A 64,718-nucleotide genomic window follows, 5' to 3' on the forward strand; every position below is an offset into this window, starting at 1 on the left:
AGAGAGTGTTTTAGCCTGTATTGTTTTACACTTTGACAAATTTGGTAAAAAGCTTCTTAATACGTGTTGCTCATTTACTGATGTTTCTCCCTAGGTGAGATGATGTCGGAGGAAGTGGTGCGTCTGACGCGCAGTCAGAAGCGGGCACTGGAGAAGGAATCCCCCGCTGCCGAGGCCGACTTGAAAAGGGTCAAACTGGAGCGGGGAGAGCTGCCGACCGTGGATGGACTGAAGAACAACAGCGAACAGGCCAACAAGGTGGCCAACATCCTACGAACCGGAGAGGTGAAGGCCACCATCAAGGTGGAGGTGCAGACCGGAGAGGAACCCGTGGACATGAGCACTTCTAAGAGGTGGGCAGCGCTCTATATTAGGAAACCTATGCGTATCAGAGCTTTACATAAAAAATTGAAGTTGTAACATGTTGATGCTGGCTAGCGATGACCTGTGACCTGAAGAATTACTGAAATCCCAGGCCTGTTGTTTTACTGCGGTGTTCTGGATGAGGACACTTAACCTCGGGTTGCTGAGCTCAGGCACTTCCTGCTAGAAGCTGTGAATCTAAAACATCTGCTTGATATTGTTTGCTTTGCATTTTAGCAGACACAAAAACACACAAGTACAGATTTGAACCTCATGGATTCAGACGGTTTGATACATTTCATGGATACAAACTAATTTGGATGTATAGAGCAGCACTGTATTGAAGAAAATTATGATATTAAAGGGATAGTTCACCCAGATTTTGTCATAAATTACTCACTTTCTAGTACCAAACCTGTATAAATATCTTTGTTTGGTTGAACTAAAAGATGTTTGGAAAAATGTTAGCAACTGACCTTTCTGAGACATCATTGACTTAAATAGTAGAACAAAAATTTAATGGTAGTCAAAGGTGCTCCAGAAAGTTTTACCTCCCTAAATTCCTTAAAAATATATATTTTTGGGGGTTAAGCAGAATAAAAAATGTTTCCATTACTTCAAAGTATAAGCCATTTAAGTGAATAAGATTAAAAAACTGTTTTTTAAATACTAGGAAATGTTTGCTGTACTAATGAGTTCTTGAAAGGCAAGACACCTTAAAGGGATAGTTCAACCAAAAATAAGAATAGTCATTCAATCACCCTTTTGTTATTCTTCTTGAATGACTCTTTCTTCTGTGAAACACAAATGAAGATATTTCGAGAAATGTCTCTATGGTTTTGTGTCCATGTAACGGAAGTCCGTGGAGGCCTATGTTGTTTGGTTCTTCAAAATATCATCTTTTGTGTTCTGCAAGAGAAAGTCATACAAGTTTGGAGTAAATCATGACAGACTTCAATTTTGGGGTGAACTATCCCTTTAAATGTTGCATCTGAGCGCTGACCTTTGCACGATCCTCTGAAGGCGGCAGTTCTCATTTGTTTAAGTTAAAAGTAACAACAAAAGTTGTGTCGAGCTTGTGATAAAGTGAAAAGGACAAAGGGGATGGCCTGATGCCATGCGGGGTGGGGGGAGGGGCAGGTCGTCGAGTGAAAGATGTCGCCTCTACAAACACGTCCGTCATACTGTAAACTTTTTCCCAAACACCCTTCTCAAACACGTGCTGGCTCAGCACTCCGATCTTCCTTCGTGTGTCATGCCCCACTTAGGACGTTTGAAGCGTCTCCATTTTCTGTCGCACCTGAACCCTGTCTGACTTCTCAAACCGAGACCTATGTCACAAACTGGTTTCAGCCGGCCGTTGCCATGGTTTCCACACTGGCAGGAACAGTTAAAGAAAAGGGTGGGTGTGAGTCATGTGACCTGAGGGAAATTCTTGCGTCATGTGATCCTTCTCCGGTGCTTGTAAATACACAGGAAATCACACAGGTCATTTCTGGTAACGTTCTTGTTACGAAATAGTTTTAATTTCGACTTGAAAACCGACTCGGCACTCCAAATAAAGTTGAAAAGCACTCCTGTGGAAAACTCGCATTGCTATTTTCCGGTAAATTTGGGCGCTTTATATGGAGGGATGTGTTTAATTGGCTGGCTTGCTTTTAAGGAACACTCAATGGTTAAAAACGTGACAGCTGAGTGCTGCTCAGGGATACGTGATGTTACACCCTATCAATTTTCTAGAATGGGCTGCATTTGGAGCATTCAATTGACCTTATCGGCGTCATCTTGTTTTATGCGATGCGTGAGAGAAGATCAGCACAGTTTTGGGTTATGTTGGCTTAACATTGGAGACCAATCAACATTGCACTTCATTGAAACCACAGAGACATTTCTCAAAATATCATCTTTTGTGTTCCGTAGAAGAAAGAGTGGGTGAACTAACTATCCCTTTGTCTTGGGCCAAAAATGAGCCACACAGAACCCCCTGGTAACCATTTACTAGCATTCCTAGCAACCATTCACAAACACTAAAACTCTAAAGGTAAAAAAATGTTGTAGTTGTGATGTTCCCTCAGCTTATTCCCTTACATTTTGACGAGTTTTCTCGTTTTAGGCCTTAGCAACCACCAGGGCACACCCTAGCAACCATATAAAAACTTTATACATGCATGGTTTTCCAAATGTAATTCAGCTTTTAAGTTGCTAATGATGATAATCGTGCGTGCGTTAGAACAGCAAGCTTAGTATGTGACCCTTATCCCAGAAGCAGCAGCAGTAAGTCTGTGCCAACACCAGATTTCCGCCTGCCCGTGCAAGCCCACCGGTGGCCAGTAGTACACAGTCTGCCATGTCATGCATGAAGGAGGGTGTCTTTGATATGCGAGTGACTTGCCTGCAGTTAAAGTTGAGGGTGGCGTGCACACAATAGCCTGGCTTTTAGCCATTCCCACCCCCCTTAACCCGGCTCATACAGTCTGGGATGCAGGAATACAATGGGTACTAAGCTACTGTCGTGAAGTCAACTTGAGACCAACATTGCCATATTTTTGATGGCTGATGTGGGTTTGTGTCGTTAATGCATTTCTTATATCTTTGTATGATCATACGATAATGCATTTTCTGACCTTACACAAACTTATTGAGCAGATTCTTGGAAAGCAACTTCTGAAGGGAATTCCATGGTCGTATGGCGACCTCTTGTGGGCAGTGAAGCCAATGGTGCTTTTTACATCTTTACAATCAGTTGCAAAGAGATGTGGGTCAATGTTTTGGATTATTGAATTAGCATAGCAAAGATCATGGGTTCCCAGAGAACACGCATGCAGATAAAATGTACAAACTAAATGCATATTTGATTGTGGAATATAGTACCCATCTCATTGTTGTGTGTGGTGCACATCACTGTTTATTGAATACTTTAGGAATAGTATGATTTAGTAGTATCTTTCTGTATTGCAAACATAGCCAGGATTAAGACGTGATTTTATCTTAAAGTGGGTCACTGTATTTTCAGCTGTGGCTTACGTTTTCCTCCTCTGTCTTTCACAGCGACATAAAGAATGAACGTCCTCCGACGCCTGATGATGTCATCGTTCTGTCGGACAATGAGTCTTCTAGTCCTTGTATGAATGGGGTCAGCCACAGTTTTAAGAAGACAGATACCGAAATGCTAATGGTAATGTACTGGGACATGCATTTAAATGCCAATCCATTTTTAACACTTGAGTAATTCAAGTCATAAAACTCGAGGTGCACTCAAAGCGTTTAAATCAAACGTCTATGATTGCTAACGTGATATTTTTTTCTTCGTGGCTTGTGCAGAAGAGCAGCCCGGCCGAGCGTGAACGCATCATCAAACAGCTGCAGGAAGAGCTGCGCCTGCAGGAAGCCAAACTCGTTTTGCTGAAGAAACTTCGGCACAGTCAGACCCAAAAAGATGTCGCGCAAAAGGTAACCAAGTGGAACATTAGATGTCACAACAAGACTCTTTAAAGCAATATAGCACACATCCAATGTTAACAAAAGCAAGACTAATTCTTCAGTTAGAGACTCTTCAGTTACAGATTTCAATAAAACTTTCCATCATTGTTGTCTTTGTCACTATTGCAGTCAGCTAATTCTGTGACTACACCTCCACCTCTTGTAAGAGGCAGCATCTCGTCCACTAAAGGACCTCTACAGGTCAGTGCTGTTCAGGTTTAAAGGGGGTGTTTACACAGAAAACAGCTAAATGGGGCATACCAGAAGACTTTATATCCTCACTGTGCTTTAATATGTGTATTCAGGTGTCCAACCGAAACTCAGGAACAGTGATTCCTCCTCCTCTGGTTCGAGGTGGGACCCAGGTCTCCAAACACAGCTCCTCAGTGGTCATGCCACCTTTAGTCAGAGGGTCACAGGTATGTATTGCCACTCCTTATTCATGTATTGACATCATTGTCGCCCTAAAATCGTGTGTTTTTTTTGTGTTGCAGCCCATCGCCGTGACCCCGCAGCAGATTGCGTCACTGCGACAGCAGCAGCAACACCACTCTGGTTCAGGACCTCCTCCCCTTCTGCTGGGCCCGCGGACCTCCGTACCCAGCGTGCAGATGCAGGGCCAGAGGATCATCCAGCAGGGCTTGATCCGTGTGGCTAGCGTAGCCAACGCAAACGCCCTGGTTTCACAGGTGAATGCAGTTAGAAGCACTGTGCACAATTTAAGCAATTCTGATTATAACCTTTGCTAAAACTAACTGATAAAATGGTCACTAAAACTATTGTTTCCGCATCCAGGCATCTTCGAAGAGCTCTTCTGGGAACTCTGGTCTGGGAACCAGCAGCTCCAGCGCAAACGATTCTCCTGCCAGTCGCCAGGCCGCTGCCAAGCTCGCTTTACGGAAACAGCTGGAGAAAACACTCCTTGAGATCCCACCACCCAAACCTCCCGCACCAGAGCTTAATTTTCTGCCCTCGGCTGCCAACAATGAGTTCATTTACCTGGTGGGGCTGGAGATGGTGGTCCAGAATCTACTAGATACACTAGCTAAAAGTATGTACAGCTTTTGTAGGGCATACTTGCTAAGCATCACTGTAAAGGCCTGTCCACACCAGAACGATAATCACACATGCTTATCGGCAGCTTTTTTCAAGTCGTTTTTCAACTATGGAATCTAGCAATCAGAATCGCATAACGTATAATATAAAATATACGTTTTGTGGGTGGTCTTACATTACTTGTTTACCTCTATTTGCTTCTCAGGCAAGCAGCCGCAGGCTGAGTCTACATCCACCTCGGCACCCAAAGAACCCAATACATGCACCCAATGTCAGACGGACTTCACCTCTCGCTGGAGGCAAGAAAAGAGCAATGGATCCATCCTCTGTGAGCAGTGCATGAGCTCCAACCACAAGAAGGTTCTGAAGGCGGAGCATACAAACCGTCTGAAGGCCGCCTTCGTCAAAGCCCTACAGCAGGAGCAAGAGATCGAGCAGCGCATTCTGAAGCAGTCCGCCTCGCCCGTCTCCAAGTCCGCCACCAGCTCGTCTTCGTCCATGATCAAGTCAGATCACATGCTGGTGTCGCCACAGTACAAGCAGGTGCGCACGTCTCTGCAACAGCAGCAGACCAGTAGAGGATCATCGGGGGGTCACTACCACAACACCATCAAGCGGGTACTGGATTATTATTTTGGTCTTAAACTTTAACATTAGTAGTACACATTCATTTTACTAAATTGTTCACAATCCGTTCCTTCCACAGACTACTGGGCAGCTGCCTCGCAGCATACAGCAGGCGGTGAGCGCGGGCGCGCGCCACAACTTCACCACAACCTCTCAGCTGCAGAGCGCCGTCACGGCAGCCTCGCTGGTCAACAGGACAGGTAAGCATGCCGTGAGGGCAGGGGAAAAGGGCAGCAACAACCCCAACACCAATACCTGGAGGAAACAGAACAGCACCACCACAGGTAGATGATGGCAAATGCAAAAAAATCTGCCCCTTCCTTTTTCTTCTCTCCTTTTATCTGCACACTTTTTCGGTGTGTTCTGTCCTGGGACAACAGGGGGAATAATTTTGTTAAAATAATCACTTGGTGAAAGTTGCTGCCAGCTATTCATTGCTTTCGTGTTTCTTTTGTTCTTTAGCCTTTCCTAATTCTGATTTGACTTTTTTTCTTCCTTAAGAATATCTTTCCATATCCGAAATTGTCTCGAAATTAAATTGCATCACGCTAAATAAACATATTTTAATTCATAGTACGGGAACACAATCTTGTCCCCAAAAATGTTACAAGTGCAAATCTATATTAAAAGTTATATTTTCTAAACTAAAAACAAAAACATGCAGTAGAACCGGCACTACTGCTATTTTTTTTGCTCCCCACTGTTTTTTTGACCCACAAATGGTTAACAGTAAAGTCAACACATTCCTAATTTATAATGTAATATTAGTTAATTAATTTAAGGGGTTTAAAAAATAGATAAATATTTTGATCCTATTGCATCTAAATTTTGAATTGTCTTTTGGTCAGGCACCGTAGGTATTTTTAGAATGTGCGCACACTACTTATTATTTTAGTTTCACAGAATGATCCATAAAATTAATAGCAAACAACCTTTTCCTTCCCAAAATGCTCCTGTTTTTCTCTCTTTGAGCTTCAGAGCCACACTAGAAATCTATATGTTGGCCTTATTGCTTAATTTACTCTGCTTGTAGTTTTGAGTGATTGTTGACCAGTACACTTTTTTTTACCACAGGTGTCACCATGGCTTATGTCAACCCCAGTCTTACTGTGCACAGGACGACGTCTCCAGGAGACCGTCAACGCGAGTACCTCTTAGACATGATCCCCTCTCGCTCCATTTCCCAAACAGCAAACACATGGAAATAGTGCCCTGTGATGGGCGACACCATCTTAATATTTCTCATAAATATAATCCCCTCTGGACGTTTGGTTGGTTATCGTTATGGGAGAACCAGCCATTAAGCAATAATAAAAATGAAAAAATATATTTTCTTTCTATTTCGTCTCTGTTCCAAGACCTTTCGTTGTACAGTTTGAGGCAAGAATCCCATAGGCCAATGAGTATCCTAGAGAAGAACTGTACCAGGATCAGCGATCGAAGAGACACCAGGGACCTTCTGTACAGGCCTTTGTATGTATCTACTGAATCCCTCCAGTACTGAGTGGGCTTGAGTGATCTAATACACGTGAACGTGATGATGTCACCCATCCGCTCGCTTTCCGTGGCTCTTATTTGGAGCCAAGAGGAGTAATGGATCTCCATGAGAGTTCCAGGGACTCACAGACACATTTTCCACAGGAAGTGAAGCTGACGGGATTGTTGACTTCCTGCGTAAACCAGGGATTTTTTTTTTTTTGACCTTTTGCGGACCATCTACGCTCTACGAGATTGATTTAGGTTTTCTGACATGCACACTTGTCTCATCGGTGTGTATGTTGCGTATTTTGTTAATACATTTTTTGTTTTGTTGGTGTGTTTTTTTTTTTACCGTGGGCTTATTCCACCCTTTTTGAAATGGCCTTTTGTACAGGCTTCAAATATACAAGAAATTGTTAAACTGTTGAGGTGGTTATACATCTGCTGGTGTAGTGTGCGTTTTGGAATATTTTTGGGTTGTTTTTTTCTTTGTAAGCTTATAAAAGACATTTTAACCGCATCAGGGATAGTAACGGAGATGGACGTAACTAACAAAAGCAGCAGCCGTGACAGGACAACTGTTGTAGACTTGCGTGTGTGTGCGTGTGAACAATTTGTCGATATCAGGTGAGTCCGATTGTATAGCTGATATTACATTAAACTTTCATTGTGATCTTTACCCCCTTAAAGCTTTCTTGTAACAGCATCCAGGTAATATTTGGATGTTTCGTTATTTATAAATGTCACTTTAGATGAAGGATATACCATTAGCCCAAGTTGAATGAATTTTTATCCCGAGAATTCTTTTCGTAGTTGTGAATTTAAGATTGCAATTCTGTTTGCTAGAAACTTATTCGTTTTAGATCCTGTTGCAAGTTGTGCAGTCCGGCATGGACGAATCTTTCCTTAAAGGAAATGTTTGGGTTGAAAGCATTACTGCTTTAAGAATGTAGCAAACAATCTTGCGTCATTAGATAAGTGAAGTCCTTATGTACCTGCCTGTTAGGTGTTGGTCGCATTATTTTGCCATCTCTCTTTTTTCTTTGTTCTGGATTGATTTGCTCGCAGTATGCTTGATATTTTAGCTAAACAGTTCATGTGTATTATATGCAAAAGCTCGGGTCCCTAGTCTCTGCAGTCCAGAACACATCCAGTTAGTCATGCTGTAAGTCAACTTTTGGTTTTCTTCGTTGTTTTCTCGAGATGAGATCCGTTCGATGCCTGTGCAGTGTTTGTGACAGGGGCCTGTGTTTTAGACGGCTGTTCTGAGTGACTACTGCCTGCTGCTGGTAACTAACACCATTCCATTTTCCCCGGGATGCTGCCATTGTTTGTGTAACATCCCTTTTACAAATTGTAAAAAAAATGTTCTTTTTCATTTGTTTCTGATCTCTGTTAATAATTATAATAAAACTAATTTTAGCCTGTTTTGGCTTGTGTGCTGAGTGTACTTAAAGTGTGACTGTGTGGTTTTATTATTTGTTAACCAATTCAGAAATATTAAGACATTTTAATGTAAATGTTTTGACCATTATTGCAAGTAATTATTATAGAATTACTTAATTTACTTCAGATTTTGACAGTAGGCCTAGGTGTAGTTTCAAATCAATAATACCTTGATTTATGTGCTTCTGTTTTATTACTGTTTTTTTGGAATTTGCTGCAGATAACTATAGTAAAATACTGTGTTTTCACACGTGGGGAATATCGAGAAATTGCTCAACAAAAAAGTTACTACTGTTCCAGACAACTCCGATTTCGTATAATTCCCACCTCAACCACGGAAATAAACGAATGTTTATTGTACATCCGATCTATGAACTTGAGCAATCAACCCTGAACTTAGACATCACGGCCAAGATGCTTACAGTGAGATCGGCGCAGAGCTATCTCGTGTAAAAAGTATCTGCCTGTTCGAAACGATATTAAGAAAGTCTCTTCTGTACGTTTTATTACCAATTAAAATAATACATTTTGTTTTGGCAATCTTTAATGTACGACAGCGTTTTAGTGCCACAAAATAAACAAAATCCAACATTTCGACTTTATGCTCGTAACATTTCGACTTTATTCTCGTAACATTTCGACTTTATTCTCGTAACATTTCGACTTTATGCTCCGACTTTATGCTCGTAACATTTCGACTTTATTCTCGTAACATTTCGACTTTATGCTCGGAACATTTCGACTTTATTCTCGTAACATTTCGACTTTATGCTCGTAACATTTCGACTTTATTCTCGTAACATTTCAACTTTATGTTCGAAACATTTCGACTTTATGCTCGTAACATTTCGACTTTATGCTCGGAACATTTTGACTTTATTCTCGTAACATTTCGACTTTATGCTCGTAACATTTCAACTTTATGCTCGTAACATTTCGACTTTATGCTCGTAACATATCGACTTTATGCTCGTAACATTTCAACTTTATGCTCGTAACATTTCGACTTTATGCTCGTAACATATCGACTTTATGCTCGTAACATTTCGACTTTGTTCTCGTAACATTTCGACTTTGTTCTCGTAACATTTCGACTTTGTTCTCGTAACATTTCGACTTTATGCTCGTAGCATTTCGACTTTATGCTCGTAACATCTCGACTTTGTTCTCGTAACATTTCGACTTTACGCTCGTAACATTTCGACTTTATGCTCGTAACATTTCGACTTTGTTCTCGTAACATTTCGACTTTGTTCTCGTAACTTTCGACTTTATGCTCGTAACATTTCGACTTTATTCTTGAAACATTTCGACTTTATTCTCGACTTTGTTCTCCTAACATTTCGACTTTATTCTCGACTCTTTTCTCGTAACATTTCGACTTTATTCTCGTAACATTTCGACTTTATTCTCGTAACATTTCGACTTTATTCTCGTAACATTTCGACTTTATTCTCGACTCTTTTCTCGTAACATTTCGACTTTATTCTCGTAACATTTCGACTAGCACTAAAACGCCGTCGTATATTAATGTGCCGTGAGGTTGGAGGTAAAAGTTACGTTTCCACCTTCTACGTCGTCTCGAACGCGGCAATATAAGATCATGAAATAGTGACGCTGTTTTCTTCGCATTTCCATTTTTATTGGCGGGTATTAACCGTGCTGGCTGTCGGCCACCTGCAGCCACGGATGTTCCGCCACCTGTTGAATGGTTGGTCGTGTGGAAGGGTTGACCTGAAGTAAAGTGGCGATGAAAGCGCGGCACGACTCCTCAACGTCAACATTATCCGGGTAAACCAAGGGCATCTCCTGAAGTCTTGTAAGCTGTCTCATGTTTGTGTCGTCGAACGGCAAAAGTCCAGTGATCATAGTGTACAAGATCACCCCCAGACTCCACACGTCATACTTTTTCGGGTCGTATGGCGTGTTCCTCAGAACTTCAGGGGAACAGTAGGCAGCAGAACCGCAGAAGGTGTGACTGCGCTCAAAACTTTCTTTCATAAAGCGCCCAAAACCGAAGTCGCAGATCTTCACGCGCCCGTCGGTCGTCAGGAGAATGTTTTCGCACTTGAGATCTCGATGGGCGATGTCAAGCTGGTGGAGGTAGTTCACCGCGCTAACCATCTGAGAGAACCAGGTTTTCGTCTGTTCTTTCGGGATGCGTTTGTCCTCGTGGATCTTCTGAAGGAGATCCTTCTCCGCTACCTCCATCACGATACACACATACTTGCGGCCCACCTCAAAGTACTCGTGCACGTGAATGATGTTCTCGTGATGGATGCGTCTTATTACAGCAAGTTCCCGCGGGAGAAATTTTTCGCAAAAATCTGGATTCTTGTCACGGTCCAGGATTTTGATGGCCACGTTGCGTTGATGCTTCTTCGAGGTGGCGAGCTTGACTTTGGCGTAAGTTCCCTCGCCAATTGTGGCAATGCACTTGTAACCCATGCTTCTCAAAACGTTATCGACCATGCTTCTCAAAGAGATGCACGAGAAGCATTTTTTAATTCTAGTTCGACATTTCAAATAATGCCTTGAGTTCGCGTCCTTGCTCTGAAATGCGTCCTAGTATTCAATTGCCATCATAATACAAACATCCACATTCTATACTATAATGTAATACATTTACATGATGGGAGTGTTGATGGACAACTAACCTTTAGGAATAAACATTTACAGTTAGGCATTTGGCAGACGCTTTTATCCAAAGCGACTTACATTGCTTTATCCTATACATTTTACATAGGTATTTGCAATTCCCTGGGATCGAACCCACAACCTTGCGTTGTTAACGCAATGCTCTTAGTACTGAGCTACAGGAAAGAAGAATAATCATTAATTTTAAATTAAATGTATCGGAATGAATTGCGTGAGTTTAGTTTCAATGGGAAACTTTTATGAACAATATAATTAACGAAGAACGTTCATTAAAGTTAAAACAAGAATAAACTGTTAAAATATAATTGGTTATATAAGTATTGTATAATGTATGCATTATATCTTGAATATACATGAGGTCTAAATGTACAAAGCTCAACTCAAAGTTTATTTATTAGGCACTTTTTGTAAACATCAGGTGTTTACCAAAGTCGTGTAAAGGCTTAGGACAGCATTTAACAAATACAGATGAAGCAAAAATAAAATACACACAAAACGGCACATAATCATCTTGTTATATATTTGTTTATTCATTCATTTTTACATCAAAAAGTGACAAATATACAAAATGTTATTTCTGTATTTGTTTGTTGTTGTGAGATGGTAAAAAAATGTATTATACATTATGATAAAGAATGCAACATGGGCATTGTTTTGTACAACCAATCTATTAAATGTACAAATTGTATATTGTAATCTCGTCTATAATTGTAATTATACACCCAGTTTTTACTTTATAACCCATATAGGTAATGTTTGCGTTCTCACCTGATGCTCTGTTTCATTTCTAAGCTGGCCCACAAAAACAACGTCATTCTTGATTTTTTTTGGCAACATACTGTTTTCATCTCTTATGAATATTTTAGGCAGCAGATTGAGAATTCGATAACTTTACTTTTACATGTAGTTTGCAAACTCCGCTACATCGAGTTGATGTCTGGTGTGAGCTGAGGTACGTCATTAAATTGATTCAATTGTAATTGCGTGTAGAAATAGATGCGCTGACGCCATGTCACCGGTAGAGGGCAATATTTAATACATTTTCCCATAATATGCACATCTCCCGTTTTATTTAAATGAATCGTGCATATTAGACTTCTATTTGTAATATCAAACCCACATATCTTTACACCTTTCTATTGTGAAATGCCCATTATTGAGATGGCAATTCTGTAAACTGAATATTAATAGCTATTATTTCATTGGATATTAGGCTATTTAATATGATTTTTTAATATTACAATTAAACATTTCAATTAGAATTATGATATTGTTAAACCAAAATATTAGAAATTGCTCTATAAAAATGAACACTTCACACTCAAATATGATTTTTTTTATGAATATGCATGTTTACTCTTCTATTATGCAAAATACACTATGATGTCATAATGTCTACATATGATGTGCAAAAAAAAATCATCATTACAATTGATACTGTGATGAACATGAATGTGAATTGTTGTGTTTCTGGGCATGTTGCATGTGAATTTAGTTTACGGTCGACTGAGCATGCAGCATCAGGTCCTCTCAGCCAATCAGATGGCACCCGTGCTATCTCACCGCCTGTTAATTGGCTGTAACTTCCAACAAGAGTAGCTGATGTACGCGTGGAGCCTGGTCCATCAGCCAGTGAGCCAGCAGAGGCAGAGAGTAGCAGGGCAAGCCGAGTGAGATAACACAAGGGGGTGTCTAGAGCATCGAATCGCTTGCATCGAACCATCACAGATCCATCAAGATGAATCACAGCTCCAATGACAAAGAACCTGAAACTATAGAGCCTCTCCGTTATCTCAGGTATGTTTGACACATTGAATTTCGCATTTTTGCTGCTAGTGATGAGAAATAACTTGAGTCATCTGTCACTCACAGAGAAAATTTATTTTCTCAAATGTCATCTTTGTTTTTATTATATGCTGCCTACAGAAAGTATAGTAACTTAGTGTCTTGCCATATATTTTAAAGTCGATTCCTTGTAGCTTGAGAGGAAACGACATATTTCATTATGGATTCTTGTTTCGTATCTTGTATTCAACATAACAAGAGGACGAAATGTCCCTGCACTAGTTTGTGTGGGATTTAGGCTCCTTGACAAAGGTGCTGTGACATTTCACCTCATCTGGTTGTTGTGATGGCAACATCAGGGCCAGAGATTTGCTCTTTGACAGATCAGGGGTTGCCTGTTTGTAATCCTCGCCCCTTGTAGTTCAGAGTGAAATATGGGACACGTCAGAGCGGTTCTATACCACAAATAAAAGTGTCCTACTGTGTGCGATTTAATCTAACAAACAAATCACCTCCTTTGTTGCTTTGAGAAATTGCCTCGTATTTCTTCAGGGACACCTTTATCTAATATACGAGTTGTTGAGCGTGATGAGATCAGGCTCCCTTCCAAGAGATAAGTCTGTGTAGCCAGAGCATTACTTTTAAAATGACATTCGGGTAACGTGATTCGAAATCAGAGTGGCAAAACAACTTATTTTGTATTGAATAGTATTGAACACAAGTAACTTCAACAATTTGCCGCCCTGTTATAGTTTTTCGAGCGGATTGAGTTTTGGATCCTGGGTGTGTCCTGGGATTTGTGTGTGAGTGGCCTCTGTATCCTTTCATTGATTTCATCTGTTGACGCTGAAACCATGAGAATCTGAGGAAGCACTGGGTCACCGATGTTTGTCATTCTGGCCGAACCAAGACATCAAGATTTCCAAACTTTATAGGAGATATCTTCACTAGTGCCTTTAAACGTGTTGTATGGATGATTTTCATTATCTTAGAAAGCACATCTTATAGTTGTTATGTTGTACTATTCCTGAAGCTCCGGAGCAATTAGTCACATGGCTTTTTGACTAAGATTGACTAAGATTGCCTAAAAAACAGGTTATGGAATAACACATCCATTAGCCATGATGCCGTAAGATGCAAGTAAGCTTCTAGCTTCTAAAAACAAAATAAATACAAATACACACTTCTAAGCGGAATATGCAGTGAAGGTTTGGCACACCGTGACATTACGGCTCATAACATCTACTTCATGACCGCTCCACTGTGGTTCTCCACTGTTCTGTTCCATCTTCTCTGCTGCGGGGTTTATTTATAGGCGAGGATGCGAAATGTAATAATTGAGTGAGAGAATGCCAGCATGATTTGTGATTTGTTACCAGGCAATGTATTACTTCTAATGGTGGCCACCGTTAAAATTAGATTATGGAGGCGAGATCTCAATTTTTTCGGTCTGTTAAGTGCGTTTGTGTGTGTGCACAACTGAGAGAAAAAGAGGGATGTGGCTGTGATGTAGATGTGCTCGGATGCGTATTTTAAATCGGTTGAACAAGAGTAGAGGGAAACGGGGCTAGTTGTCAAAAAGGGAATGACTATCATGATAAATACGTTTTCAAGTAAATAGTCCGAATGCACAAATATGTTTGCAGTGGTTTTCTGTGTTTTCTTCTTCAAATTCTTTTCAAATTATAGTAGGTGTGTGTGTTAATGGACCATCTGCTAATGGTCTTGTATTGGGGCATGTTGTCACAAACGGTCACAATGTGTTTAAGGAATTGCATCTGTATCCAAACTATAACATGCTACCAGAAACGTTTGACAGTTTATTTTTATCCCTGTAAAAAATGAATCATCTATAGAAATATTTACTGCGAAGTGTGACAACAAGGCCCGGTCCTCCCTATATGCTGACCTTTAATGGCTTTGCATTGACGTCTAATGATCCAATGGAGGAGATTTACAGGATCCTTAAGGTGTGTCACCGCATGGTTTTCAACAGCTGGTGAAGCTGAATACTGTCAAACGTTGTCTGTATTTGTGACAATGATGCCAGAAGTAATTTGAAGGACGGTCAAACCACATCCATCAAATGTGTCCCTTAGATCAAAGACTGAACATGCTGAAACCATTGGAGGGGAACTGAGAATATTAGCTGGGGTTATACAATCTGGAAATGGTAACGTTATATAGTAGGATCATTTTTAGTATAAACTAATGTTTTTGCTATTCATAGGAAATCATTTACATAATTTTACTGAACACAAATGAGTATTGTGGAAAAATTGCTTAAAACTGCTTTAAAAATGTATCGGTCAATGTGTAGATGATTAGTATTTCTAATATCACTTCAAAATGCCTTGAAACACACACAGTTTTTTGATTCAGAGCTTGTTTTTAGTGTATGTCTGGCACAGAACCAGAGTAAATGTGCTTATTTTGCTCAGCAGGATTTTTTTCAGTTCCTGTTTATCCACCGAGTCCTAACTCACCTGAGTCAGCTCATAAAGTGCCTCATTTATTGAGCTGTAAAGAGGATACATTGCAGTATATTTCACAAGAAGAATAACTATGTCACTCTGCTGCAGAAAAACACAGTTAACTTCTCTATGCACATTCTTCTTTTAACATTAAAGAGCCTGTGGAGTCTCTTGCAGGGGCACAGATGGGATTTTTTAACTGGGGGGGACCAAGGTGTCAGGAAATGATTTTAACTCAGTTGTTTTGCATAAAGTGGGCATAACTAGTGCTCAAGTAGCTACTTTGTGTAATTTGGGCTATTGGTTTTCACCAAAAATCCATTGAAGCATTTCTTGTTTAAAATCATGGATAAACAACAATGAAGCCTACTAAAAGCAAAGTAAATAGACCTCAGTTAACTTACACAGTACACTGGGTTAGATGATCATGTTATGCCAGGAGCCGAATTTAGTTTTGCATGTCCAGATAAACAATTACTTCCTGACGAAAAATTGTTCGATTTATCCAACCTTTCTTTTTGTGTTTTTTCACTATTTGCCTCTGTCTACTCACCTCGTTGCATAGTCATGCTCTCCACGTTTTGCTGTGTCTGCTAAGTGCAAAAGACTAGCTATTCAAATAAATAACAAAACTAATCTGCCACATCAGGGAAAAGTCAACAGGCATAGGATACTTAGGACTACAATGTTTGTTTTTTGAAAAAACGAGGTGATTGTTTGTTGTCTCTTCATTGTCTCTATGTGGCAGTTATGCAGTCCAGAAAAATCACCAGCTTAGTCATAGACGATGACATTCGATCACTATGGTTACTGCTACTTCTGTACAGGCACAGTTGAGGCAGCTAAAAGGCTCCTCGTAGGACCCTGAGCCAGTGTTGTGTAGAATCGAGTTCCCCCCTCAAATTCAGTCCCCTTTGGACAACGATTCATTCTATTGGCTGAAAGAACATCTATTTGGGTACTCTTTTAGCGCCTGATTGCAATTCTTACAAAACTGCATTAAGATACTTGTCTCTAGAACTTTGCCTAAATTTCCATTAACGTATTTTACATTAATGCTTGCTATGCCAGTATGTATATGAGGCTATAGGTAGTGAAATCAAACAAGCATTGCATAGAACTATGTGGTTAGCTAAAGGTTGCATAAAAAGCTAGCCCTAGCACTTACCGAACATTCACAAAAATGTGAATTATTGTACCAGTCGGGTCCTAAAGGGCACCGAATTCCAGGGGGGACTCATGACACCTGGTCAGGAGTCGTAGCAGGCTAGCAGCAGCACACAGAGAGCACCGAGAATTTAAACATTGGTGGCCGACCAGATTCTGAGGCAGTGACGGCAAAATAATTAAGGAGAGGCTGGCCTGTACTTATGAAAATAGCAGACACCCTGATTAATCCTCAGTTTTACCGATGTTTGTCGCCTTTCGTAGGGACAGTGAGGGGGGCGGATCGGGTCCCTATGAATCTGAGGGAGGCCATGTACCCCCTGTCCCTTATGTCACCTGTGCGCCTGGTCTCTTGACAGTGTAAAAATAAATCAGGCCTCAACTTACATTAGTGACTGTTTATATCTATTTTTATCTTCATATTTACACCTTTTTCATTGTAACCAGTCACTAGAAAGCCGTTTTTTCCTCGCAAATATACGCGTAAGCAAAGCTGATTTTTAACAGTTTTGATGATTACAGGTGACATTAGTGGGAGGGGCATTCTCATTCAGAAAACCATTTGATTGACATTTGAAGTCAAACGTATACTGGCATAACAGCCACAAAAGTTCTGTTTTAATGGGATTATCAACGAACTGCATTGTTATCTATTTAGTTTCAAGAAATCCCTGATCACAGTAACACTCCATGTATTAATCAAATCAAATCCCACTATTATAATTATTAATCTCAATTATGTTCATGTTCTTAATTCACATTAATCAGTGTGTGACAAAGATTAAGCAATTACGAATGGTAAAGATTGTTTTTTTTACCTTGTTTGTTCTTAGTTAAGGGGGTTGAATAAGAATGTGGTGGGGGGGGTTTGACAGCGTATCTTTGACTCCCCCTGATGCTTTTAATGAGTGTCTTCAATTCCAAGCTGCTGTGTAATGAAGTGCTTCTATTTCTGATAGACTAGGTGAGATGTTTGAGGTGGGGGAGGTGTGTTGTTTATGAGGTATACATTTTCTTGCACGTAGGCGCGGGGACCTCAAGTGACGGAAGAACTGGTGGTGATTAAAATACCCTTGAGTAATTGACCTTTTCATACCGCTCTCTCTATCACGATGCTTTGTCTTTTATTCTAGTATTTAAAAATCATAAAGTTTATAAATAGCCTTTAGTGGGTCCGTTGTGTTAAGTGAAAAGTAGATTCTAGCAAGCAGGTTTCAGTCTTTTTATTTACATTTACCTGATAGTTCGCCCATTTTCCCATAGGGTGGAATAAAAGTGAAGCAGGGGGTGCAAGGGTAATTCCAGGACCCCAGAGGAAAACATATAAAGTATGAGATGTATAATTTCAAGACACAGATTTCAACAGGTAGCAGGAAACCAACAACAGTTAAAGAAGCAGATTTTTTCAAGAGCACATACTACACTTTCCATTAGCAGAGAACAGCTGCGATCCTGGGATTGATGTATGGCCAGATCACCATAGAAACAGTGAGGCTGCATCATCATCATATTCCTTAAATTACTTCATATTTGTGCGCACGAAGAGGAAGGAAACTGCAGTAGTTGACCAGTCACACCCTTGGAGAATTCAATATTTTCTTAAATATAGAAAAAGTATGGTGTTCATTTTATTAGGATCTGTCATACAGTTCCGCAACTTTTTCGAGAATAAACTACCAGAAAGTTGTTTGTGAAGTTTGAATGATGTGAGTGTCCAACATTTTAGCTGTTTTCGACCGCGATGACTGTATTAAATTGTCAATTTTTGCTTTGCCAGAGACGGCCTAATTGAGTTCACTGTCTCGCTCTGCTGAGCATATTACAAAGACATTACATTCTGGTAAAAGCTGACTCTCAAACCCAGAGCTATAATTTGGCCAATATGTACTTCTGCTCCTCTAAAATACTCATTTTAAAGATCTCAGATGTAAAGTTAATAATGAATCTGTTTATTCATTCATTTAATGTATAAATAGTTTTTTCCTTTGCTCCCAGATAGTTTTTAAAGCTGCTCTGTGTCATTTCTTAGAGGATCTATTGACAGGAATATATATTCATAACTAGGGTTACATGGAATTCACCATGTTGTTTCTAAAGTAGCTCAAAACGGACAAACTGCTCTACAGAGTGTGTTTTTTAAATGTAAGATATCTTCTTTGCCGAAAAAGAAAACACATGACGACATCTAAGTCCTGTGTCACCCACCGTCTACTTCCTAAAAGGGGTGGAGTAAGCCGTTGGTTGCAATTCGCTACCTTACCACTAGATGCCGCTAAATTTCATACACTGGACCTTGCATCTAACAAATCATAAAAAATACACCAATGCATAACGAATAATCCACGGCTAGCCGTGCATTAAAGGATTTTATTGCATGACCCTGGAGACCAATAAGCAGGTCAAGTATGGCCTATATAAATAGACCATGGTATAAATATTTATATACTATATCATTTCCATTATATTCGGTAATTATTTGTTTTTTAATTATCCATTATCCACATCAAAAGTGGAACTGCCTCTACTTTTATTTTGTAATCTTTTAATCTTTATTATTAATCCAGTGCATCAGATTCCTCATCTCTTCATTGAAGCATCTGTCGCCATTTCTCTTATCTATATCTTGAGTAATCTATCTCCTCCTGGGATCAAAAAATTCCCATTATTACTGTTAAGCCTGTACACAATTTAGCTATTTATCTGTGAAAAGTGCTATCGGGCAAACACATGTCATTTTGTCGGATTAAAGTGTCTTTCTAACAAACGGCTCTTAAAGCAGATCCCTGCTCTTTACCAGGCATTTAAACCTCATCATCTCCACATTATTGATGTGAATGTCCTCAAGGCAGTTTGCCGTCTTGTGATCCGAGTGATGGTGACTGAGGGTGAAAGAGGTGACATGCCTTCAAGCCCCACGCTTCAACAGTCAACATGTGGCATCCGACAAATGGCTTTGCATGACCATCATTGATATTTTCCTCACATGCCCGGCGAAGCACCCTGCTTTTTAAGGTCAGCGATATGCAAAATCTGTACTAGGAGGCGGCTTTGAAAGTCGCATGCATTGCTGTTTGCTTTAATTACGAAAGGTTTGGCAGCGGAGTTTTGGCACCTGGGTTGTTTGTACGCTCCCACGCAACACACAATTTCCACAGTGTGATGTTCCAGAAATGAAGGATGCTTGTGGAAGAACATTGCTGAAATTTGCAAACACCAGCCAGCCATTTTTAACTCATCTCTGTGTGTAAAAATGCCAGTCTAAGGCAAGATAGACTCTCAAGCATTGGGTCAAAAAGGGACAAACCTAACCGTTCTTTTAACCGAGCAGATGGGTTCGTCCTTTTTGATCCAGTAGATTAAAAATAGTGGTCGCTTTGATTTTCCTCTCTACTTACACACCACATGTGTGTTAATCATTCATTTTTTATCACCTATTCCTGGCTGCAACGTTGTGCAATACGTTTGATGTTTTATGCCAGTAATCACTTTGAAAAAGTAATTCATGTGCAACCCTTTATTTGAAATGCTGGTAAATGAAAGCTCCTTTGGTTTCGGCTCATCACGTGCTCTTCTCAAGCTGCATTAGTATTGCAGATTTTGAAACATAAACTCCATGAATAAAAATAATTAGGCTAGTTTTGGGGTAGGGACTTTCCATCAGCAAACTGCAATCCTCAGCTTGTAGCTTGACAAACTTTTGTTTATACGAAGTTAAACTATACATTAAAAATGTGGGGTTGTTTTTAATGTATGGTTCGGTTAAAGGTTTGATATTGAAAAGGATCTATTTTCAGAAATACATAACTGTCTTCAGAGGTATACTTTACCTAATGAAGCATTATGTTGTTATTATCTTATAACGAGATATTTCCATCTACGTAGACTGCGGGTACCCTTACATGGAATTGGCCATGTTGTTTCTACGGAAGGCCTAAACGGACAAACTGCTCTACAGAACATGTTTCACAAATATGTTATCTTAGTGCTGGGCGACATACCGGTTCATACCGAAAACCGGTGTGTATTTTTGTTATGATGTTAATGTTTTATGTACGCATTACCGGTGTATGACGCATAAACAACGTGGGGAATGCTGAGCACCGCGACACTGTTTCAGTGGGGTCCCTTTTCACTGTTGCACGTGACGGTGAAGATGGATAGGATAGACATTGAAAGTTCAGAAACCGAAGTTGTAGAATGTGATGACACAAAAGAACTGGCAAAAAGAGGAGCAGTGTCTGTAGTGAGCTATAGTGACCGGCCGTTCACACAGAATGCCTCTTTCTATGCCACGGTACTCAGTGGATGACTGTAACACAGCTGTAGCATTTGTAAGTTCATGTAACGTTATAATAAATACACTCACAAGCAAATATCTTCAAAAAGTGATTGTGTTCCCCTCATGCCTGCTCAATATGAGCATATAACATGATGTGTTTGTAGTTTCAACTCTTTCTCTGTATGCTATGATGAGAAAAAGGGTCAGTAGAGGAAGGAGGATTGACAGCGTGATGTGATCGCTTTCCTCTTCCTTCACTTCATCACGAGTGCCACCTCTTTATAAACAGCATAATTTTTTGGGACTAACAAACCTCTATAATACTAGTGCTCAATCTATCAAAATATTAAATAGCTGTATTTCCTCTCTCAATTAGTAAAAAAACACCATGTACCGGGAAACCGGTATAAATCTGGAAAACACTGTTATATTAATTTATGGTCATACCGCCCAGCTTTAAGTTATCTCCTTTGGCAAAGAAACCAAACTTGACGACATGTTTGTCCTGTGTCAGCCACCGTAGTGCTTCGAAAGGGAAGGGTGGGGTGGGGTGTGCTGTTGGTTGCAATTCGCAACCTTGGCACTAGATACCTCAAAATCTACACACAGAACCTTTAAATATAAACAAACCCAACCATTACGCTAACGTAGAAGTAGTCTAAATTTGACCCAACCATGGGTTGAAAAAACTCAGCATGGGTTAATTCAAACCCAACGGTTGGGTTTGTCCACATCTGATGCAACCCAGCATTTTTTGTAAATAAATAATAATTAGGAATATTAATATAAATAATAAAAGTCATATTTATATTATAAAAATGAGATTTTAAGAATAATTGTTATTTTAAATTAGATAATCTTAGTTTTCAATTTTAAATAATCGTAATTATTTTATACTATTTTTATTTACTTTTATTACACATATTTTAAATATACAACAGATCAACTATTTAAAATAAAAAAATTAAATATATATATAACTAAGATAATGCTCAACCAGGGCACTATTTCTCTGCAGTTGAAGAGGAATTAAATTAAGCTCTTTCCTTTGTTTATCTCATCTTTAAGAGGCTTTGGAGAAAAGCGTCTGCTAAATGACTAAATGTTTACTCTAGTTACTCAAGTCTTTATTTTGTTGTGATACTGAAAAAACAGCCTTCAAATGAGGACACCAGTTTTCTTCACTCCAATAACGATTACAATACTGATGCATTCTGTCTTTTAAGAAAGATTGGTTGCATGCCACAGCTTTGGTAAATGCATTCAGGTGAACAACTTTGCAATGTGGAGACAATGTTTTTTTTTTTACCACTCCATTTATCCAAATTCCCATTCCAGGGTGGCATCTTGGTAGTGCATTTGAATTGATTTCTACCAGAGATTTTCTGAATCAGAGTTGGGGGCACAAAAGAAGATCAGCTGATGGAATATGAATGTGAAGATGCAAATTTCTTTCCCTTTGAGACGCTCGCAGCAGGAGACATTAGAATGTCAGACAGACAGTGATGGAACAAAGCTTTTATTGAGCATAGGCAGTAACATGCTGGCACATTCGGTCACGCTCTGGTTTCCTGTGTAAAAGCCTCATAATTCGTAAGACGAAAAACTGAGCAAGCTCTTCTAAACCGAGATGCTTCATCACAATGTTCCTAATACAGATTCAAATTTCTGATTGCGACCATCTGAGGACACATTTCCCATCTGCCGTGTGGCTATAACAGCATAATAAAGCTGCGCTATGATGGTCCACTTGTCAACATGACTTATTTTCAGGGTAAATTGTGATGAGCCAGATGAGGACGTGGACTCTTGCCTTGGAGATCTGGAACGATCACAGTATAGTTTGATCATCCCAGGCAAGAGCTGGTGGAGGAGGAAGATTGAGAGCCTCAGAGGATGGGCTCTGATTGGCTTAACCGGCCAGAACGGGTTACGACAGGAGCAATACTCCGGATTGCTGAACCTCAAACATGAGAGATTTTGTCATTGTGTACAGTTTGTGTTAACACAGGCAGTTCATACATTCTTAGCCTCTGGAAGATATTACGTTTTCCATGAGTTCATCTTTACGAAACCCGTCAATAATAGCATAGTCATAATAGCAACACAATGTCACATTTGTGTTTTGCGGAAGCCTTTGGAAGGAGTGTATTAGTATCACTACACAAGTAGCAGTGGCAGATCGAGGTCAGATGTAATACAATGTCTTGTTGGCTTATTTTGTCATGTGTCTGAGACTGCCTTCAGGAAGCACTTGAGACCTGTTCTGTATTTGTGTTCTGAAGTCAGTTTCGCCATCTATGTTCCGTTACATTTTCGTTGATAAACTTCGGTTAAAAAATGGTTTTCACAATGTCCTTTTTGAATATAACTAAAATAGGGATCCGTCTAGCACAAATATACTAGGGATGTAACAATACATCGGTATGGGTTGATATAGTGATGTCACAGGTAAATAGCGATATGAGGTACCCTAATTTTGACACTCTCCACGTCCCCATTCCTCCCGCTTTGTCCGTATAACTGTTTAACAATTGTTTAACAATAAACCATATAAGTTTATTTTTGTAAATGTCCCATCTGCGAGTGTGCCATTTAATTAAACGTTCATCTTATATGTTTTGGTTGCATTTGTGAGTTGTTAAAAATGTAACTGGTTGTGTAAACTATTAAAAAATTAATATTTAAAAGTTTTAAGCAAAAAATATTGAGGTGTCTCCATCACTGGCGGAGAAAATCGTTATTGCATCATATTGTGATGAACTGTCCGATTTACACCCCTAAAATATAGTGCATAATTATTAATAACATTTTCATTTCTCAGTAAACTAACTTTATAAGATTGGTCCTTTATGAATTTGTTATGCCTGCATAATTTCTAATAAATTACGTCCATTATTAAGTCATTTATCGGCTTGCACAAGCTGTGTTTTTCCGTACATAAAAAGTGAAAGGTTACCACAGCTGTCCGCTGTCTCCATTTACTTTCATTATATGGAAACTTTCTGCTCTCTCTGTGTGTTTCCATTAAAGAACGAAAGTCACACAAGCCTGAAATGTCAGGAGGGTAAATAAATGGGAAAAACTGGCTCTTTAAAACGGCTTTGAATCAATGTGCATTGGAAAAAGACCTTTCAATCAATCAATCAAAGTTTATATATATAGCACGTTTAAAAACCATCGATGCGGACCAAAGCGCTGTACAAGCAGATAAAATTACTTAAGCAAGAGTATACCAGTACATTCAGCAACAACATCAAAAATAAGATAATAATAATCAATTAAGGAACATTAAAAGCAACAGAAAATAAGAGTGTTTGAGTCTGGTTTTAAAAACTGAGTTAGATGGTGCATCTCTAACATGCAATGGAAGGCTATTCCAGAGTTTCGGGTCAATAGTGGCACCTCGATTTTTGAGTCTTGATCTGGGATTCATGAGTAACCCAAGATCTCAGGGTTCTGGGAGGAGTGTATGGGAGCAGGAGATCCGGTAAATATTGAGGACCTAGATTATTAAGGGCTTTATAAACAAACAATACGATTTTAAAATCAATCATGTATTTGAAAGGAAGCCAGAGAGCGTAAGATGGGTGTGACATGCTTGTGCTTGCCCTTCCCTGTAAGAAGTTTGTCTGCGGCATTCTGTACTAGCTGAAGAAGTGAGATAGAGGACTGAGAGACACCAACATGTGAGTTGCAAAAATAAAAGCGAGGTGACATAAATGCATGAATGGCCATTTCGAATTTGTTCATGGACAAAAGGGGTTAACTTTGACAAGAAGGTGAATACGATATGATTTCAAATATTACTTGTCAACCATAGCTGTAGCTCATCTAAGCACCCCAACAGTCATTAGCAGAAATGGGAGGTATATATCATCGGCATATAAGTGAAAGGATGCTCCATATGTGTCAAAGAAGCATAAAAAAAGAAAACAGCACTTGGCTGTAAGTTAAACTGAATTAAAGGCACAGTATGTATTTTTTGTCGCTAGAGGTCGCACAACAATAACAAAGGTGAAGATTCTTTGAAGGAGTGTGAAATAATGGGACTTGTAGTCTTAAAGGCATAGTTCAAAATGTTTTATTCTGTCATTGTTTACTCCCCTCACGCTGTTCCAAGACTTTACACATTACGTTGTTCTGCTGAACACAAAGCAAGATGTTTGATTGAATGTTTGTAACCAAACAGTTCTGGGGCACTATTGACTACTATAGTAGGGAAAAATCTATATGTTTTCTTTCCCACAATCTTTAAATGGTTTCCTTTTGTGTCACAGCATAGAAATGTATACATGTTTGGAAAAAAATTAGGGGAAAATAAATGATGACCGAATTTTCAATTCTCTGTGAAATATCCCTTTAATTTCTGTGTATAATGGTAATCAATCCAATAAAACTCATGTCTCGTCAATTTTATTTGCATTTTGGACAATTCCAGATGGTTAACACACAAAATTTTTCACAAAAAATATTTTTCCCTGACAGCCTTGAATAAGCCTGTCAAAATATACTTAAATTCATATACAAAATACACAGATGTTAACAGTTGAATTGCAAACACCTCTTGCCTCATATTATATGTTCACTATTTTTCCATTTTTGTCACATTTAGCGCCAGTTCAGCCATGCAGCGATTTTACCTAGAATATACCTGCTCACCAATTCTCTCTTCTTCAGTCGCTCTTTTTTTCCTCATCCCTACCTCCTTCAACCTGTCTGCGGGCTCAGGAAGCTCGGCGACCTGGCTCTCTTTGTTACCATGGTTTCCTGTACTTGCAAAGTCTCATGTGGTCCTCTAGCTATATCTAGCAGAGTTACTTCACAACCTGCCAATTGGCACGATTCATAATTACATAAGCGCATGACCGTCGAAATGTTGCATCAGATCCACTTGATGACATTTGATGTAATATCGCTAAGGGGGACTAATGGATTTAAGCCATGCATTGTGGTCGCTAATCACACTTTGCGGTTTCTCCATCTTTGGCAAGCTCGTAGTGTTAGAAAAACCAGTCGTTGGTCCTCCAATGTCTGGTCTGTTTGAACTAAATGGCCTGTGTTAAACTGCAATGTCTCCCTTGATGGAGCTTTCATTGTCATGCGCTGTTTTATTGCGCTTGGATGTGAAGCAATACCCTGGGAGTTGGATTTGAGTGTGGCTCCAAATGAAGTTCTCCTGAAGTTGCTCCCCAGCGCCAGACGCAGTTCATCAAAATCCCAGTGTCACCGAAACGCTGCCATGGAGACGGGCAGTCATCCCGGACCTAACTGGCAGCAAAAAAGGGCCTGTTTCTGAAGAAGTCTACACTCCGCCAGGTTCTCAGAAACGCTCTCTCCCAGGGCTCCCAAAATGGTGCGGTTGATGTATTATTGTCATTTTGCGGGGCAAGCTGAGCTGCTTCAGCAATGGCTGTCCAAATCGAGTTAACAAGCCCATCTGAAGTGTTGCAGAGACGAGTTTATGGGTCAGTGAACGGATTTGATACGATGCCTGTGACCCATTTATCGATTTTCCCATCCGGTGCATGAGAAATGGACGCCGTATGATGATTCTCTCTGGAACATTAGTGGCTCCTTTCTTTCGTGCGATTTGAGGTCCACTGTGGCCTGCTGTTGTTTACCAGTTTATCTGGAAAAATGAAAGTCATCGGCCGGTGGCATTATAGCATTTTCAGGGGTGATGTATGTGTACTTAGTGGAACACAAAAGAAGATATTTTGAGAAATGTTTGGTTTTGTGTCAATACAATGGAAGTCAATGGGGACGTTTGGTCATCAACATTCTTCAAAATATCTTCTTTTCTGTTCTGCAGAAGAAAGAAAGATACGTTTTAAATGACATGGGGGTGAATAAATAAAGGTGAGACTGGGTCTAAAATACATGGACAGGTTGATGAACGACATACTTTTCAGATGTTAATAAAAAGCACATTAAATGTGTTCTGTCATTATAAAATACCACTTCCCTGGCCTACTATTGTCGAAAGAAGAGCTAATTTTAGAATAACATTGTCGCGATATATGTTTAATCTCCATCTAAACATATGTCAAGCAAACCCGGCTATTCACTGCCAAGAGCTGTAAAGTTCCGGGACGCTGATCTTAGCACAGTCCAATGCTGGAGCCCACTGTTCTTTGGCTCTGAAATTACTTTTGCAAGCAATGTGTCTGCTGACTCAATGAATTACAGCAGATGTCATCACGAGTCAGAATAGAAGGCCACTCAGAGATGCCTTTCCTGCATGAACTCCTGACACTATTTGATTAAAAAATGTAAGTGGTTCTCCGGCCGCTCCCAAGCCGAAGCTTTTACCTCTCAAGTGTATGTGCAGACATAAAGTTCTGAGTTAATTCTCCATAGGCCCTCATGACCGCTCCATCGCTCAAATCTGCTTTTATGTCATTACCGAGCAGGAACCTGAGACACTCATTAGCAGCCAGAGCTTAAGCATCGTCCTCCTTTTAGACAATTTTAATTGCTTGAAGTGTAACGTGATAGTTCATCTTTGGCACTTCAGCATCATTAAATGTTGTTTCTCGAATGGTTTACCATCCTTATTTATAGACTTTGATAATGGTTTCCACACAGGAGGAAACTTCAATGTTTTAAATATTTTTATTCGTTGCTTAAAATAGAATAAATCATTTTTATAATGAGTATTTACAAAAAGGTAATATTGTATTAATATTAATACTAACCAAAATAATAATGATAATAACAAGTTATTATTAATATTTATTACTACTAATAATGATATTAAGTAGCCAAATAATATAATTGCCCTAGATATTTACATAAAAGAGATTGTAAATATCTAATAAATATTAATTATTACAGAATTGTATAATAATCTTTATTATTAATACATTTTAATTAATAAATAATAATTTATATGAATTCACTGTTTTTTAACATATATTTGTTAAAATTTTATATTTATTTTCTGTAATAATAATGCCAATATTAACAGTTAAGAATTTGTCAATGTTTGTTACTTACAAAAAATCTTGAAAAACATCAAAAGCACCGAATAATAGGCTAAATTTAAAATTTGCATTTTTACTTTTCATTTTACTTTCATCCATTATAAAAATCAACATAACCATCAAAATGATATCTTGTTTTATAGTCAGTGATGTTACAACTTCCAGAAGTGGCTTTAATTTGTTGTGACTTAACTGACATTTTTATACATTTCCTGATTGAAATTAATGTGCAATTTCGCAATGACCTTTAAGCAATTTTTTCCTTCCACCTTTATCAAATGTAACATTAAATCATCCAAGCAAATGCTTGTGGCGGAGTTCGCAGAAGGGCCCGTTTCCATCATCTGACATTAAAGAACGCATGTGACAACGCGTGAAAACAATTTTGTACCGAATAAATTAGCAGATGTCAGGCGTGATGCAAAGCCTGTAGCCCATCCCCCTGCTTAGCCTCTCCATCCAGCAGTCAAGTCGTTGCGAACCTAGAAAGGCGATGTTTGGATTCATCTAAATAGTACAAAATGCACTATCATTACATGCTTTTCATATCATTATCTTCCGCTGTTTCCTTTGTTAAATCAGTCCATATTAGACATAATGGGTTGTCGACCGGATACTTGTCACAAGCTGCTGGTCCCCCATGAAACAAGACCACTGATTTAAAGCGGTGAGGTGCTTATTTAGCTGTCTCATGGTGTACTGGGCTAATTATAGTGGTGGAAAATCATGAGAAACAGTGAAATGTTAAGCAAAGTGATTTTTAAACTCTGAGTTGCATCACACAAAATGAGCCTTTTAAAAATGAAAAATTTGCATTGTTCATGCATTATAACCTGTGTGACTTCTAAACGGTAAAAAAAATGGTTTATATTCAGTCAGCTGGTGCACCAGATAAAAACTAAAAAAAACATTTTTGTTAAAGTAAAGTTACATGTTTTCATGTTGTTTTACACCAAACCTGTTAATAAGCATTTTATTTCTATAATTGAATATTTTCGCCACATTTAAAAAATATGTGAAAAACAGTACTTTACACTTTTGCAAAAGTGAAGAAAACATATTTCTTATATGATAAAATTCATCAAAATTATCTCGCTGTCATTTCCAAACAGTAACGTGAGGGCTGACTAAATGATGACAGAATTTTGGGGTGTACTGTCCCTTTAAAAGTAACGTAGTCTTTTCTGACTCAGTTCAATGTATCATCTACTCCGTTGCTATTCTTAACTATTTTAACATGTAAATGTAACTGTGACTATTTTGCATACATTTTACAAATTGAAATGTAACAAAACTTTGATTTATAAATAAATAACTAAAGATAGCCCCGCCCCTAATTCATCCAGTACGAAAGTAGGTCATAGCCAACTCGTAAAATATTAAATGCCACCAGATTGTATGTTAAGAGTTCAAAGCGTGTAAATTTTATTCCCATGTAACACACACTGGAAATAAGGAATAGGCCATAAATAATAATGACTTAGTATCTCATAATAATGACTTAGTATCTCATAATAATGACTTAGTATCTCATAATAATGACCTAGTATCTCATATTAATGACTTAGTATCTCATATTAATGACTTAGTATCTCATAATAATGACCTAGTATCTCATAATAATGACTTAGTATCTCATAATAATGACTTAGTATCTCATAATAATGACCTAGTATCTCATAATAATGACTTAGTATCTCATAATAATGACTAAGTATCTTATAATAATGACTTAGTATCTCATAATAATGACTTAGTATCTCATAATAATGACTTAGTATCTCATAATAATGACTTAGTATCTCATAATAATGACCTAGTATCTCATAATAATGACTTAGTATCTCATAATAATGACTTAGTATCTCATAATGATGACTTAGTATCTGAGATTAATGAGAAAGAAAGTCGAAATTTCGATTTATTAACTCTTAATAATGACTTGGTATCTCATAATAATGAGAAACTTAGTCGAAATTTCGATTTATTAAGGCATAATAATGACTAAGTATCTCATAATTATGAGAAACTAAGTCGAAATTTCGACTTAGTATCTCATAATAATGACTTAGTATCTCATAATAATGACTTAGTATCTCATAATAATGACTTAGTATCTCATAATAATGACTTAGTATCTCATAATAATGACTAAGTATCTCATAATAATGACTTGTTATCTCATAATAATGACTTAGTATCTAAGATTAATGAGAAACAAAGCTGAAGTTTCGATTTAGTAACTCTTAATAATGACTTAGTATCTCATAATAATGAGAAACTAAGTCGAAATTTCGATTTATTAAGGCATAATAATGACTAAGTATCTCATAATAATGAGAAACTAAGTCGAAACTTCGACTTAGTAACACATAATGACTTAAGTATCTCATAATAATTAGGCTACTTGTTATCTCATAATAATGACTAAGTATCTCATAATAATGACTTAGTAACTCATAATTATGAGAAACTTAGTCGAAATTTCGACTTAGTCATAATAATGACTTGTTATCTCTGTAATGAGTACGTCATTATTATGAGATATTACGTCATCAGTACAACTTACTAAGAGGAAATTTCGACTTAGTTTCTCATTATTATGAGATACTAAGTCATTATTATGACGTACTAAATCGAAAAAAAAATCCCATTCCTGGCGGAAACGGGCTTCCATATTGGAGAAACGCATCTGCCCAATGCATTAATGTAAGTACACATACTGTAAGAGTACATGTAGCTTCTCTTGAATTAACCCTCTAGCGGGACTCTGGGTTGTTTTGAAGTCGTGAAGCGTGCACATCTTTGCAAATAAGAGAAACAGTTTCATCTCGTGGGCTGGAGGTAAACAACCTCATTAGCGGAATTGTTATTACAGTAAATCGGCAGTGTCCGCTGCTGACGGATAGCGCGACTCCTCGTGGGGAAATTAGAAAGACTCTCGAGGCTGGGTCCGGGTAACACGTGGGCTCGCACGGTTGTTCATTTGACTGTATATCGCTAAAAGAGTTATCAACAACAATTAGTCGCATCCCTGTGGAATAAAGGTGCTCGTCTCGAGAAGATGCTTATGCAAAACTGTTCTCGCTTTCAGGGACCTCCGTGACAAAGTACTTTCAACTGGATCTAGATCTGCTTAAATATCTCAAGTGACTTTTAATTGCTCGAATGTACAAGACAGGGAAGAGATCAATTTAACGCAAGGTAGAGATTAAATAACATAAGGGAGTTAGTTATATGTGACAAGAGGAGCGGGGTCCTTTGAGGGCAGTCTGGGTTACGCCTCCCCCTTGTGGTGACGTTTGCGCATTGCATCCTGCGCAACACAAAGGTGATCGTATCAATGTTTAACGTCTGAGAATTGTTCTGCTGATGTAACTGCTTCCAAATAACAATTTTATGACCAGATTTGGCAAATTTACATGTAATAAGCGTAATTGAATAGCTTACTGGTATCATTAGGCTATAAACTATGTCATTGATTGAATTCCCAGAAACACATTTGGTTATTTCAGCTTGAAAGCATAATATTAAAGTAATATAATTGTCTAACGTAATTTATTGTAACTGCACATTTTTCTAACCTTCCAAATATTATCTTAATGTGATCTTTGAGGACTGCATTTTTGTGTGCCTGGTACAGTTCTTATACCTTGATCTTCATAAGTGGCCCTTGGGACATCTTTTGAGTTCCCTTTAACAGGTGGTTGGGAAAGGAAGTTTCGTAAGCACTAGACTGAGCTGAACTTTACAAATATCACTGTGTCACAGTAAGCCAGGAAATCTCCCTCTGAAAACTCGGCTTGAGAGCATTCAAGCTCTATTGGAGATTGAAAATGCCAGAAGGCTGCAATACTGCATGTGGTGATTCCCGTGCATCAGTGCTGAGCCAAATAAATGCAAGGTGACCGGTGGATATAGATAGATAGATAGATAGATAGATAGATAGAAATGAACATTCTCTTTTTTTTCTCAATAAAACAAACCCAGTCTGACAGTCAGGCGCACACACAGTCTGTACAGAAAACCAGCTCATTATATCTGTGACTTCTGTCTAAAGTGCAAGAGAGAACGCCAAGTAAGAGAGAAAACCAGCGTAAAAGATATTCCCATAAAATGGAAATTGCACCATGAAGCCAATCTAAACAGCTCTGAGGATTCGATAATATATAATCACTTTTATAAACAGCTCTTCTTCTGTTCTCTCAACTGCCTGAAGCAATAAGAGACAACAAAAGCAATACTAGCCATCTGTTGTCTTGGAAACACTGCGGAAATTGCCTTTGGGGTAAGATAACAAGCCAAAAAGACCTACAAGCTATTTAAAACGAACAGAGAGCTCGCAGAAAAACTAAAGCCATCGATAATAAATAAAACAGCAACACCCTTAAAAAAGCAGAAGCCAACGTTCAGATAAATTCAGAATGGAGCCCCAGAGCAAAGTCCGGCCGGTGTGACTCCAGCAGGGGGCTCTGAAGTAACATCTCCATCGGTTGTTTTTAAAGGCTCCGTGTTTTGGTTGTGAAGCAACAACCTGGATTTTATAGTCGTGCTGTGCTCGCATTAAACTCGAAGTAACATAAGCCCCAAGTGTTGTTGAACGTGCATTTACGCAGAGACACAACGCCCGGTGTGCATGGCATTTCCCACACAATATGTTCATAAAACACACGGTTGTGTCGGGGCCTTCGGTTTCCAGGTTTTCAATCTGACACTCTTCAGTGTTGATTTTGAATGTGAAGTGTGATATATTTATTGTTCTCGTTTAACATGTCCAAACTCTATGTCAATCTAATTTGTCTTTTGTGTCTGTTTTTTACAGTAAAACAGAGGTGGCAACCATCGAGACAGAGCTCCTGAGGGACTATCGCTTTGGGCAGCAGCAGTTGATTGAAATGTGGGGTCATGCTTGCGCCGTTGCCATCACTAAGGTTTGTCAAACGCCTCAGCGACTGTGCTAGTTAATAAGCCTAAATCCTATTTCTGAATTTTAATCCGGTGTTTACTGTGCATGCATTACTCACGGATGAATTTAACACTGTCAGCATCTGTGCATTTGTTGAATCCCCTTAAGAGACGGGTTCTGCTCAGAGTGATGATGAAAACAGCTGGAAATCTTTGATCATGCTGTTGCTTTGGAGGGCTTTTCAGCATATGGCTACAGCTCTGGAGCATTTTTATAAGCAGGGGTTAAAGTGAGCCAGAACATCCACGCATTCTGTTTAACTTGAGATTCAAAACAGAGTTCACACTTGTGCATTTGGCTGTCGGTTTATGCACAGTGACTGCATTAACGCTATATGTTTTAGGAGTTTGTGCGATACCTTGAAATCAAACCCATAAACTTGCTGTACTAATTTATCTACCAGATAGCTGTATCGATTCAAATTATATTCTTAATGTGCACCAATTTGTGTTTGACCAACTACAGACATCCTGTCTGTATTTAGGGAATGAACAACCAAACTTTTATGTTAAACGCAATAAATAAAATGGTGACCCTTACATGCCCCCATTCCTTATATTTGTCCAGATTTATATTGGTTTATTAGAACCATAAAAATTGAATAATTTTAACATGTAATTTTTTCTCAAATATTTTCTATATACTTACATCAAAAAGTTTTATAATTATATTAAATATGAATAGTTATAGTTATTTTTAACATTTTATATGTTGTTTTTAGTGAAATTATTTTAAATAATAGTAATTATTATATATACAGATTTAAAACTATTAGTTTTATAGTTATGATAAGTATTCCATAATAATAATTATTAACAAATATTTTCATGAAATGTTTTTTTTTTAAATATTAATCATCATTTTAAATATTTTCTAGAGTTTTGAACTTACATTTTATTTATGAGACACAATCTCATGACAATTCATAAATATTTTACAAGGAGGTTAATGCACATGAATTCTCACGAATCCCATTGTTTGTTTTAGTATGATCTGCTTTCATGCCGGTCAGGGCGGGTTTAGGGGAGGGGCTTCATTATTGCTTTTTATATAAGCATTAATTTTTTTAATATTCACTTTGTACAGATTCATACGAATTAGCCACCTCGTACAATAGTTACAAATTCCCATCTGATCAGACTGTAGATAAAACGGACTGAGGATCAACTACAGTAAAATGATGCCCTGTTAATAAAACTTGACCTGTAACATGTAAGTTATAAAGGTATTTGTATATTTGTCTCTAAAATGTCTGTACATTTTTTACTGATTTAGTTTTTTGTAGGAAGTGAAGGCAGGGCCATTTAATAATAACACAATGTGGATCATATTATATTATCCCTAGGGTTTTATCCTAAATTTAAGCTTCCAAACCTCCACGCATAATTTAACCCATAGTTTATAAATCCCTTCTGACGAATCCACAGCACTATCATTGAAGGTGTTGAAAGTGTCTCGTTTGTGGCCGGACTGTAGCCGGGCAGTCTCAGGGCCTGCGGGGTCCACAGGGCGGTCTGAAGGTTCAGACAGAAGCCGAGCCAGAACCAAACCAGGCCCGATCCAGACCGCTGCGGTCACGCAACAGCGACCGCTCCATCTGGATTCAGTCAGGCTGACAGGCAGCGCGGGGCTTCTCCTGACCTACCTGGGAGTCGGATAAAGTCTCAAATCGTTTCCTGATTTGGCTCGTGTGAATATCCGAACCCCGTTAGATGACTTTTACACGCTGAACCCTAAACCTCTCAAAGGCTCCCTGTCACAGGCAGCCTCCGCACATAATATCGGCAAAGCTTCCTGTACCTAGATCCCTGTGAGGTCGCCATAAATTGCAGCTTAAGAAAACACGCCGGTCAGTAGCTCATAGACCGCCATTACATCAGCACACTTGGTTGGCGGGGGGGGTTGTGTCGATTGTGTCACCACTGTGTGATTTCATGAGCAAACCATCTACCCCGGTTTGGATGCCAAAAACAGCATCATCTGTCTGCATTGGGGGGATAAGTGCTTCGATGTGAGCTGCGTCAAGATGAATGTCTGTGATCATTATATTTTAGGAAGTTCTTTTTCCCAAGATTTGTGAAATGTTCTTTGTGTTTTGAGATAGATAGACTCGTTTGACAGAACTTTTTTTACTGTCTATATACATGAATTAAAGGGATAATTCCCCAAAAATACAAAAATATTTAATGATTTATTCATCCTCATGTCATTACGAACATGTACGACTTTCATTTTTCTGCAGAACACAAAAAAGATATTTAGAAGAATTTTGGTAACCAAACAACATCGTCCCCCATTGACTTATATTGTACGGACATTTCTCAAAATATCTTCTTATGTGTTCCACAGAAGAAAGAGTCATATACGGAGTTTTAAAAATGTATTTATAAATAAATGTATATTTTCCTTTTAATTCTAAAGAAGCCAAATATTTTCTTTGTCTAGGAATTGTGTTTGACCTGCCTTCATTCTGACTTATTCAAGCCTGGTGAGATAAAACAACAAACAAATCTGTGTATAAACAAAACAAGTCAAACGAATAAAACAAACAACAAAAGTTTTTCTCCTAACCAGCTGTGACTTCACTATGCCCCGCCTTCTGAGAAGTCTCCTCGGTCAAAATCCTGTTCCACATAACTGTAAACAAAATATCAAGTATTTTCCGATTGGCTGTGATTGTGTCATAACCGCAAGCCATTTCACGTCCTCCCTAAACAGATTTTTTTATTCTCGCTGAAAACTTCAAAACAAACATACGTCTGTAATAAATATCTTCTCTATTTGAAAACGATGGAAATCAAAGGTATGGTCTCGTTTTGAAAGCCAAGTATTCGTGTATGTGAAAGTGTGTCAGGTTGGGGGTGGAAGGAGGCAAAAACTGCAATAGCAATTTGGCCGAATCCTCAAGAGAGCTCATTTGGTAGAAGCGTGGAAGCGAAATCTGGGGGTTCAGCGGCCCCGAACAACGCTGATCAGAGCGACGGTCTCCAGAGTCATGGCAGAAGTCGACACGACGGTCGATTCCAGCACAGCTGCAGCAGGCCTGAAATGAACAATACACATCCTCTGGCTCCCATTCTTAAGCACACTATTCCATGTCATTTTCCAGTAAAGGAAAAAGAGAAACAGACAGGAGAGAGATGGAGAGAAACAGATATCCAGTTTATTATTTTGTCCGCCCACATGCTCACATGACCACCGCGTGCGAATTGATTGTCCATTTGCTGGAATTAATCTTAAATACTTGACACTTAAAGTAACAGTTCACCTTAAAATGAAAATGATTTCATCCTTTATTTACTCTCATGTCATTCCAAACCTCCAGAACACAAAAGAAGATATTTTGAAGAATGTTGGTAACCAAACAATACAGACCCCTCTAAATGGACATTTCTCAAAATATCTTCTTTTGTGTTCCAGAAGAAATAGTCACAATTCAGGTTTTAAATGATATAAGAGTGAATAAATGATGACAACAACATCTTTGGGTGTGCTATAAATTGTAGATTTGTTGCATATTGTTGCACATAGCTAACCTGACACAACGTTAGGTAAAACGTTGACACGGCGTTAGATTAACGTTAGTTAAAAGAAAGGCAGAAAAATCTCCACGGAGTTCTCTCGGTACTGCGACAGACGAAGATGGAGACGCTCATTTTCAAAACTCGGGCACAAATTACGGTCTTGTTTTACCAGCTCTGTGACTAACAGACAAGTAGCAATATTAATGTAATCTCAACTCATCAGCTGGCTAATGGAACATTCACGTCGGCTAATCGTTTTCTCCCATTAGCATTCCGCTTCCTCCCCATCTCGGAAGTCCGCAATTACGCCCGTGCACACAGCTGATTTGGAAGTCATTCTTGCTTGCACCATTGTCCATATTTCAGCCGCTTAATTGGGTATGAATATAACAGGCACATTACCTAACGGATGTATTTACTTCATTAGTCTGATCATAACTAGATCCTTACCGTATAATGTATGGATCGAAAGAAAAAGTAATGAACATGGAGTAACAGTATGCGAGTTGTTTAACAGAAATGTGTGTGTGTCTGTTCACGGCCTCAGTTGGAAAATCTGAACAACCATTGGCCTACTTTAGAAACCTGACAGAAAGTGTTATTTAAAGACCGTGTCCCGCTGTGTCGTCTGCTTGGCTTTTTATTCCTGTTGCAACTGTTACTGGGCTGTTGTGATGAGCATTGCAGTGGTCCAAAGGCATCGGACTTTTGACAAGTATGAATGGCTTGGCTTTTCTAATGCCTCTCTCCCTGATTCACTCTCTCCCTCTCCACAGGCTTTTCCCTTGAGCTCCTTAAGTAAAAAGCAGCCCACCCTGCTGGTTGTTTGTGGCCCTGAGCAGAACGGCTCCATCGGTCTGGTGTGTGCCCGCCATCTGCGCATATTTGTAAGTACAGGGAACAGGGAAGGGCGCGACGATGGTTGGATGGTGGTGAAAGTACACTAGATGTCATAATAGCAGCTTGTTGAAACGTTTAACGATAACACCAGTGGTGGACATTAAAGTATCTGTACCTTATAAGTACATTTTATTTGGGAAAATAGGTTTTTCACTACATTCTTTAACTGCTCTACATTTCATTTAAATACATACCATCAAATAAAATGATAATTCACATAAATTGGCAGTCTTTTTCTGTAATTTGATGTTTTTTTATCGGAGTATTCAGAGGTATGAGGAAGAATCTCCATCATTATATTATATGTGAAACACATGAAAACATTATAGTATATATCTGTAAATAACAGTTTTTTATGGTGTAAGATGCGATTGCAGTGTGCGATTCAAGAACATCTGGTTTAAATAAACCTACTAATTTCCTTTAAGTATCACACAAAATGAATTGAAAGCAGCTCTGGGTTCAACAATGCATTCATTACAGAACATTACTGAAGTAAAACTAAACATTTTTCCTTTTTTATTTTGCTGTTGTAGTACTATTTTTAACACAAATGAAAATGGTCCTCTGTTTTAATACAAGCTCCTGTTCTTTTTGTTAATGATTCGTCAGTGCACGTTGATCCAAAGAAAGTCTTCCATCTTTCATCTTCAATGAAATGTTATGACTTGAACCACTTAAACAACTTTCCTTTTCAAATGATGTCATCAAGCCCTCTTTTTATTTAACCCCACTCCTACAACCATGTCATGTAGAGACCCTCATTCACAATCAAATCTATTTCCAATACATAAAATCATTAAAAAACATGTTTCGTACAGAATTAGCGTGTCACATCCCATCACAAAAACGATATTAAAAATAAACAGCATCTATATGTTTATTTCAAGTTCACCATACACCTCTGTGAGGGTCGATTTATGAATCATCAGTATTCCCCTATTAAACATATCTGTTAAAGTTATTCCCCTCTCAAGAAGTGAGGTTTGGCCGGGTACATTATTGGATACTTGGAATAAATAAAACACTCATCTCTCTGTCCAAGGGAAAGAGAGGAACACAATAGTGGATCGTCACATGATGTCTGCTGGTTTATACATTCCCAGTACACATCTGCACAGGCTCCTGTGTCTGAACCGAGGTTATGTAACAAATACATTAAGTTTTACTGCTGGATTGTAATGAATTTAATCAGTGATTTTATCCCGTATCCCCAGCCAGCGTTTCTCTTTTTTGCTCTTCATACCTCCACGGCCCAGTAAATAATAATTATTTAATAAAATAAAACAATGGTAGAAAAATGATTTGTTACATCTTTAATATTTCTGTCTTAATTATATTTGTTTTGTAAGTTCAAAACATAATTTGATCCTTTACTAATACGTGCCTAAGCACAGGTATCAAGGATCGCTGTCCTAAGCAAGTTTCGAAATGTAAATTTTAGCACTCATGAATCACTTCAAATGTTTTTTTTTAATGAAATGATGAGGTAATTACATGATGAGGCTGATTTATGAGCTCCGATTCTTCCGTATATCCCAGCACATCCACACGGGGACTAAATAAATCAACTGTCTGGTTCATGTGCAGCTGCCACATAATACATTTCCAAATGTCTGTTTCCTTCATTCCTTTTCTTTATTTGATCATGTTTCTTACGGTGGCCGGAAGGTCCTTACAAAGAGATCTTATTAAAACCAAAAACTATCTCTTAAAAAATTCTCACATCGTATGCTCAAGCATTTTGAAAAATTTGAAATAACAATGAAAATGTTTTTTTCTCACATGTAGGAATACGAGCCCACGATTTTCTATCCAAAGCGTTCGACTCAGAGTTTGCACCAGGACTTCACCATTCAGTGCGAGAAAATGGACATCCCATTTCTTTCCTATCTTCCAACGGAGGTAGATGTGCAAATCGGGAATGACAAAAGTTTAGGCGGCTGTCAAAAATGTCAATATGATACTCGTTTATTTTGATCCTAACCGACTTCCATTTGATCTTCTGACCAGGTCCAGCTGTTAAACGATGCCTACAATCTGGTGATCGACGCCATCATGGGACCAGAAGCTGACCACAATGATGTAAAAGAGCCTTATGCTGGGATGCTGGTGACTCTGAAACAGGTCAAAGTCCCCATCGTCAGTGTGGACGTACCCTCAGGTAGTTGCTCATTTAACACACTGTCCATCATTTATGACTATTTCTACATGTGGCTTCTTATGGGTGTTTTGATTTAACGACAAAATATGATGCACAAATGGTGTCACATTCACAAAAGTTAAATTATTCAAGGTCCAGTGTATGAAATTTTGCGGCATCTAGTGGTAAGGTTGCACATTGCAACCAACAGCTAACTCCATCCCTCCCTCAATTTTGAAGCACTACAGCTGCTCTCACAGGACTAATGTCATCATGTTTTCATTCTTTGTCGAAGGAGATATCGTATTTATGAAACTCACTCTGTTGAGCAGTTTGTCCGTTCAGGGCTACTGATGAAACAACATGGTGAATTCCATGTAATGGGACCCTGCGGTGTATGTAGATAGAAATATCTCTTTCGAAGGTAATAAAAAACATAATGCTTCATTGTGTAAAGTCTTAATACACCTCTGAAGACATAGTTCTGTATATTATATTGCATTTCTGTCAATAGATCTTCCAAAAAATCACACACTGGACCTTTAGGCAAAAGCTTACAGACGAAAACATTTTGTGTAAATGGTCTCAATCTGTTCAGAGGACTGTTTCGGTTCTTTTGCTTTGACCTCAGGTAATCATTACAGAAATGTGAATTAAAATGCTCAGTTCTTCAGCACATGTTAGTAAGATGCTAGCAAAACAACCAAAACAGATCTTCTTTTAACAAACAGATTTGAACAAACAGATTAGATTTTAAAGGGATAGTGCACCCAAAAATCTTTCCAGGTCATTTCAAACCTGTTTGAATTTCTTCTTTAGAATACAAAAGAAGTTATTTTGAAGAATGTTGGTAGCCAAACAACATTGGCCCCCATTGACTTCGATTATATGAACGCAAAACCACTGAGACATTTCTATAAATATCTTCTTTTGTGTTCCCCATAAGAAAGTCATATACAAGATGACAAAAGGGTAAATAAATGAAGCAAAAGGTTTTTGTGTGAACTATCCCTTTAATAAAAGGTGTATCATAATAGACAGTGTGGAAATGTATGTTTAGTGAACGTTATTTGTCTAATTCGTGACAGCTTATCTTCTGTACCACTGACCATGTACAAAACGTTAATTTACATAATAAGGTGTTAAATCCTGTTTGCTGCTACTTTGTATATTTGTGCTTTGTGAGTCTCGTGACGCTTGTAATAGGTGAAACTTCCCTCGTAAATGCTATTAAAACAATTTAACCAGCCACCAGTTGAATTTAAAGGATTAATGCTGAAGTGAGTAATTTTTAATGTCAAGATACATGTTTCCTGTCTATATGCATTGTATGCCTCGGTTGCACTATTAAAATCATTGCCTGACAATATAGGCTGAATCAAAGCTGTTAGATTGGGGTGGAGCTATCTGTTTGGTCAACCAATAGCTGACGGCATTAGAGGAAATCCGTCTGAAATCATTATTGTTTTGGTGAATATAGTTTTGTATTAATAACTAGCATTAACATATACTTGCAAATATCTGTTAGATACATAATGCTTGAGAAACACAGACGTATAGTGAATTACTAATTGGTGGTACATTCTTGTAAGCATACGAAACAGTCATTATTTAATTGGGCTGCAACACCTCGAAAGACATTTCCATGACAGAATCTCGACTTTATGGAGTCGTCTCAGATAAATAATTTGACCAGAGTTGACCTTTAAGTGTAAATCTGTTGTCCTGGACCCTTAAGTGTTTGCATAGCAGACAAATTATCAAATAAAAGTATACACAACCATTATGTCATCCGGATACTTGATTTGAAAATTGCAGCCGATGGCTTACACATTGCATTTTTTTGCGCCTTTCTCCAGATGACCATGATGTTATGAATGATCTCTGCGAGCCAGTTTTCCACCTCTTATCTGGACGAATCCAGAAACAGCGTTATGTTTTACTTCATGCACGAAGCCGTCGATTGTTTTTCAAGCGTACTCTTCTTGTCTTTCTTTTTTGAAGGTTGGGATGCGGATGAACCAGACAAAGATGGAATCAATCCAGACGTTCTCGTCTCCCTGACAGCCCCCAAAAAGTGTGCAACAGGTTTCTCGGGAAAGCATTTTCTGGCGGGACGATTCCTGCCATATGACATTCAGAAAAAATATGAACTGAATCTGCCAGAATTCCCAGGCACGGATTGCGTTATACAACTGTAGCGGATTGTAATAAACCTGTATTTTGGATAAAAAGGATCATGTTTTACCCTTTTGTATTTTATAGATTGTTCTGTGGCATTCTGTTACAAATATAAATATGGCAAACTTTAGGTAGATCTGAGGAGATGGGTTTACGATGACCAACTGAAGCTGCAGAAATGAGTAAAAAGTCTCTTGAGGTCTCCAATTAAAAAATACACAAAATGTTGAAAATCTTTAAAGGTGAAGTGTGTCATTTCTACGCCAGCTGTGTCACCATAACAAAACCTTTCCAGTTTTTTTTATAACATCACAGATCCAATGTGTTTACAAAAACGTTTACGCTTTTTAAACAAATAAATCTGCAAATTGTTTAAAAATGTCGCAAAAATTCACACTTCACCTTTAATGTTGGATAATGTTCCAAGTGCATTACCCTGATAGTGCCTCCGAATGTTTACAACACCTAAAAAAACAATGTCACTCCAATACAAAGTAGTAGACGATATTCTGACAATGAAAAACGTGTGTGTATATTATTTTGTTTTTACTGTACAATGTACACATTTGTTTACCTGGATGTTTACAAGCTGAATGAAGTTGAGAGATCTGACGTTCAAATAAATGATCTATGTAAAAACAGTTCTCCACGTTAATTGAAATTCAAATGTCGGAAATTCGAAGTTGAAAAAATGCGGATGTTATTATTCCGACAGGACTGTTGGATCGGCAAGCTATTGGAATATGCGACCCATTAGCCAATATTTGGGAACAAAAGGGTAGCTAAGAGCTTTAGACCGTACAGTATATTATTTCTTCCCAGAGATTTATTTGAAAGTATGGAAAAAGCATGGGTGATATAAAGGAATGTTTGAGGAATGGTTACAGTAGGTGAGCAGTAGCAGTGTAATGACGCATCATAAATGCCCCGTGGGCCATTAAGGGATGTAAACGTGAGATCCCAAAATTAGGCATGACGACCTCCAAAATCAAAACTTATTATAGACAGACATACAGGGATATTTCAAGTACACATTCTACATTTCTGTCCACCCCGTCTGAAGGCCAAATGCAAGTTTATTGTCATTTAATAAGAATAGGGAGCCTGCAAAACTTAACGGGCAAGAGAAATCATACGCGGTCAATATGGTGACAAGGAAAATATGAAGATCTGTTTAGACTGAAAGAATCGGGAAAATATTTTGGCTTCCTGACTACTGTTTATTCGGTTTTGTTTATATTTGCCATCTTTGACCTTCACGATTTCTGATTTTGACTCATTTTGTGTAATGTCCCGTCACAGACCACAATGTCTCAATTTGAAACACGATATATCAAATTTTTGCCAAAATAATATCAAAGTCGGTCGGTGGACATGTGTTATGTTCCAGACCGTACTGTACATGTTGCATGCATGGGAACATTTACAGTACAAATAGTTAGACACAATTACCTCTGCTTATGAGCCATGAGACTTCAAAGTGTCTGGCTCTGGCCCACCAGACAACCCATTCCAACATACCCATCTTGCATTTTACGACTTAATATAGGCAAACCCCCTGCTATTGACAAATTGTGCAAAAATCAATTAAAGGTCCAGTGTATTTAAGGTAGTGGCATCTAGCGGTGAGGTTATGAATTACAACAAACTCAATCAACCCCTCCCCATTTGAAGAGCTACGCTTGGCTGACACGGACCTAAGATGTCGTCACGTTTACACTTCTTTGGCGAAGGAAATAATGTATTTACGAAACGTGCTCTGTAGAGAAGTTTGTCCGTTTAGGGCTACTGTAGAAATAACATGGTGAATTCCGTGCAGGGAGACCTGGGGTGTATGTAGATAGAAATAGCTCGCTCGAAGGTGATAAAAATAACGCTTCATTATCTAAAGTCTCAATACACCTCTGAAGACATAGTTATACATATAGAAATTTTATCATTTGCATTTTGCATTTCTGATTCTCTGTAAAACATGGACCATCAAACAACACATCGCCTTTAAACAATACGAAAGAGTTATTGCGTGTGGGGATCCGTGACAGATGATGTATTACTAAATGTAAACCATTCTGTTGTTTACAACCCACCTTTTGTGGCTTGTTTATTTTTACCAAGCAGGTGCTTCATGTCACGGTCTGTTAATGAGTCATGTCGTACGTTTCAGGAGCATTCCGGAAATGCTCTACGAGGATGTTCAGTCCAGCTCCTTGAGGGCGGTTTAAGTCCAACTTTAATCAAACACATCTGTAAAGTCAAGCCATCCTAGAGATTTTGGTGGTTTTTGTGCAGTAAGGTCTGCACAACGGTGACCCTCCAGGAGCAAGACTGGATACCCCTGTATTGCAAAGTTGCACGCCATAGCAAAACATAAATGAAAATCTGCTGCAAAATGAATTTTAAATTGAAGTCATCTGCCAACGATACTGCGCGTTAATGTCTTTATTTATAATCAAATTGACGACTATTTCAAGTAGGATGCCAGCCAGGAACATCATAAAACACACAATGTGATGTATTGTCCTCCTAACCGCGCATATGAAGTAATGAACTTGATGAAAAACAAAAACATAATGTTTTTCTGATGCAACCTTCACCTTTCTCCTACATCTGTGTGTTGTTCTTTGTCTGCTGGAATGATATAAAGACACAGATGTTAATGCACCAGCCAATGGCGAGCAAAAGGGGGCCGGGCTGGACCCCTCTTCGCTCCATCCTGTCTTTTAAAACTCTGGGTACTTCACAGAACTCCATCAGACTTGAAGGACAGGGAAAACAATTTAAACGCTGATTTTCCATCAACTCACTCAAGAACTTGACATAACTGTCTATTTTAAAAAAATTCTCCCCTTTTTATTTATTTCTTTTTTGTTACCAGTGGTGTCCCGTCAGCGACAGTATGTGGAACATCCCAGTGGTGACATTGGTCCTGTCTACTCTGTTTGTATCGTGTCTGGCACAAGGTAATGTAAAAAGGCTTTAACGTTTTATTTATTTTGTTTGATTTTTTATTATGTACATTTTGGACAGAGCTGTCAGCACCTGAGTCTTGCAGAAACAGCGTGATTAGGTGTTTTACAGCAGAGCACTGTAACTACATTGAAAGGGTGATGTTAAGTCATGAAAATGTTTGCTTGCATAATAATTTGTGTGACTACTTTTATTGTCTAATATTGTAAAAACATGGGATATTATGTTATACAGCTAGAGGGGAAGATTTGAACTAATAAATGTTAGATGCTGATGAAAGATGATGCTGGTGTTGATGATGTGAATTGTGATCAACTACATTTGGCTCCAGCTGTTTTTTTTCAACAAAACAATTACAAGAATTCACTAAATTAATTTTCAAGTCGAAATGGCACCTTGTTCTATTGCTCATACTAAATTTACAAAGGTTTAACTATAAGTTAAACTATAAACTACACTTTTACTATAATAAAACTTTTGTTGATTTCCCAAGTGATTTTACACAGTGTCAAAAACAACTCTCCATGAATTTTAAATGGCAGCACAGGCTTACATTCTGACATTTATGAAAGAAAAATCATTCACAGTTCACTGTTATATAATATTTAATGGCAAATGTGCATCAGCCTTTGGTTCATCCCGCAAAAGTATCCGTGTCCCAGCATCACTCCAAAAACCTCTGCTGTGGAAACCAACGTAGCGACGACACCGAGGCAATTTATTATTTTCAGACTGACAGTCTCAAAACACTGGAAAGTCACCGGGGTTTTATTCATCTTTGCTCTTTATTATCCTTCTCTTTCGTCTCCTGTCGACCTCGCGCTCGTCGGAATTTATTACCTGCTGAGACAGACTCTGCATCCGCGCGCGCCCGTGGCACGGAAAAAAGCGTGCGCGACGTCTTTGAAGACTTTAACCATAAGGATCTGAAAATATGGGTTAAAATAACCAGATGTCAACAGTAATGAGCTGTTAACCCGCGTATCCGTGCCAGTTTCATCCAGGGCACGGCGGAGTCATTTTCACCGCTCCAAAGTAAATATTACCGCTTTCTAATCTCTTAACGATTCATCCGCCAGATGCTTCGCTTTGCTCTGAAGTCCTGATGCCCAGCAACGTCGATCTCTGTTGCTTTGATGTGAAAAAAGGAAATAGTGATCAAAGTCGATATGCCAGTTTGCTCTCCGTCGCGATGTTGGGGTCACACGTGTCACCCCACTGAGCGCGCTTCTAGTTTCGCGCGTAACTTCTTAATTCTGAATAAAGTCTTCTCGTTTCTACACATGCAATACGATAAAAAAAACAGTTCAAAGGCAAAACTAAACAACTTAAAACATTTCAGGCACAACAATCGGGAGTCAAGAGTTAAGTTGAGAATAATGGAGCAGATTCACTTCAGAGGCAATGGAACAGTCAATGGCTCTTGATCTTGTCTTCAACCCAGTCAGACTGATCACCATCCCAGTCTTCCATTAGAACACACCTTAGTCAGTACACGCGTCAGATACGCAAAACTACTACCACATGTATGCCGTTCCAGGATAAACACACACTCATAAAACCACTTTAGTGTGCGCATTTGCATCCATTAAAGCATGATGGGATGTGGAATGCGCTTCCATGACCACCATCCGGGCACGGTGCCTGTTTAAATGAAATGCCGTTGATTTCAAACAAATGCCTGCTTGTTGCCGATGTCAAGGACAGTGAATTAAACCTGTTAAAGTCATTTTCAAGCTTTCTGCATGTAAGTGTATGGGAGAGTCAGTGAGGAACTACATGACGTGCCCAAAGGTTTTTCGTTGTCCTTTCGGAAGAGCCTGGAAAATTCTGAGATTTGCATAAAGCACTAATGACGGTTAACGTTTCACAATGTTTTCATTGTTTTGTTTCTCGGTATGACTTTATTCAGACGTGAGAAAAAAGAAAGAAAAGTATGAAGACGAAAGCAAGTGGAAATGGGACCGAAACACTCGTTGCCTGCGTAAGCAACCTAGTTGACTGTATCTAGGCCATGCGCGCTCACCACTGGGCCGCAACTTTGACGTAGAGCTTTTAATAAAGCCCAACCTTGTAATGTCTTGAATCGCTTCTGGCTTGGACCGCAATACTCCAAATGCACATTAAAAAGTGGGAATGTCTTAATAAATGGGCATACTTGCGTGAATGGATTATATGTGTATGACTATTGGATATTGTGCTGTAAGCTTTATGAGGTGGCGCGAGATGTCTGAAAAGAGTAATGATACGGAATTTTATAATGTGGGATAAAACTCCTGGCACAAATATTGGTACAAAGTAATCATTCAATTGCTGACCCGAGTTATAAGCAGCATCTTGTGCGTGAGCCAGCCACCAAAATAAACTCGTCATGAGCTGTTTGTTATGGGAGGGTAGAGTGTCAGTCTATGTTGGGAGTTCAATGATGTGCTCCCAATTGCCTGTTGGGTATTTTTAGGTAGTGTTAACTAATTGTTTCCACTGCAAAGCAAATAGGTTTCACACACCTGATCCCAATAACTCAATGTAACTGGGTGGGAATAGTACAAGGTTCCATTGAGGTCAGACACCGCTCTATTATAAGTCAGTAGTTCTTAGAATAGAGTGGCGTGATGGTTGTTGCCAGTTATATTTATGGCTACTGTTGGGGGTCAAGTGCTGTTTAAATTCTGTTTTAGTAAGTATTCTATATACATGAGTAGCTACGCGAACATAGATGCTTTTATTTGTTTTCTGCATTGCATCTCATTGAAGATATGGCTGCTAACTCAACAGGATAGACTTTTTAAACAGATTTTCAAATGTTGTGCATAGCTTCAAGTGATTGACATATCTGCTGCAGATAAGTACTTCAGTGTGTGTTCTTAGAGTAATGCCAGTAATGATCCAGTGTCAAGACACTGTGCTGTTTTTACTTGAGGATGTTAGGCTTGGCTTAACGTCTACACGTCAACCCTGGGGGGAAAAAAAGGTTGAATGAAATCCTCATCCAATGACCAAATCTCCTTATCACATTACACTTGTTCATTTATAAACAGGTTCTGGAAATTAATTCAGGGATTTACTGTCGGCACACGGGACGTGTGGTTCGCATGCAACACTGTAGGTTTTCTGTCTTGGAAGCGAGATTTTCTGATAATGTCTCATCTAGAAAGCATGAGAAAACATGTGTTTGTCCCTGTCTTTTCTTCTTTGAGGCTTTGGTTTGTAAGTGTCTCCAGCTTGATTCTGAATGAAGGGAATCCTTTTGTGAAGCACACGGTGTGTGTGTTACTTTTGTGTAGACGATTGTGCTTTCCAGATGTGACAGTGTGAGTTTCAAAGTTTCCGGCATGTCACCTCGAGAGGTGCAGCAAGACAGCATGTGTCCTGCTAAGGCCGGTCACTAGACTGAGGAAACGGCTGAATGCTAAGCTGATAAAAGTAGGCCAGTCGTTCCACTTGGACTCCAGTGGCACCAATACAGAGAGCACACACACAATAAAATCAGACACCCTTGGGCCAGCTTTAATATTGAATGTCTTTTGCACACATTCCATTTACTGCAAAGCCAAGTAAGATTTTCCAAACACATTTACAGACATGTCTGCAGTCTAAGGAACTTGCAAAGAATACGTTGTTCCGATCTTTAACACTGAAATGATTTCGGACTGTAATAGATCAACCAATCCTCAACACATTTTAGGAGCAAATTTTATTAGTCCCAAAGGGGTTGCAGATTTCGGTAATTCAATAAGCAGCCATTTTTCCCTTGGTAGCACCTTTTTCTGCCGAGTAAGATGTAATAAATGTTGCTTTCCCACAGGGCCTATCTGGGACAGCTCACATCTTCGAAGATTAAACCAAACAGACAGGAGCAGAAAACTGGCGTACAACAGCCTCTTAGAACCACAGACCACAGGTAGTTATGGTTAAATTAACTCATTTGCAGTGTTCGAGTCCATCCAAACCACACTTCGGATCTTTTTGATGATACGAAAAGTTTGATTTTAAAAAGTGATGTAAGCAATGAACTAGTCTGTATTTCTGGAGTAATCCGTCTTCATTAAACGTGCCATAATGATGTAAGCTGTTCGCCACTTTACTGCTAAAACAAAACATTGACTGTTTGAAGTACAAATGAGTTTACACATGCTCTTGATTTGACCGAGAGAATAAGTTGCCTGTATTGAGACAATTCAGAAAGATTTGACTTGAATGACCTTATCCAGTTCCTATTTCTCACAGGAGATCGTGACACGAAGCAATAAGCACTTGTGTCGGATTTTTTGGGACAGAGTAAAGCGAGCAGACAAAGGCGATGCAGAAATTTGACATAAATCACTCTAGCAGCCATTGCTGGGTCATTGGCAACACCAGACCGTTCTCATAAATGTCATACTGTTGTCTGTTCTGGTTAACGCAGGCGTGACTGAGTGGACATCCTGGTTTAACATCGATCATCCAGGAGGAAATGGGGACTACGAGAGGTTGGAGGCCATTCGCTTCTACTATCGGGAAAGGGTATGTGCACGACCTGTAGCCATGGAGGCCCGTACCACGGACTGGGTCGCAGCTGCGGATACAGGGGAGGTGGTACATTCCAGTTTGGAGAAAGGCTTCTGGTGCATCAATAAGGAGCAGTCATATGGCCGCAGTTGCTCCAACTACCATGTGCGATTCCAGTGTCCGCCAGGTACAATTAGTCAAGAGACAATCCATCAAAGCACTAAAGTGTATTCCATATGGAGTTATATGAGTGTGCATTTGTCTGTTGGAGAGATGAGGTTGGATGACTGTTGCTTTTTGTTCGCTTAAGTTCACTCCTTCTGGACCGAATGGGGCGGGTGGACGCCTTGCTCTGCCACTGCCTGTAATGATGTCGGAATCCAAGTTCGTCAGAGGAAATGCATGAGCACGCAGCCTCTTCCGTTACTGCTTTCTCCCATCTGTGTGGGTCCTCAAGTAGAACGGAGAGAGTGTTCGACCCCGCCATGCCAAGGTATAAGTCTTGACAGTTTTCCTGTAGTTTGATGGTTATCAGAAAATGTTCTTAATAATGCCGCTCACTTTGGAGACAAGCACATTTTTAGGATTATCTTCTGATAACATGAATTCGCGGCCTTCATTTCTCTCAGTTGAATTAACTGAAACATGGCCCTGTGTGTGTATTGCATCATTTTCTTTGATCGGAAAATCAATGCAACCACACTGGCAAAGCTGCTTTAGAATTCAGATGACCTATCTGATACAATTTGCTTTCCCGTATGTTTAAGGGATAATTCACCCCAAAATAAAAATTCTGTCATCATTTACTCATCCTCAAGTTGGTTCAAAAATGTATAAATATGTTGTTCTGCTTAAGCTAAACTGTCCCTTTAATTCACCGCTATTGTCCTTTGAATAATCAGCCATGTGGAGTAACTGGGGTTCCTGGAGCGCTTGCTCGGCGACCTGTGGGAAAGGTCGCAGGACAAGACGAAGAACCTGTCACAGATCTTCGACCAAGATCCAATGCACAGGACGACCCACAGAGGTCCAGAAGTGTGGAAACGCATGTCCAGGTATCGTATCTGACAAAAGTCACAAACTCTTTAAACCTGTTATTTCTTTTACTGTTAAAAAGCTGTGTTTTGTGTTTTCCAGTTGTGTGTAAACTCGACTGTACTGAGGGGCGTCCCAGTAAAGACTGCAGCTACTGCATCTGTCAAGGACCGACATTACACGGGGAGGTCTTAAGTGTCACAGGTGTACCAGTGGCTGGTGCTACAGTGGCTCTAGCTAATCAAACTAAAATCATCCGTGCCCAAACTGATGCCCAGGGTCATTTTAAGATTGATGAGCTATGTTCCACCCTGGAGACCAAAGTAATTGTCAGCAAAGAAAAGTTTGCTCCTGTCACAGTCCCTGTTTTCAGTAACACCACTGATACATACTGGGTACAGGCCATCTTACGATCCTCAGGTAGGTATATCGAAAGAATGAACCAAAATGGAAATAACATTTCCATTAGTAATGCTTTAATTGAATACATTTGAGTTACATGGTCACTTTGATTTAATAGGCTTTTTTCCAATGAACGTATCAAGATATTGCATTAGTGGTTCCTCTGTTTTTCAGAGAAACCATATATTGTGAAGCATCCAGAGGACAAAGTACGGTACAAGGGACAGCGTGCAAGTCTTTGCTGTACAGCAACTGGAATGCCTAAACCTGACAAATATTACTGGTAGAGAAAAAATGACATTTCATTACATTTGTTCCAAATATTGTGATAGTTTATTGAAGATATCACTTTGTTCGATTTCAAGGTACCACAATGGAACTTTACTAGATCGTGCCATATACAAGTATGATGAAAAATTGATATTGCGGGACCTGACACAAGAGCAGTCAGGACAGTATCACTGCAAAGCAACCAGTCCAGCAGGAAGCATCAAGTCTACATCAGCCCTTCTCACTGTTTTTGGTAAGTGCAGAACCATTTTAGTGGCGAACAGGGACAGGTCAATACGGCGTTTTTGCTAAATGTTTTTGAAGACGAAAAATAACCAGATTAAATACTATTACAGCTTCTAATGTAGAGTACAGTCTTTCGTAATGTTTAAGCTGGTAGAAAGACTGATTTCTAAACAAGGTACAACTGGCAAAAAGTCACAGTGGGCCGACTCTAAAATCATTAAATCACAGCCGTTTAGAGTTCTCTCCTATGAAAGTGAAATCCAAGCTTGACTATAAATTCTGTGTTTTAAGACAAGTATTCAGATTCAAGTATTTCAGATTCACAAAAACCACTACACAAAATGTATATTCCCATGATGCTTGTTACCTGAGATATAGATTGTCAGGAAGATTCTGCCAAGAAGTCTGCTAAAGCAATCAGCTCTTGGTTTCGTCTGAGGAATCTTCTCCACTTCTTAATCAATATGGCATATCGCTGAATGAAACACTACCAACTGTCACAGCAGATTAGGTTGATTAATGTATTTTGTGTTTGCTCCTGCTTCTAAACAACTGTTACAGTGGGAAAGTTTTTCCGTAAATTAGATTTCACATCCTCAAACGAAATTACATGGCTGCGGTCTCGAATAAGCGTCGGTTTACATGGAAAAACAAAACTCTTATGAATTAATGAACCATATTTACTGTACAGTGGTAATGTTGCAGCAATAACTCAAGTCAGTAACGTTAAGACATTAAGCTCCACAATGACATCATAAGTTTAAGTCATAACTAGCAATATGACATGGCAACCGCCACATAACCTAATAGTTGTTTGTGAGATCAGCTGCTGTGCTTAATATTTTTTGCAATTCTCAAATAATAACGTTTTTGTGGCTTATCAAAACCTTTCAGTCACATTGAAAAAAAATGTGTACTTAAGTGATCCAACATGATCCAGCATGTTCATCTTTATACAATGGTTTATTCCTCTTTAAACACTTTATTGAAACTAAAAAGAAATGATGAAATTAACCAACCCTATGTTTTTGTACACATCCATAAATGTTCTGTATGCCTGGAAAATGTAGCGCCCTAACCTGAAATTTCATGTTTCACAGCTAAAGGAACTCCAGCATGCAATGCTACACCTGAAACTCACCTGATCAAATTGCCCTCTGACTGCAGGCAGCCTACAACAGACTCCAAGTTTTACAATGCAGGTCGCTGTCCACACAACAAATGTCCTGGGTCATTGGACTTTGACATGCGCTGCAGAGATGGATCTGGCTTCTGCTGTGGGGTTAAACAAATGGAGCCTCGAGAGATCAAGTGTGGCCGGTACAATCTGCCTATCAAGGTTGTGAAGGAGTGTGGGTGTCAGACTTGCGTGGAGCCCAAAGTCCTTGTACGTGGAAGGGTGGTTGCAGTGGATGATGACGAACCCTTGCGTTTCGGACACATTTACTTGGGGAAAGAACGGGTCGGCACAACAGGATATCAGGGTGGGTTCACAATTCAGGTTTCTCCAGAGATGCAGCGACTTGTGGTAAACTTTGTTGACCCCTCTCAGAAGTTCATCGATACAATTAAAGTCTTCGTCTTTGACAAGAGAGGAGGGTCAGTCTATCACGATGTAAAAGTGATGAGAAAGCAGGAACCTATTGATATCAACGCTGCAGAAACTAATACAATTTATCTCGGAGAAATTGAAGGAGAGGACCCCATCGGTCAGCTGATTATACCTCCAAACTCTTTTCACAAAAACACAGGGGAGGTGTACGAAGGAACGGTCAAGGCCAGCGTCACGTTCCTTGACCCGCGCAACATCACCACGGCCGCTGCAACCCCGGGTGACCTCAACTTTGTTGATGATGACGGAGAAATGCTTCCTCTCAGGACATATGGAATGTTTTCGGTTGATTTCCGAGATGAGAAAAACCAGGAGGTTCTAGGTGCTGGCGGAGTCCAGGTCCTCCTTGATACAGAGCATGTCAAAATGCAGGAGCATATCCCTGCTATGAAACTCTGGTCCCTTCATCCGGACACGGGCATTTGGGAAGAGGAGAGTGGCTTTCAGCCCAAACAAACTACAATCACTGGTAATGGGAGGAACAAAAGAGAGGAGCGCACATTCCTTATAGGAAACATGGAAATCAGGGAACGTAGGATGTTCAACCTGGATGTACCTGAAAATCGCAGATGTTATGTAAAGGTGAGGGCCTATATGAGCGACAAGTTCCTGCCCTCTGAGCAACTAGAAGGAGTTGTTATAAGCCTGATAAACCTGGAGCCCAAGCCTGGCTACTCATCAAATCCGAGGGCCTGGGGTCGTTTTGACAGTGTGATAACAGGACAAAATGGTGCTTGTCTGCCAGCCTTCTGCGATGCTCAGAGAACTGACGCATACACTGCTTACATCACAGCCTTAATGGGGGGTGAGGAACTGGAAGCAGCTCCCTCATCACCAAAAATGAACCCAAACATTATTGGTGTGTCACAGCCATACTTGGGGAAGTTGGATTACCAGAGATCGGATCACGAAGATCCGGCGCTTAAAAAAACAGCATTCCGAATTAACCTAGCCAAACCCAACCCTAATAATTTTGATGAAACGAACGGGCCAATATATCCCTACCAGAATTTAATTACATGTGAAAATGCACCTGTTGATGCCAACCACTTTCGCTTTTTCCGTGTTGAAAAAGATAAATACGAGTATAACGTGGTGCCTTTTGAAGAGAGCGACCTCACCTCATGGACTGGGGATTATCTTTCCTGGTGGCCAAACCCACAGGAGTTCAGGGCTTGCTACATCAAGGTTAAAATTCAAGGAGCTTCAGAAATCATGGTGAGGTCAAGGAACCTTGGTGGCACTCACCCTCAAACCAGAGGTCAGATGTATGGCATTAGAGACATTCGAAGCACCCGTGACTTACACCAACCGAACACCTCCGCCGCTTGTCTTGAATTTAAGTGTAGCGGGATGCTTTTCGATCTTGCTACTGTCGACAAGACACTCATTTCCATCATCCCGCAAGCCAATTGCCGTCGGATAGGCATCAACAACCTCCTGCAAGAGTATCTCATAAAGCATCCACCTGCTCTTCAAAACAACGAGTCTCACTCGTTTAATATGTTAGCTCCTGTTGATCCCCTTGGACACAATTATGGAATATACACCGTCACAGACCAGAACCCACGCGTTGCCAAAGAGATCGCAATAGGCCGTTGCTTTGATGGCACCTCAGATGGTTTTTCCAGGGAGATGAAGTCAAATACTGGAGTGGCACTTACTTTCAGCTGCCCCAAAAGAACTGTGAATCGTGAGAGTTTATTCCAGCGCTTGCAAACAAATCCTGGCCTAACACTAACACAGATGGCACGGGAGATGAGGGAGTCCCAAGGACTTCAAGTCAGGCGAGGGTCAACCCAAATGGTGGCCTATCCGTTCGGCCAACAGGGCAGGAGCCAGAACCGCAGAGCCACGAACACTAACAGAAGACGACCAACTTCAAGGACACAACCAAGAAAGTAGATCTTCCTATAGGTAAGTTTTCTAAACTTTGTATACTCAGTAAACATGAAACATTACAACCTTAAACACAATCACGTTTATGTTTGTCATTTTCGTTTAGGTCTTTCAGGTTCAAGAGAACGAAGAAGAAAGTTTTACAAAACCTGCTATCGAAATCCCCAACTTGGTCAGCCTGGTGAATTTAGACTTGATTTATCTGAACACATTTAAACACTTGCTTCTTGAGTATGGAGAACTGTCGTCTCACAGTTCCCTTCTCAAAGTTTACTGCATTAAGATGTTTCTTGTATGATCAGTGCAAACCGGTTAAAAGTTTCATCCTGGATGATTTTATTTATTTTAATTATTTCAAATTTTGTGACAGCAGTACAGTCAACATCAATCTTTATGTAGACAACCCTTTACCTGTTTCTTTCAGTGTCTGACAGTAAGTCAAACAAGGGGTTGAGGTCAGATGTGATGGCTGCTAACTTTTGTTGTCGTTGACATTGTATGTAAAAAAAAACTGGATGCAATAAAGCAAACTTGAGGCCGCAAAGACATTCCAGTTACGATTTAGCCACCCTTCAGTCTGACCAAACCACAAGTGACCCCAGCCAAAAACAGCATCCTTTAACAAAACGGATTTTCAAACCAGACTAAACAAACCTGGGCTGAGACGTAATCAATAATTTTATGGTCCTACAGCATAACTTCAAACACAAACTGCAATGTGGTAAAACTGTTATGGCTGGCCTAATTAAAAGTTTTCTTTTGTTATGAAAACACAGTGCAGGTGTTCTACTCGTATGATAAAACTGATTGTATATTGTTTTTTGTGGGTCTCTGTCTTGTTTTTTTCTAGTGCAATATGTTGTTCCAATGACTTGAGAGCCCTAACAAAAATAGTCTATGTTATGAGCCAATCAACCATAGGTCTGTTTAAAACGTTGGGCAATCCCTTAGTAAGTGTATATCTGATTTTCAAATTATTCCATGCGAGGGAATCTGAGCATCTTGCCAAGCAAAAGCAGCCTCTTCTCATATTTAGCCATCTGACAATGCAACATAAACACAGTTGCAGTTTATGAAGTCTCTCTGGGATTGTTTGGAAACAATTTAAAAAATCCAACTGTGTCTTTTAAACATTTTACGAATCAGAGAAACTGTATTTATTGAATAACTTTTTGTGGGTTGCTTTGCAAATTGATTTTCATTATTGTTATTCATCTCTAATCCATTTATGGTTTACACCAACACAGGCTAGCAAGAGATTTTAAGGCTTCAAGTTGCATTGTGGGATTAAAGGCACGTTTGAATAAATAATGGTGCAAAAATTCATTACCTGTTTATCAAGAGATGAGTAGCTTAATGTGGGTCAAGTTTAAACAACACTTTGGAGGTAAATAAAATTAAATATTCTTTGAAATATAAAAACTCCCAAAAATTTCCAAAAAGTGCAAAGTTGTAATGCTTAGTCAAGACGAAATTGCAGACGCATACATTTAAATGATTTTTCATGTAAAAAGTATATATAATGTAACATAAAAGCAGTTTTTTAGTCGAGTGGTGCCGTGGAACCTAGATATAATGTTCATCTACATTCTTTCCAGTTTTTTGCTATAACCACAGCACGTCTTTAAACAAGTTAATAATGTTTCCATCCCAGACAGTCTCACCTAATTCTGAGTCATACAAATGTAACTTGAATAACTTTATCTAAACCTTTGTAATATATCCAATTACAGCATCTTTGGACTACAATCTGTACTGCTTTTTCTTCATAGGCAAGCTAGAGATCAGTGGGAGGATACTGAATGAAAATGGTGCTAAAAATTAGTTGGCCTCCGCAGTTTTCTGTCAAAAGAGTGTTTGTCGTCTGTTCAACTGTCGGGCTGGTCTCAGGGAGACTATAACTTTTACAGGAATCTCCTTTGACAAAATGTGTTGTTAACTCTACCGTTGTCTCCATTGCGATCCAAAAGTTGAATAGATGCCTGCCTCTTGAACATAATACATAAATAAATTCCTGAAAAATCCATAAGAATGTAAATGAAAGTGCATGAAGTTACCCGTCTTGCATTCTCAAAAGCCAGTTTTATGTGTAAATAGGGTATATGCACATGGGACGATGACGTTATTCCGGTAAAATCGCTGCCAGCTAGGTCAGGTCCGCTCTCATAGCACAAAGGTCAGCACTACGCGTGAGAATTTTTAAGTGCCTCTGAGTGCCTCTAGTAAGTGCAAAAGTTCACTTTCCTTTTTTCATATTTGTTAATGTACCTTGAAACAAATAGCCTGAAGTCCTTCTCCTTTTTGGTTGTCGACGTATGGCGAAGTGTTTGAATAATTAGAATCGTAATGTGCATCCTGATGCGAAACACCATTTTTCCCTATGCCGCCGGATGTAACAGAGCTGGCAGAGATTGTAGTATAAGGACGTCATGGGTTCGTGTGCATATACCCCATTGTGGAATACAATGTGTATGTCCATTTTTCTGGAATGTAAATAAAGATCTCTTCCAAACACGTTCTCTTGACATTGTTTTTATTACATTAAACATAAATACAACACAACATAACATAACTTATGACATAGTGAAGATAATAAATTAAAGAAGACTAGAAATTATATGAAGGCATCAACACAAGTTTTACAAGACATGTAAACATTTGAAAATAAGTGAAACAATATTAATCAAATTAAATTGTGAAAGGGGATTGTATTTACATTCTCAACAGATGTTAATGGCTGTCCTTTCCTAAAAGCCAATGACTAAACAATGCAAAGGTCGAATCAGAGATGCCATTTCGGTGGGTGCACAGAGTATGTCAGTTACCAGAACACTAGGGGGCCCAATAGTCATTACTTTGTAATTGTTTATTTATTTACTTTTAGGGCTGTCAAACGATTAATGGCATCCAGAGTAAAACTTTGTCTTAACATAATATATGTCTCCTATTTATATATATTTTGTATTTATTTAGATGTGTTTATATAAACGTTGGTTAATTTTCATATTTTTCTTAAAAATACGCATATATGTCTATGTGTTTATAAATACAAAATGAATATACACAGTACACAGACATACGTTATGAAAACACAAACTTTTATTCTGGATGATTAATCACGATTATTTGTTTGACAGCCCTATTTATTTTAAACTTACAGAAATGAACACATTCTCTTTCCTCACAAACCAAAGCTTGAATGACATGTTAGTCTACCATCTTTATTATGGAAACATTTAGATTTTTTATAACTCTGCTAAATATATTAGACTCCAGACCAAAAACTAGGTCTATAGTGTAAGACTGTAAGGCAGCTCTTAAGCACTCTTTGATGTATGCAGGCTTGTTATGGTGTTCAGTAGCTTAAATGTATTTCATTTTTCTTTACTGTTAAAGCATTCATGGAATGTAATGTCTTTCTAAAAACTGTTTGACATTTTATAATAAATGAGTGTTTACAATTATGCTTCTGAATCAAGGCTTATTTAGTTTAAATTTTAACTAAGTTGTGGCAACCACATTGAGCACATTATCCCTGAGTTCACTAAACATCTTACAACTATGAAGATATGCATATTAAAAAAAATATTATCAGAAAATCAATTGTGTTGTTTATCAAAGTGGCACTTCAAGTCATTTGTATTGGGAACCATTTAACAAATGAATACTACAGTATATTTGTCAAATAAAAATGAAGAAGTGGCTCATTTGACTAAACTTCTGTAATGCAGTTTAGTCAATGAGCCACTTCTTAATTTTTGAATGTTTCGCAAGTGATTCATACAAACGGATGGTTCTTTAGTTCTCTTTGACCAGGCTGAAAGGCTGCAATGACAGATCACTGGCGTGCTTGACATACACAGTACCGTTCTCCAATTTCACTTCATAAACCTGTTGCTAAAACAAAGGAAAAGTAAAAAATAGAGATGATGAAAAACACTGAGGATGCCTGCACAGAGTTATTTCTGCAGATGTAGATGAAATCCTGATGGTAAAAAGGTGATATACAAGCATAGCTTATGGTAGGTAGGGGTGGGAGTTGGGACCGTTGTCTAAAATCGGAACGTTTTAAGGCACTGATGCCCCCAGCAAGGATTGTTTTACCAAATCTTTTCTTTATATTGATTGGACTGAGGTCACCTTCACATCTAACCAGCCAATTGTTCACGTTCCCGTGAGATTTTAATTTAATGAAAGAGCAGATGTTCGACTATCATTAACATTTCATTTAGGAATTTGGCAGACGTTTTTATCCAAAGATGTTATGTAAATATCATAATTTTAGTTACATTTTTAAGCTTTTATCCTATCTTTACATAGGTATTTGCAATCCCCTGGGGTCGAACCCACAACCTTGTGTAGTTAACGCAATGCTCTTACCATTGAGCTACAGGAAAGCATATCGAAAATTAAGCCAAAATGCGAGCGGCTTGATTCGTAGAAATGAGAATTTCCACATGCCTGTTTGGCGGTGCTCATTTCTGTACGATTCTGTTGATGTGTATACCACTACTGTGTGAGATAATGTTTAGTGTCGCACGTCATTAAACTGATGGAACAACAGATGTGGTTTTAATACAAAAACATTGTCGGGAACTCTAAATTACAGACTATTGCTCTCTCGGTCCAAACTAATAATGTTTAAATAAATGGCTGGTTTTCCTGAACTGGCAAGTAAAGGTTTTGGGGCAATCTTCTGTCAATGAGGGCGTTACATTAATTCAAGACGATGCAATATACAAGGCTCATGGGACTGTTGTAAATTATGTATTTTATATACATTTAAAGTACAAATGATGTTTTGTTAGAGGTCATAATTTGAGTTACGAGTTACATTTTTAAGTGTTTTACCTGTAAACCTGTGCTTGATTTTCCTGTCCTGAGGTTGAAGTCATAGTCATGCCAGGGACAGAAGACCTGAAGAACATCAGCCTCCTCAATATCTCCATCGCAGAGAGGACCACCTGGTAAAACCAAAGTCAACCACAAACTTAGCATTGTCTCACAACAATAACCATAATTAAACCATGATATTTGTAGTAAAACTATGGAAATACACAAGTCCACCAAAACAAGGCTAGAATACTAAAAACGTTAAATGTACATGGGTGTGCACAACTGTCATTTGACTTTTAAAAATATATTTTTATACAAATGGACAAAACGATGACGAGTTGTTCAATATAAACGCAGTATTTTTGTAAACGTCTATTCATGTTTACAATGCGTGTAATCGTTGGCAGATAGCTAGCTAGCTAAATTAGCTTAACATGCCAACGAAGTAGCATGCAAACGAGTAAAATAAGTGACGTCACATCATACCTGAATGCGCACAGCGCGCGTCCATCGCGAAGAATTCGCCGCTCACGTAGAAGAGACAAACATCCGCGTCGCGTCCATCAGATGAATACATCAGTCGGCATTTTTTCTTAGACAGCTCAGACAACGGGCCTATCTGCCTCCAGGATACACTCTTGTCATCTGGGGAAGTCATAATGGTGGGCTAAGCGAGGTCATTAATGCGTTTTGGGTTTTTTGTGGAAACGCGATTTAATTCATTTCGGATTGGTGATGTCTGGCTCGACTCCCATGGACCGGGATGTTGCTTCCTGGATGCTGTACTGCACGTTGCCACCGAACGGGGGTCTCCAAAGACTCCTAAACTGTGCCCTTAGGAAATTAACCTGTAGTATACTGGTTACTGTAGTATAGTAATTATAATAAGTTAGGTATTTGTAGTGAAAGCATACTGACTATATTTGCCTAATTTAAGATAATGTAGTTTAGGTAAAATCTGGTTTTAAATTATTTGCAACAGTTGTGTGAAGAATGATAAAGTTCCTTCTGGTGAAACCCTTATACAATTAACATGGTGTCATTACATTAAAATCATATGATTTGATGAAAAATTTGTCATAATTTGAGGATTTTGATAGTATTCAATTAATTACCACACACTTGGGATAAAACATCAGAATATATTCATTTAAAAGAATGGCTGTTTTTTGGAAGCTGTTTTGAATGAAAACAAAGTAAAAAAAAAGCGATTCTGGTAACAATTATGCGAGCACTCCAAATATTGAGATGTAAAATGAAATTAAGACATTCCTAAATTTAGGAAAACTGATCTGGCAGATTAAGTCACATATTGCAATACACAGAACTCGAAGTCCAAGAAAAATGCTTTCAGTTGACTCAAACAGCAAACAATGAAAATAACCGAAGCAGATGTTTTTCAAGCCTTTCTTTGATTTCCACTTGTGTGTTTCGTAATCAACTTTTTCATTTCACCATCTTATGAATTCTCCATGAACAACGCTATCTGTTCCATAAACATGAACCATTACAGTCCACAACCAAAGCGCAGATAGACCACGGTGCAATTTCATATTTCATTGTACCAACTGAATTGATTTTATTCTCACTATACAGTGCCAATAATTCATTTTTAAATTGATGTCGTCAAGCAATTAGCTTACAATGAGCTTGCCTACTGGATGGAATATATATAAAAAACATCTGGTTAAACACTAAAGAAAACTGCGGGAAGCTGGTCCAAAGTCTCTTTCCCTTCTTTAAAGTATGTTCTGGATAGTGAATCTTGAGTGAGTTGAACAGGCCTGCTGAAATGTGGGAACCATTCTGAACTTGTGATAAAACAGATTTGCACAGCATGAGCTTTGTCTAGTTTAAAGTAGGCGAACAGGCTTTTTGCTCATCCAAGCATCCAAGCTATAGACAAATACCAATGAAAATGTTTTAGTGTTTGAGAATCTAAAGAGTTCAAGTTCTTATGATTCAATACACACAAAAAAAACATGACCATATCACTCAAGTCTTGGCTTCTCTTCTCCCTGTATATTTAAAATTCATTTTCAAATCTTTTTAATTGTATTTAAAGCTTTTAATCTGTTAGAAGTAATGTGTCAGAATAACTCAATAGGTGTCATGCTTTGCTTTTTCTAAAATCGATCTTTTTTCATTATAATTGAAATACAATTGTTGGATGAAGTAATTGTTAACTGCTTTAAACTGGCTCAAAGCATGAGAGTTGGGGACACTGCACATGGCAAAAGACACCTAGCGTCAATTGCTGATGCATCTGTCAGGGTGTGAAATTTTCACTTCACTCCGAATCGTTTCAAAGCACTACTGTAACGGTTCTGCTCGACTCGCTTTTTCGAATACGTTTCTAGCCAGCAAATAAGATGGCATAAGAATCAGGCATGCTCACGAGAAAGCCAAACTCCATTTGTCATCTTCCCATTTGCTAACATTTCTCAGATTGCGCGAGCTTGCAAAAATGCAGTTTATTGCATTAAATTAGGACTCTTGTTGCTTTGATTGTATTTAATAATTGTTGCACAGACTTTCCGTTGCTTGAAACAAGCCAGACAATGAAAGCGTACCAGCCTATTGGCACGCGAGTAGATTCAAAGTTTTCAGGCTTGGTGCAGTTTCACGCAGCGACTCCCTGCTCACTTACCCTTCAGGAACCACATTCTGTGGGTTTTGTCCTTCTGAAACCTTGTATCTCCATATTTTTGGCCAAACATCATGTTTTTTTGTGTGCATTCCAAGTAATATCTGTTGGATTGTTTTAGTATGAAGAATTAATACCTCAAAAAGTATGGCTAACTAACACAATAACACATTCCAAGATTAAAACATGATTCTTGAACAAAAATGTATCTGTATTTGCAAATGAACTCACACATAACTTGAAGTTAATGAGTCTTTAAAAACAGATAATGTGAAAACCTTCTAATGTAATAATGTGCATATTTGGGCATTTGAACCTTTTACCTCCTATATATTTACATCAGCCACTCCTACTTTATTATGTAATTGATAATGCAAAACAATATGGCCTTTTTGCTTCTTTTTTTTGGAATGACATCATTGCATGGATTCTGCATTATTGCAATTACATTATTTTATGAGGAGTGTGGACTAGGATGATTTCATAGAACTGACATCATGCCAGGACACAATTTTGGCAGAACTGAAAATTAATAGTAAAGTGTTAGTTAGAACCTGCTAGTGTGACAACGCAAAAGTGCCAGACAGATAAAATTACTTTTGGCCAGAAAAGCTCATCAGTAATTGCCACAAGCTCTTGACTGGTGAGATTTAATTTGGCAATAACGTCAATGAAATCTCAGGCAAAATGCTTTTCTTTCTTGTATAAACTGCGGTCATGTTTCACATGCATGTGTGCCCCCAAAATATGGTTGTCTCAAATAAGTCTCTTAACACACTGACTTAGCGTAGACGCTCTGCTTTCTCTTAAATATGGTTTTCATTTACAGAAGACCTGCTAAAGGCTTGCATTACACCAACAAAAATCAGTCAACGGCATATTTCCCCCCCCAAAAAATGTGTCATTTGCAATTAGTGCACGGTATAAGATGGATTGAAAAACATAACAATTATTTTCGAGAACACCTGTCTGGTGTTTAAAGAGGTTAAATTCTGCGATACCCCTGAGGGGCTGGAGAATTATAGTGATGTTCATTCTTCTTTGCTGCCATTAGTTTTCTTATCCAGACATATGCGAGATGCTGGGAGAATTCCACAGGAAACGAAAACTTGGTTTACTGCTTTGCGAGAAACAAAACCGTTCCTTTGAGAACCAGCTGATTGGGGTTCAACCTTGGTACAAGTGTGTTTATCCAAAATTAAAATGAAAGAAATAAGTGTCCTGTTTGTGAGTTGTCACCTCTCGATAACCTTCCGATGCTAAGTGGGGTTTTGGATGGGAAGTGGCCTTGCGGAGACTTTCTCTGTAGTCTGAACCACAAACCGATACATGGTTCTTCTGGGGAACGTTGCGGTTAATGCAATAGCGAGACGGCTTTCGAACCGTGAAACCAAGCTTTGTACGTTCCGAGCGTCAAAGCGTGCCAACTTTTTGTACCCCATCAGGCATGAATGATGATTCCCAGCTGCTAACGCCTGCAGCGCTTTCGCTGGGAGATATTGACAGGACCTTGGTGTGGAAATGACCCAGGAGAAAGGACCAAGCATGGATCTTGATGAATGTCCTTAAGGGAGATCATGAACGCAAGCGTGGAGGATATTCATTCGCCGGCCTCTGGTGACCTGTTTCTCTGCCTCTTTGTCTGCTGAAATGATCAGTGCATCCCTGATTCATCCTTTCCTCACTCATAATTATATCCAGATACAGTTTTGCACTCTGTTTATCTGGAAAAGACTGTTATCAAAAGTTGAAGAGAGGAATCAATACACATTCTCAATTGGTCACCAATATTTCATCTGGCGGCTGGTCTTCAGAATAGAATAATAGTGTTCAGGTGGTTTCAGCAGGATTTTGTAAATAGTAATCAGTAACATTTCTTTGGTCAAACTGCATCATGAGAGTAATACTTGCAAGTGGCCCTTCTCATATGGACCACATCTTTCATCTCTTCATGCATAATTCATGATTGTTTTTCTGGTCCTTGCACAAAAACCTCGGCAAACAGCCCATGTACAATCAGCTGTGTTTATGGTATAATCTGAAGAGCCCTAGTCCATGTCAACCAAATTGTAATTCTATTGATTGCAATTAAGGAAATGGACTGTATACAGTAAAAAAGGCCGGGTTACTTTCAACCCAGCATTGAGTCTAAATGGGACAAAACCAGCCATTGGGATACATTTTCCCAAATGTTTATATTTTAGCTAACAATGGGTTACACAACCCAGCATTTTGGGCTGAAACAACCCAGCACAGGTTAATTTTACCCAGCGGTTGGTTATGTTAAGCAATAGCTTGACAACTCTAAACATTCTGGGTTATTTTCAACTCAGCGTTGGCTCAAAAAGGGACAAACCCATCCGTTGAGTTAAATTAACCTCCCCAAATTTCATATTTGACCCAACAATGGGTTAAAACAACCCAGCATGGGTTATTTTACAACCCAATGATTGGTTATTTTTAACCCGGTTAGAAGCTTCATTTCTTGTTAGTATGACATGTAGATTTGCCTAGATCATGGATTTTAGCTGAATTCACCGTCATTGGATTATCAACTGAGAAGCCAATGAAGCTCACACTCCATTGTTGCTTTTTCAGACAAGCTGGTTGACTAAAGAAACCTTGACGGTTATGCTGTTGTTGGTACATAGACTTGTGGGGGCACCAGCCGATAAGATTTTGATAAGGTGACTGCTTGTTAAAAATAGCTTGCTACTGAAAAGTTACAATATTGTGAAAAGAGTTGAGTCACAATACTGAGAAATGTACTGAGAAGTGTTAGTCACCTCTATTCTCCAT

At 38.8% G+C, this 64,718-nt stretch overlaps 5 protein-coding genes across 7 annotated transcripts in view; 3 read left to right on the plus strand and 2 right to left on the minus strand.

Moving 5' to 3' along the window:
• The window catches only part of gatad2ab (GATA zinc finger domain containing 2Ab), a 23,967-nt gene extending 15,535 nt beyond the window's left edge, over window positions 1-8,432 (plus strand). For 2 of the 3 annotated variants that reach the window (XM_056759534.1, XM_056759536.1), the window contains exons 2-11: window positions 95-353; window positions 3,412-3,538; window positions 3,685-3,813; window positions 3,973-4,044; window positions 4,149-4,262; window positions 4,338-4,532; window positions 4,639-4,894; window positions 5,105-5,517; window positions 5,606-5,810; window positions 6,601-8,432. In XM_056759534.1, coding sequence (XP_056615512.1) covers window positions 95-353; window positions 3,412-3,538; window positions 3,685-3,813; window positions 3,973-4,044; window positions 4,149-4,262; window positions 4,338-4,532; window positions 4,639-4,894; window positions 5,105-5,517; window positions 5,606-5,810; window positions 6,601-6,734 — 1,904 coding nt within the window. In that variant the 3' untranslated portion in view covers window positions 6,735-8,432. The remainder of the gene's footprint in view (window positions 1-94; window positions 354-3,411; window positions 3,539-3,684; window positions 3,814-3,972; window positions 4,045-4,148; window positions 4,263-4,337; window positions 4,533-4,638; window positions 4,895-5,104; window positions 5,518-5,605; window positions 5,811-6,600) is intronic. The other variant, XM_056759535.1, reaches the window with a different exon arrangement.
• A 1,639-nt stretch (window positions 8,433-10,071) lies between these two features.
• Window positions 10,072-10,982, minus strand: tssk6 (testis-specific serine kinase 6). Its single transcript, XM_056759409.1, has one exon. The coding sequence runs from the start codon at window positions 10,921-10,923 to the stop codon at window positions 10,105-10,107; it is 819 nt and encodes a 272-aa protein (XP_056615387.1). The 5' UTR covers window positions 10,924-10,982; the 3' UTR covers window positions 10,072-10,104.
• Window positions 10,983-12,716: 1,734 nt separating this feature from the next.
• Window positions 12,717-42,161, plus strand: yjefn3 (YjeF N-terminal domain containing 3). Its single transcript, XM_056758788.1, has 6 exons — window positions 12,717-12,906; window positions 32,626-32,734; window positions 37,070-37,180; window positions 38,985-39,098; window positions 39,207-39,357; window positions 41,341-42,161. Exons 1-6 carry the CDS (start codon window positions 12,848-12,850, stop codon window positions 41,535-41,537), a joined length of 741 nt encoding a protein of 246 aa, XP_056614766.1. The 5' UTR covers window positions 12,717-12,847; the 3' UTR covers window positions 41,538-42,161.
• Window positions 42,162-42,277: 116 nt separating this feature from the next.
• On the plus strand, window positions 42,278-56,879 carry cilp2 (cartilage intermediate layer protein 2). Its single transcript, XM_056758787.1, has 10 exons — window positions 42,278-44,477; window positions 48,290-48,385; window positions 48,890-49,159; window positions 49,283-49,465; window positions 49,875-50,027; window positions 50,110-50,427; window positions 50,584-50,692; window positions 50,775-50,932; window positions 52,026-54,454; window positions 54,543-56,879. The coding sequence occupies exons 1-9, from the start codon at window positions 44,414-44,416 to the stop codon at window positions 54,440-54,442; spliced, it is 3,768 nt and encodes a 1,255-aa protein (XP_056614765.1). The 5' UTR covers window positions 42,278-44,413; the 3' UTR covers window positions 54,443-54,454; window positions 54,543-56,879.
• An 83-nt stretch (window positions 56,880-56,962) lies between these two features.
• si:ch211-212d10.2 (uncharacterized protein LOC557710 homolog) lies at window positions 56,963-60,100 on the minus strand. Its single transcript, XM_056759269.1, has 3 exons — window positions 59,759-60,100; window positions 59,288-59,400; window positions 56,963-58,333 (listed from the first exon to the last, which is right to left on the minus strand). Exons 1-3 carry the CDS (start codon window positions 59,928-59,930, stop codon window positions 58,235-58,237), a joined length of 384 nt encoding a protein of 127 aa, XP_056615247.1. The 5' UTR covers window positions 59,931-60,100; the 3' UTR covers window positions 56,963-58,234.
• Window positions 60,101-64,718: the final 4,618 nt, after the last annotated feature.

This window comes from Triplophysa dalaica, chromosome 10, assembly GCF_015846415.1.
Source record: "Triplophysa dalaica isolate WHDGS20190420 chromosome 10, ASM1584641v1, whole genome shotgun sequence".
NCBI lineage: Eukaryota > Metazoa > Chordata > Actinopteri > Cypriniformes > Nemacheilidae > Triplophysa > Triplophysa dalaica.

What these genes read in the sequence shown, in the direction of transcription:
- cilp2 (XM_056758787.1), top strand. Translation starts at nt 44,414, where the DNA reads ATGTGGAACATCCCAGTGGTGACATTGGTCCTGTCTACTCTGTTTGTA. An exon ending in AAACCTGACAAATATTACTG is followed by an intron (nt 50,693 to 50,774) that starts GTAGAGAAAAAA and finishes TTCGATTTCAAG; the next exon opens with GTACCACAATGGAACTTTAC. An exon ending in AGCCCTTCTCACTGTTTTTG is followed by an intron (nt 50,933 to 52,025) that starts GTAAGTGCAGAA and finishes CATGTTTCACAG; the next exon opens with CTAAAGGAACTCCAGCATGC.
- si:ch211-212d10.2 (XM_056759269.1), bottom strand. Translation starts at nt 59,930, where the DNA reads ATGACTTCCCCAGATGACAAGAGTGTATCCTGGAGGCAGATAGGCCCG. An exon ending in CGCGCGCTGTGCGCATTCAG is followed by an intron (nt 59,401 to 59,758) that starts GTATGATGTGAC and finishes TGGTTTTACCAG; the next exon opens with GTGGTCCTCTCTGCGATGGA. An exon ending in AATCAAGCACAGGTTTACAG is followed by an intron (nt 58,334 to 59,287) that starts GTAAAACACTTA and finishes CCTTTGTTTTAG; the next exon opens with CAACAGGTTTATGAAGTGAA.
- tssk6 (XM_056759409.1), bottom strand. Translation starts at nt 10,923, where the DNA reads ATGGTCGATAACGTTTTGAGAAGCATGGGTTACAAGTGCATTGCCACA.
- yjefn3 (XM_056758788.1), top strand. Translation starts at nt 12,848, where the DNA reads ATGAATCACAGCTCCAATGACAAAGAACCTGAAACTATAGAGCCTCTC. An exon ending in GAGCCTCTCCGTTATCTCAG is followed by an intron (nt 12,907 to 32,625) that starts GTATGTTTGACA and finishes TGTTTTTTACAG; the next exon opens with TAAAACAGAGGTGGCAACCA. An exon ending in TTTCCTATCTTCCAACGGAG is followed by an intron (nt 39,099 to 39,206) that starts GTAGATGTGCAA and finishes TCTTCTGACCAG; the next exon opens with GTCCAGCTGTTAAACGATGC.